The sequence below is a fragment of the Pavona decussata genome, unplaced genomic scaffold, assembly GCF_977016875.1.
Source record: "Pavona decussata unplaced genomic scaffold, jaPavDecu1.1 SCAFFOLD_6, whole genome shotgun sequence".
NCBI classification, from domain to species: domain Eukaryota; kingdom Metazoa; phylum Cnidaria; class Anthozoa; order Scleractinia; family Agariciidae; genus Pavona; species Pavona decussata.
Genome location: NW_028145430.1, coordinates 3945144 through 4017232, shown reverse-complemented (window position 1 = coordinate 4017232; position 72089 = coordinate 3945144). Strand labels below are relative to the sequence as shown.

Genomic DNA, 72089 nt, shown 5'->3' with positions numbered 1-72089 from the left:
AAACTAGTAATCGTGCCAAAAGCATTTAGGACATTACATGATCAATGTACAGCACACATTAGAGTTCTCGCAATGTTCACAGGGACTTTTAGAGTGACTGAAGGTGGTGGACATTTCAGGGCTATTACGTTCTGTTTCCTGACTATCGTTGTCAGTGTCCTTGTCGCTCTCTTGGATGCCTTCAGCTTCAACGCCATTCTCAGAACCCACTTCCTCCTCCTCCTCCTGATTTTCCATATCCGATGAACTCTCCTCGATCTTACTCTCGTTATCGGAAGTATTTTCTACATTGCGGTAGCCTTTTTCCTTTTTTATTAGATCACTCAACACCTTTTTGTTCTTGATTAAACCTCTAACGATTCCTAACTCGGCAAGTCCATTCAGAAACGTATTCAGCGCACGAGGTTTGGGTAATGTCATTGTTATGAGCGAGTAACACATACTCAACTAGCTCGGCGATGTTTGTGACGGGAATGGTACGTTTGTTTCCAAGTAATTGTCCGCGGGGAGACCAGAAAAGAATATCTCTAGACACGGCCATACTATTCTTCATCCTCCCTTTCATCATCAGAACTTTCGCTTTCTTCATGTTCACTCTCGCGTTCTTCTTCAACCAAATCTATCTTTCTCTTCATATTGATCAGCACTCGTTAAAGGCAAGTGTAAAATGAATGTACCGGGCCTGTGTGCTTTCGTTTATAACATTAGCAATCCCAAGCTACTTATAACAGGGGGCTAATACATTTTCAATAAAACCGCTACCCTCTTGTACAAGGACACCCTTCTTTGTTCTGTAAGGGACATTTGATCTAGCCAGGTTAAGTAAAGCATCCTTATATGGCAGCAATATCCACTTATTTTCTTCGAAGATGGGAATGTGTCCCATGAGTATATTGTATAAGACTTGGACTAGTGCATGTAGTTGCTGTGGAGTAGCTGCCTTTAAAAGAAATTAGTGCTGATAAGCAGGACAGTGAGCTAACAGCTGAAGAAAACCACGATTGTTGTTCACTACACGAGGCATACCTGTAGAGTGAGCTAAAGCGAATGGGTTGCTTACATTTATTGTGGTGAAACAATGGAAATGTGGTGGTGGTGGTGGAGGGAAAACAACAGAAATGTGGTGGTGGTGGTGGTGGTGGAGGGAGAACAATAGAATTGAGGAGGAGGAGGAGGAGGAGGGGGTTTTAAAACAATAGAAAAGTGGTGGTGGAGGTGGAGGAAAAACAATAGAAATGTGGTGGTGGTGGTGGCGAAAACAATAGAGTTATGAAAACCTATATAAACGTGCAACATTCTTCCTCTTTCTCAGTCTACTTTCTGCTCCTGAGGAGTTGACATGAGTTGGTTCTGTTCCTTCTGCGAAAAATCCTTTAGTAGAAAACATAGTATGCAAAGGCACGTGATGTCTAAACACCGCAATGCTGATCTCACCCCATTTCAAACAGTCCCAATGTTTTCTCCAGAAAAATGTCAGCGGTTTCGCTTCCAGCATTCTTTTACCTCCATGATTGCCGGAATGACCGGGTCCGGAAAAGCGGCCTGGGTTTGATCTCTATTGCAACAAGCTTCAGAGACAATTCACCCTCCCCTGGAGAGGATCGTTTGGTGTTATTCACAATGGCAGCCTTTGTACACAGAAATGCCAGTCGCCATGCCATACATTGAAGTCGTCAAAGGAATTCCCACGGCTTTGGAGCAGGATTCCTATTTTGATGTGAACACACTGAATTTGATCGTGTTTGATGATCAGATGATTGACGCCAGTAAAGACAAGCGAATTGTGAACCTCTTTACTCGCGGTTCTCATCATCGTAATCTCAGTGTGATTCATATCGTGCAGAATCTATTCCATCAGGGAAAAGGTAGCCGCAGCATAAGCCTAAACAGTCATTATTTGGTGTTATTTAAGAATCCACGAGACAAATTGCAAATCTTGACTCTGGCGAAGCAAATGCATCCCGGCCAAACGGATTTCTTTTTAAATCAGTACAGAGAGGCTGTGAAAAGACCTTTTGGTTATCTGTTGATTGATCTGAAAATCACTACCCAAGACAACTGTAGATTGCGAGCAAACGACTTCCCGAGCGAAGAAGGCTTTAACCAAGCAGGGTTTCAAGAAAATATTCCTCAAGAGCTTTCGAAATACCTCAAACGACAAAACCTAGCGACATCTCCAGTACTTCCAGCTATGCAAGAAATACAGGGCAGTATGGATGACATACTTTTTCGAAACGATCTCCGGAAAGATGAAAAAGCTAAACGATACCTTCAGTTGCAAAACAGATACCTGGCTTTTAAAGAACAATTAAATCCAAGAACACGACCGGAAGAAATAATCAGCGCTGTTTCAGACTTAACATCAAGGACACTAGATTTTTCGACAGCAACGGCAGCATTCTCTACTCCCCTCAACCCCTTTAACGTAACACCTGAATTAAAACAAGCAGCTATCTCTCAAAAACCATACAAAGAAAGCCTCACCCCTGCACCACCCTCAAACCCTGCTTTCCTGACCCCTCCTCCCACAGTAGAAACACCATCACAACAAGCCCCGAAGCAAAAAAGGCGTCGGATTCTATTTGTAAATTATTTGGATGATCATGAAGCTTATGGCAAACAGCTGAGGAAACGTCGGCATAAGAAATTTAATCCTTACAAGTACTCCATGGGCGAAGAAGTGAAGATTGATTAATTTCCATCCGCTTGAAATCGCTGTGTATTTGACTCTTTTTTGTCATTGTTTTTTAATAAAGTTTTTAAAACGGTATCTCTTGTCTGTTTCTATTGCTAGCAATTATAAGTCGCGTGTTTCAATTGATCTTTGTTAAGTTATATAAAATTGTTTATATACTAATACGTCAAGATACTCCATTGAGGTTTTTTCCAGGAGAACTGAACTATAATATGTATGTAACTTTGGGCTTGCGAACTCGCATAATTAACTGACTAACGGTCCGTGACTTTAATAGTTTTTTCATTTCCTCGAGATAGATAGGAGAATCGGGTTGTAATTGTCAAACAAACTTGAAATATAGAGTTTTCAGCACCACTTTGTGTATATATGTGTGTGTGTGTGTTTTTTTTTAACGATAGTGGTCGATAATCATCACGAATAACCTGAAATCTCGGAGATAAAAATTTTCCCAGCAAAGCGATTGCAAGAACGACAACGCTTTTGAAATCTACCCGCTTTTTATTCAAACTGACCATACAATTCTTAAGATCCAATCAGGATGGGTATAGAGCGGGCAAGCCTGGGCATATCTATTGTTTCCTTTGTGGAAGAGTGACGCTCATTAGTAAACCTCGGCAGTTATTAGTATGGAGGAATAAATTGAATAAGCACGTAATTAGTATGGAGAAAGGCATTTTTTCCCCTAAGTTATAAGAATAGGTGACGTCATGGACTCAACGCTTATGCATATCAATGATTTACCTGTACCTATACACTAACGAGGCTTAATTTTGACCCTCTATTACTACTAAGGAAAACTTACGCTTCAGTCTGTCACATTTGCCGACGATTACTTTAGAAAAATAAGACACCTGAGGCAGCCCACGGGCTGCACCGGTTTACACCATGTTTTTATTAAGAAGACCGTCCCCTTGTTCTCCGGCTAAAGGCGAAGAGAAGCCGCTGCGTCTTGTTCTGTCTTGATTGATCGATTCAGCAAACTTCACAACTACTCCCGCTCCTCGGCTTAAAGTTGTTTGTAAAAACTTCACTTCGATCGGTAAATCAGTTTATTGAAGTGTCAATGTATTTAGCGCAGAGCACGAATTGGGGACACTTTCCAGATCGAATTGGAATTTAGAAGTGTTGGTTTTTGAGGAGAGGGGAAAACCGGAGTACCCGGAGAAAAACCTCTCGGAGCAAGGACGAGAACCAACAACAAACTCAACACACATATGACGCTGAGTCTGGGAATCGAACCCGGACCACATTGGTGGGAGGCGAGTGCTCTCACCACTGCGCAATCCCTGCTCCCTGTTAAACTGGTGCGCTGATCATGTTATTCCACTGACAGATTAATATTCTGGCGTGTAGATGATTTGATGAATCGATGTAGAGTGTAATTTGCGTCTACCGGTGTGTGGCTGCCTAGTCTCGGTAGAACAAGGTCACTTGCAAAGGACGCCAGCGAAATCCAAGATGGAAAGCGATCATCGCCAGTCTGCAAGGTTCACAATAACGTACTCAATATTAAACCTCCAAACCTGGTTAAAAAAATACTTATCGCTTTCTGGTATTTTGAGCCACGGAAGATCATACGGAACGGGATGATCGATTTACTGGTACCTTTTAGATTCGTTGCGACATCGAGCCGCACCCGATCACTATTGTTCAAGCCATGATCTCTACTCAATCGTCGACGAGAATATAACTTTCAAACCCTGCTAAATTTGAATAAAAAATTCGCCATAAAGTTCAGCGGCGCATTCCTGCACGCCAGGGCAATTATTTGTCTTTTTATTGGAACTGTTATTCAACTGATTGATAACTCTGGTGGAATCGCAGTGCATTTTACAGTGCTCTGGAAGACAATAGGTGTCAAGTGGACCGCACTGAAAATATGCCCATACATTAGTGCTAAAATATGGTTTTAGAATTTTTATTTATATCATCATCTGCATATTATACACCATAACAGTAATAATTATTGACAAATAACAAAATTGAAATAGCTTAACTAATTGGAATAGTTTAACTAATACGTATCCCTTAACATAAAAAGATGGTTAAATTGCAGCTTTTGTGAGGGATGATTTTTTAAAAAAAGAAAACGAAAGAAAAAATGTACATTATGAATGATACTGTGTGAATCACAAGAATATGAAAGAATGCGGGTTTTTCTGCTTCTTTTTATGGACACGACGTGAAAGTTACTGATCACTTTAGTTGGCTTGCAGAAAGTTGCGCTTGCTTTTTTGTCAGTGCAGTTAAGTGTAGAAAGGCCGCATAATTAAATATGCGGGGGTGATGGCGAATTTCAAAGGGGTCATTATTTTTTTATGATGGTGGAAGGGGAGGGGGGTTGAAAAGAAGAAGACTCCTAAGACCTAAGACCCCGAAAACTAAAACGGTGGGGGTCTTAGTTTTCGTAATACCCCATCTTATTGAAGATGATTCGAGGATGAAAGAAACTGAAGTGTTACTTTCCCTTGTTTTTGTACATTTCTGAAGGTGAGTGGAAGTTACATCTGCAATAAACTTACCAAATGTTCAGTTGCTTGTTATCGCACGTGAGAACTGAGCCCCTCAAGAATGTTGCTGATGTTTGAAGTTACCAAGATATACACAACTTTGTAAAGCATACCATTTCTTGAAACCTAACCCTCAGAAAGAAAGTCAGTTATCATTGGTCGTGCTTCCCGGTGACTTCCAGTCACTTTTCCGGTGGGTCTTAGTTTTCGTACTTCGTAATTACAAAAACTAAAATCCCATCTTATTTTTCTTGTTTATCCATTTTATTGAAGATGAGTCGGGGATGATAGAAACAGTGTTACTTTCCCTTATTTTTGTACTTTTTCGAAGGTGAGTGGAAGTTACATCTGCAATAAACTTACCAAATGTTCAGGTGCTCGTGCGATAATAAGCAACTGGGCCCAGTTGCTCAAAGCGCGATTAAGCTAATCTTGTAGTTTGCGAAATAAGATAGCCTTTCGGGTGAGTGTATTTGCATATTTGTGGCAACAATTTAAAAACGCCAACTTTCCTCGCGCCATCCGAATTTTCCGAATATTTTGGCACAATTTTCTGTTCAGATTCAGCGAGGAATGTTCAGATTCATTTCGCAAACTACAGATTTTAATTTCGCAAACTGCAATGAGATTTTCATTACGCGAACTACAGATTTTCATTTCGTTTCGTTCCATTTCGTTTCGCAAAGTACAGTAAGCCCTTTGGGGTGGTTCGAGTTTAATTACACAACAATAAATATTTTTTCAAAATATTTTTGTCACTCAGTTTTGACGTTTACTTTTCTTTGTCATTAGCTTAACAGTAGAGTTTAAAAACTGTCTTAACGAGTGAGCAGAAAACCTCGGTGGATTAACATTGCTTCAAAATACCAACTTGACTCAAATCAATGTTTATGTTTCTATCATCGCGCCTTGTGTTATGAACATAAATCTATCGTATGAGGGTATTGTCAGCTCGATGGCTAAATTGAAAGCCGATAAAGCCGCGGGACCCGACAGTGTTGCTCCTAAACTTCTAAACTTTGCTGGTGACTCAATTATCCCATCCTTGTTGTCTGTATTTAATATAAGCGTCACCTGCAACACTGCACCGGCTATATGGAAGGCTGCAAAAGTTTCAGCTCTCTATAAAAGTGACAATGAAACTGATAAGCATAATTACAGACCTATTTCGCTTTTAAGTGTGCCAGGAAAATTGATGGAGTCTGTCGTGGCGTCAACTATTACCACGCATGTCACTGGACAGGGACTTGGAAACCCTCATCAGTGGGCGTACAAAAAAGGTCATTCCACCGAGCTGTTGCTAGTGAAGGTAACGGATGACTGGGGCATGGAGACGAGCGCTCGACAAGAAATACGTTGTAGGTGTGATTTTCGTTGACTTTCGTAAGGCATTTGATGCGATTCTCCACTCCATTTTGCTCCGAAAACTTCAGAGTCTCGGTGTTGCTGGGGATTTATGGTGTTTGATAACAGATTATCTCTCTGGAAGAACACAAGTAACAACGATTAATGGGTGTCAATCTCAAGCCATGCCAGTTACTTTTGGTGTACCACAAGGGTCGGTGCTGGGCCCCACCCTGTTTTCCCTTCTCTGTAATAACCTGTCCGATATCACTGAGGGAATAGATGGTGACCCACAGCTTCACATGTACGCAGACGATACCACCGTTGATGTCTCGGCTCCTACTTTTGATCTGGTGGCTTCCAAGTTAAATGAAGTCCTAGCAAGGTTATATACATCGGGTATTGTGAGAACTGTCTCACTCCCCATCCTACCAAGACGGAATAGTATGCTGCTCAGTGGACGCGGGCAACTGACTGGTCCGAAACAAGCTATTAAAATGGGTGATTATACACCGTATTCACAAATGGCCGCCAACCTGGGACGAGCGCGCGGCCAAACATGGAATCGAGGCGTTTTAGGATAAATATTTGTTTTCGTGCAAACTTTGGCCAATTAACTGGCCAACTTACGTTGAAATTATCGGTCATCTAAAAGCGATTTCTTTAATGCGACAGTTTTTTTACTGCTAATTTCATTGGGGATGAGTTCGAGTTCAAATATTAATTGCTGTTTACCTCTTTGCAACCAGAGAGGAATCGTAGACGCCAACGGAAAGAGAGTCGGCTTTTTCAATTTTCCGAAAGATCCAAACCTTCGAGCTGAATTACGGCCACTTCGTTCCATGACCACTTCGTTCCAAACCACTTCGTTCCATCCTTTGGCCACTTCGTTCCAAAGATGACTAACTGATGATCGGGAAGATAGCTGAAAGTTGATTTGACTGCGCAAAAAAGTTTATATACTGGTTGCTATGATCAACGCGTGGTTGCACATCTTTTCACGTTTATGTTCAATCTAAACATGATTTCGCATCTTCGTCAGTCTGAAACTAATAAATAAAGTTAAGAAAGGATAGTTTTTTCGAAGCAGGTTCATCTTTACTGAAGTCTGATATGATTGGTCGCTATGATCCCAGATCCATGTAAGATAACGTAGAAGTTTACTCGCTTAGTTTACACTTGGAACGAAGTGACTATTCGTTGGAACGATGAAACTTTGGTGGAACGAAGTGGCCAAAGGATGGAAGGAAGTGGTTTGGAACGAAGTGGTCATGGAACGAAGTAACCGGATTCCTTCGAGCTCAATCACAGGTATCCCAAGCTGTATGAGCGTTAAATAAAGACCTTTGTTTTGACCTTTGTAATTTGAGTGTCACGATGATCTGAGTGTTACGCAATGGCGTAAATTATAAGGGTTTGTATGGGAATTTACGAACGTGTTTTGGAATCGAAAATAAATGGCATGAATTGAAAAAAAAAATGGCTTACCTTGTCTCCTCGGTATCTTGCCAGTGTTTTTGTGCCGTATTTTGGCCATTTCAGCGCGATTTAGTGGGTTTTAGGTTTGCTGATTTCCTCTCTATATATAATCTCTATATATAATCTACCGAGGAGACATGCGAGTCATTACGATTCCAGTTGTTACAAGCTCAAGAGGAAACTGCGCGGTTAGATGAGGAAGTATCAATTTTAAAAGAGAAACTAGGAAATGTAGAAGCCCAATTGAGAAATGCTCAGGCAGAAATTAAGCGTCAACTCGAGGAGAACGGAGAATTAAAGTCACGCATGTTTTGCATAGATAATCTGTCTGGAGATGAATCTATTTCGTTTTACACTGGGTTTCCAAACGTGGCCACGCTGGTATACTTAAACCCAGGGGAAAACGGACAAAACATCCGCTACTGGCGGTCGACCGACAAAAAGGTCCAGGCACATAATTACGATGGGGACAATCAGAAAAACAAACCTGGGCGAAAGAGAACTCTGAAACCCGAAGATGAATTTTTTTTAGTCATGTGCCGATTGCGACAAGGGTTTAATGAGGCACATTTGGCATTTTTATTTGGCATCTCTCAGCCAACAGTCAGCAGGATTTTCGTTTCCTGGATCAACTTTATGTATCTTCGTTTTGGCACTATAAATATTTGGCCCAACCGAGAGGAAGTTGATAAATCTATGCCTGAAGATTTCAAGTCTATTAATAAAATTAAAAATTTCCACATTTGGGACAGAATAACACAGTTAACTTCAATTCCTCTGGTCAACCAAATGTGGACGGTTTGTAGTTTCTTATGTAACGTTCAGGATCCCATTTTATCTGAATAATAATCTGAGGACTCACGACCTAATCACATACTCGAAGTTAAAGTTTTCATTGTTTTTTTTTTAGTCTCTGAACAATCTTGTTGCAGTTACAAAAATATGACTAATAAATCAGTTGTATCAGTTGCCCTTTTCTTGTCTACATTAAATAATTATTACTTCCTGTTGATTGTATAGACTCGTGTTAAACATGTAAAGGTTTTGTTAGCATAACAACATCATTAGCAACAACATTATTTTCGTCAACTGACATATACACCTGTGGTTTGATGGATGGGGGATGTAAGCTCGTGAAACCCCAAGAAGAAACCTCCACGAAGCCCAATATATGCCTAAGTGTACATAACATTGGGGCTTACAAGGCTTCAACAATAGCAAAATCAATGAAATGCCCATAATAGTACAAAAGTAGCTTGCCTTCCAGTTCATGCCAGTACTGGGGATCAAAGGGGATTCTTTCTATTGACATTCCCTTCTTGGTGTACACCACAAAATCACACCACTTGGAACCCGTAATTCCCATTTGACCTTGTACCTGTGCATAATAGGGATGGGTAATTTTCAGTTTGCACTGTCCATCAACGTTTTCACAACAGAAGTTGCTGTCAGAGCAAGCATCTAGTGGCGTCACAAGAAACTTGGTCTCAGGACATTTTACTTCAAGTAATCCAAACGGTTCTGTGCAGCCTGGATCGATTACTTTCCCGTCAGGTGTACAGGCCAGGGTTGGTTCTTTTTGGGACACAACAAGGCCAGATTTATAAACATCAACTGGCATTGATCTATTGGTCATATGCTTCATGTAGGCATGTATTGCTTCTGGCTCGTACTTAATTCCGTGGCTTGTATGCCTTGAAGTGAAAGCTTTGGGATGTATAAGAGTGTTAGCAAAATTTTGATGGTTTCTTTGTCGGTGAGAAATTAAGTGAAAATTTGAAGCTGTAAACCGGAATCGACGTTCGGATCTCCACAGCTCACTACTGGCTTGATCTCTTGTGGCGCCCTCTAATGCGTTAATCTCATCCTCGTCCAACTTTAGTCGGTTAACAAACTCCTTTTTATCATCACTCAGGTTACGTTCCTCACTTTCTCCTAGGTTTTGTAAAGGGAAACGAGGAAACTGATTTATTTGAGGATTGTTTGTGTCTGTATCAATTCTCTGAACTGCAGACTCAACGTTAATATAAACATCAAAGTTTGACTCAGTATGCGACAGCTGGTAGCTTGAGAAGGATCCTACAGGACTTTTCCCATACTTAGTATCAACCAAGTTATCATGATTGCTTGAGACGTTTGCTAATCCCATTTTAGGATTTATTTCCCTTAAAGTATCCTTAAATCTTGTTTCTTCGTCCTCTTGGACTGCGAAATTATTTCTTGCTTCGTAAAGTAGACACTTCAAGCCCGGCTCTCTTCGAGGTTCACTGTCGCTCAGTTTGGTTTTTTTGACAATTAAATCCATTACTGGTTCTGACACAATAGTGTCCCCCCTCCCCTTTCGGTGCCAGGTTTGGAGCCTTGACGTGCAAGCTTCAGTTGGATTGTCGGCATCATCATGCAAATCAAGCGTACTTGTACTCTCAAACAAAGAATATTTGCACATTTTCAGCATTAGTGCCAAAGAATGATTACAGTAACCAGTTTTCCCTGCAACGCAAGAACACGTTGATTGCACAACATCTCCTGATAGAATGCATAATGCAACCCTAAGAACATGCGGTTCGTCGTTTTTCCGGAAGGAATGATAACATTTGCAGCGAAAATAAAAGTGGGTTTCATCACTTGTGCATTGAACATCTTTAAGATATTCGTCATCTAAAAAAGTTTTTGCTTTTCTCCAGCTGGTCGGTACGGAATGGTGACTGCTTCCTAGGTGTTTGCCACTTTTTTCAATGAATCGATTCATCTCAGCTTTGGTAAAAAGCGGCATTTTTTCCAAGCGATTGCCCCAGCCATGATTTGGAAAATTCACCGTTTGCTCCGAACTTGAAGCGACAGCAGAACTACTGGAACTAGTTGGTAATACGTAATTTTGCCCAGCAGTATCACTCTGCTTGGCAAGTTTTCGTTTCGTGTACAGTGAATTTGGATCAGGATCAACAACAATACCGTCCTTTCCTTGACTGATGTATTCTTCAACTCTATTCAGAAACGCAAAGGAGTATTTCAGGTTGATTGTGTCAAACGTAAACACCGATCGAAGAATACTATCTTACTGCTTAGAAACACAAAAGAGTATATTAATTTCAAAGTTTATTGTGTCAAAAGGATGCATCGATCGAACAATACAAGCTTACCGCTTAACGAGTTGGGCTTTTGTGCGTAAACCTTTGGCGGGATCATCACGGCATTTAAGCCAAAAACGTAACTCGTCGTTTTTCAGCTCCGATGGATTTCTTCCATTTAAAGAGGAACCAGGAATATCGCTTTCCGAAAGGACTACAGACATAATTTCACTTGTTTCCTACAATGATCTGGAAGTTTTATCCTAAAACGCCTCGATTCCATGTTTGGCCGCGCGCTCGTCCCAGGTTGGCGGCCATTTGTGAATACGGTGTATGTTATCGAGGAGGTGGTTTCTACAAGATGCTTAGGTGTCCAGATAGACAACGCTCTTAAATGGGATCATCATGTATCGGAACTAGCAAAGTCGTTTACGCAGAAGTTGAACTTGCTTAAATCACTGAATACAATACAATCTGCAATTCCACAGCGACAAACCAATGAGTGGTGCCGGATCACTTGTAGACCTGGATTAGCAAATTATCTCAAATACAAAATATTAACGGCAGACTGATCCCAACGGCGGAGGTGACGAGCTTGAGAGAACAAACAACAAAAGCTAGAATAACTGAAATATATTTGTTTTTTAAAAAAACAAATCTTTTTTGCCCGATATTTCGGTTTGCAATACAAACCCTCCTCGGGGGCTGAACGAAAAAGAAAAGTGAGAAACATAAAAGGATCGTTACAAAGAAGATTTAAAATATAAAATGCGTGACAATGATTGGTTGTTTAGGACTAAGTTACAAGTGTGAGACATGTCATTGGCGTGTTTCGTCACGTCTATTTATACCAAGAGGGTGCAATGTTTTAGCTTTGTTGATTAAATGAGCTTCACGAGCCTTTCTAACTGAGTCACGTTTGCTGCGTATAAGTTCAAGCGGGATTAGTTGGACGTCGTTGATTGAGTGGCCAGGTTGGTTGAAATGTAGCGAGACAGGAGTAGGGTTGAGTAGTTGATGGTGATTCAGGATAGATCTGCGATGCTCCCCGAAACGTTCATTAAGTTTGCGCTTTGTCTCCCCAATGTATTGGGAGTGGCACTTCTTACATTGAATTAAATAGATTAGGTTTTTGGAATTGCAAGATATGTAGTCAGTAATTTTGCGTGATTCGTTAGTGTTGAAAAAAGTGTTGTTCGTTTGACCTTCTTGGAGAAATGAGCAAGTTAGGCATCGTGGGTGGTTGCATTTATGAATTCCAGCGGGTTGTTGATTGGAGGGCTTGTTCTGAGGTAGCTCGGAATGGACCAGGAGATCACGTAGACTTGCGTTACGTTTGTAGGCGATAACTGGTGGATGAGGGAAACTTGTTTGCAGTTGGCGGAGGACTGGAGGATGTTGATATGTTTTTTCACAATAGATGAGATTTTGGGAAGAGCAGGATTGAAGGATATGACGAAGGGTGTTCTATAATAATAATAATAAAGAAGTTTAATTCCATCATCATCGCAGTTAATCTGAATTACAATGTGGTTACAATTGTACAACTATAAGAATTACATACTGTTAATCAATCAATGAGGGACTGGGTTACAATAAGTTTCATATCAAAATTACAAATAAATTCATACTTATGCAAGTTAAAAATTGGGTATAAAGTCTAAAAATCTAAAGATCGTTGAAAGCTAAAATAGTGCTTGGGAAAAAACTATGGCGCAATCTTTCTGTCCTGCATTTAATTAATGTATATTTATTAGCGCTTCTCGTTTGATAGTGATGCATGTGCTCTCTCGTTACTGGAAGATGTTTAACAAGAGGTCCTCCTCTTGAGATCTTTTCAAGAGTTTTAACACAAAGTTCACTACGTCGTTCGTCTAATGTTCTTAAATTTAGGAAATGAAGAGCTTCTGAGTAGGAAAGCGCGGGAACTATGATTTTGAGCGCACGTTTCTGTATGCGTTCTAACTCTTGTGAGAGGTAGGAGGGAAGAGCGTGGTGCCATACTACACAGCAATATTCTAGTAAGGATCGTATCAGGGCGGAATAGATAGAAATTAGATCATTAATCTCAACGCCCCCTCGACGGAGTACTCGGAGTATATAAAGGCGTTTAGAAGCCTTGGTCACAATAGATTCAATGTGATTGTTCCATTTTAAATTATTCTGAATGACCAGACCAAGTACTTTATGCGAGGTTACAAGCTCTAATTGTTGATCATCGATCTTCAAATGAGGGAGTTCTATGGGATCCTTTAGGAAGCAAATCCGCATTTCTTTGCATTTTTTAGCGTTAAGTTTCATCCAGTTACTGGAGCTCCAAGAGGCGATGGTATCGAGACTAGCTTGGATAGTTGAGTTGCTATTTCTTACAAGCCCTTCAGACAACGATACGTCATCGACATACTTCCAAGTGCAAGATTCGGGATCTGGGATATTCAAATTGTTGATCATTACCAGGAACAATATTGGGTCGAGTTTTGTTCCTTGGGGAACGCCGGCAGTTATTGGGAGCCAGTCAGAGATCGAGCCAGCCAGCTTAACGCGTTGTCGGCGGTTAGTCAGAAAACTTATAATCCACGGTATTAAAGATGTGCGAACGCCTAAGACCAGAAGCTTTTCTATTAGTACATTGTGCCCAATGCGATCGAAAGCTTTAGAGAAGTCGAGAAAGCAAAGGCGGAGATGTCGTCCGGGTGAGTCGAGATACGTAAGCCAGTTGTGAATCATGTCAAGTAGACAAAACGTTGTTGAAGTTCCTTTCAGACATCCAAACTGATTTGGGTCGATTTTGTCCTTGACATCGTCGATTAACCATTTGACCACGAAATCTTCAAGAACTTTGGCCAAACAAGGAGTCAACGAGATAGGTCTGAAGTCGCCCTCGTCCATAGGTGATTGTATTTTTGGGATGGGTATTACATTAGATTCTTTCCAGACTGCAGGTACAATGTCGGATCGGAGTGATGTATTGAAGATAGTGGTGATGGGTTCAGCCAGTTCATATGCGAACTCTTTAACTATGCGACACGGTACGTTATCTGGACCGTGGGCCTTTGAAGGTTTGATGGCGAGCAGCTTCTTGCAGACTTCGTGGGGCTGCACAGTTAAACCTCCTGCCACAGCAGGAAGAAAAGCAGGTAGTATGTTGCCGTCAAGTGGTGGGATGTCCGGATCTGGGACTGGGACCTAATGGCGGGCGAACGTGTCCCCGTTAGGCTCTCGATATTTTTTTGCTTTTTGGCCGTTACATCCTGTTTCAAGATAGCTACTGCACTCAAAGAGCATACCAAGAACCTAACCAAAGTAACTACTTTCGCTGGTGAGCACCGGTCACTCAAAGTGCAGCGTATACACAGGATTAAAACGCCTCTGGTCAAATTCACCAAACATGGCTTCGTGGTTTTACAACTACCCGAATCTTCAAGTATCACTCGTTTTACAAGCGCTGAAGTCATCTCACAAAGCGGTGATGTTCATCCACAACCTGGACCTACGTTAAACCATCATAATGACGTATCAGAAAGAACACGCCGCGTGATATACTCATTTTCTGAGTTGATCCATTACGGCAAAAACACTGGTAATCCATCGATCGACCAAGACTTGAAACTTCATCTACAAAATCTCGGGATTTTGAATTCCAATTCCTACAAATTTTCTAGCAACTCTCGAATATTTAACATCAAGACAATTTCTCATTCTAGCGCAATTCCAGTATAGCAACTTCTCAAAGGCTAATTTCTGCAGGATCGAATATTAATAACTGTGTTGTTATTCCTCCTGGCAGACATGCTAAAAAGCAGAGAGCGATTCCCGTGAGGATTACCGAACGTGACCAAGCTTTCAAAAGACGTAAAGCTCCATCAGCACGTGTTATTGTTCCCGGATCTATGGTGGCCCCCGCTCTAAACAACATGTACGGTAACAGCAGTAGTAGCGACAGCAATAATAACAATAACAATAACAATAACAATAACAACAACAACAACAACAACAACAACAACAACCAGATTACTGGTCAGAAAGCAATGCTACCAAGTCATTACCTTTTGAATGCACGTTCCCTCTTTCCAAAGCTAGATGAATTAACAGCATTACTGGCAACGAGTCCAGTCGACTTGGTCGTTATCACAGAGTCGTGGCTGCGCAGTGATATCGATGACAACCTATTATCAATCAGTGCTTTCAATCTTTGCCGTAAAGATCGTGTAGCTGGCCGAGGTGGCGGGATCTGCGTTTATTTGAGCAATGTAATACCTTGTAAACGGCGATTGGACTTAGAAAACCCGAACTTCGAGTGCCTGTGGCTCACTTTGCGCCCAAAACGCCTGCCTAGACCTTTATCTGGCATAGGTATCTGTGTTGTTTATCACCCTCCAGGCCGATCTGCCCAAAGTCATAAAGAACTGAACGACTATTTAATTAATGCTACTGATCGTCTGCGTAACGAACACCCTGATCATGGTCTGGTTCTTCTCGGCGATTTCAATGATTTCGACTGTAGTAACCTGGTGACTCATCAGAGTTTAAAGCAAGTCGTCCAACAACTGTCTGTTTTTGTGGCTTTCTGTTCTTGTGGCTGTAGTGTTGCGTGACGTGGGATGGCTCGTACGCGATTTGCATTTTTTTGTAGGGAATAGCGGCTATAACCACGTTGGACCAGGTGCTTGATGAGTTCTTCGCTTCGTTTATCAAAGAAAGCGTCAGTAGAGCATATGCGACGGATTCGCAGGAAAAGGCTGAATGGAATAGTTTGTTTAGTGTGGTTCGGGTGGCATGAAGTTTTGAGGAGGTATTGATGCTTGTCTGTGGGTTTTGTGTGGAGATCTGTTTGGATGTGGTTGTTGCTGAGGTGGACTTGGACATCTAGGAAAGGGAGTGTCTGATGAGAGGAATTTGAGTATTCATGGGTAAATTTGATACTCGCGTGAATAGAGTTTAAGTATCTGATGAAATCCACAAAAACAGACAGAACACCCTTCGTCATATCCTTCAATCCTGCTCTTCCCAAAATCTCATCTATTGTGAAAAAACATATCAACATCCTCCAGTCCTCCGCCAACTGCAAACAAGTTTCCCTCATCCACCAGTTATCGCCTACAAACGTAACGCAAGTCTACGTGATCTCCTGGTCCATTCCGAGCTACCTCAGAACAAGCCCTCCAATCAACAACCCGCTGGAATTCATAAATGCAACCACCCACGATGCCTAACTTGCTCATTTCTCCAAGAAGGTCAAACGAACAACACTTTTTTCAACACTAACGAATCACGCAAAATTACTGACTACTTATCTTGCAATTCCAAAAACCTAATCTATTTAATTCAATGTAAGAAGTGCCACTCCCAATACATTGGGGAGACAAAGCGCAAACTTAATGAACGTTTCGGGGAGCATCGCAGATCTATCCTGAATCACCATCAACTACTCAACCCTACTCCTGTCTCGCTACATTTCAACCAACCTGGCCACTCAATCAACGACGTCCAACTAATCCCGCTTGAACTTATACGCAGCAAACGTGACTCAGTTAGAAAGGCTCGTGAAGCTCATTTAATCAACAAAGCTAAAACATTGCACCCTCTTGGTATAAATAGACGTGACGAAACACGCCAATGACATGTCTCACACTTGTAACTTAGTCCTAAACAACCAATCATTGTCACGCATTTTATATTTTAAATCTTCTTTGTAACGATCCTTTTATGTTTCTCACTTTTCTTTTACGTTCAGCCCCCGAGGAAGGTTTGTATTGCAAACCGAAATATCGGGCAAAAAAAAATTTGTTTTTTTAAAAAACAAATATATTTCAGTTATTCTAGCTTTTGTTGTTTGTTCTCTCAAGCTCGTCACCTCCGCCGTTGGGATCAGTCTGCCGTTAATATTTTGTACTTAAATCACTGTACTTCCTGCCTAGACAGGCGAGAACTGATTTCTATTTTGGGGTTATTTTGCCCTCTATTACGTATGGTATGTTGGTTTGGGGCTCTTGTGGTCAACCGTTTTTCTCAAACCTGGAATCCATACATGTCAGAGCGGCAAAAATAATATTTAACTTAGATTGGTATACGCCAAGCAAGGAGGTTCTTGCCGCAGCAAAATGGAATACCCTGGAGACTATGTATGAGAAACGATTGTTAGTTTTAGCGCATCAGGCTTATTATCATCTTTTACCATGTCCTATGAACTGTCTTTTTGTAAAGTATGTAAGTAGCCACGATTTCAGGAGGAAAATGACCTTCAAGCTACCCAGGCCTAGGACTGATATGATCAAGAAATGATGTTCATACAAGTCAATTATTCGGTGGAATGCCCTGAAAAACCAAATGAGATCAATTTGCGACATTGACGCTTTTAAAAGGTCACTCAAGAGTACTTTTCAGCCACAAATATTGTAAATACGTAGAATTCTTATATTAGTTTTATTGTGATTAGTTTAGGAAGTTTAATTTTATTGATTGTACACGACCACATCAGCGTTGCTGAACTTTTAATCGTGTTTAAATAAATGCTGTTATTATTATTATTATTATTATTATTATTATTATTATTATTAATCGGCTTTTGAACAACCGGGCCCTGAACATTTGGTAAGTTTATCGCAGTAAAATCAGTAAAAAATAAGGAAAAATAACACTGCTTCTTTCATGACCGACTCATCTTCAATAAAATGGGTAAACAAGAAAAATAAGACGGAGCCGTAAATTACGAAAGCTGACCGTTACGAAAACCAAGGCCTGGCATGAACTGAAAAAAAAAAAAAAAAAAAAAAACCGGCATGCATCTGTGTTGAGTTTTAAAAGAGCCCGTCTCCTCTATGACCAGCGGTCAGATTTGATTTGAAGGACTGTTCATGTACGGCTCCAATCTCGTACCCAGAGTCTTCAGGCTTTTTGGTCAGCGGGGCAACGCCGGGAAGATTCTTGATGTACCGTGACAAGATACTGTTGCGTTTTCAATTGTTTAGGCCGCAAACCAACATGTCATATATCGTCTTCCAATTCAGTCGAAATATCATGCTTAGTTTGGGCAACGCATTCCTTGTCTTTGTTGGACTTCTGTTTACGATTTGTAGATACAGGACCGTGATATTCATGCAAATTAAAATAACTTCCGTCTCACGCCTTCCAATTTCGGTAATATAAGCTCATTAATCCGATAATGAAATCTCGTGACTCAGCGCTGCTGAGGAATTTTGCTTACCCAAGCATCTCGTGATCGATTCAGCAGCAGCAGCAGCAGCAACACACTCAGGCAGAATGGACGATATTGTTGTTTATCTCTTGCTAGCGTTTGTTTGTAACATTCAAGGCAAACATGAAGAGTCGCGTGTGTCCATTCCGGAGATGGTAGAAGAGATCAATACCTTGAATGTCGGGTATGACTGGTTCATTTTGCTTTATAAGTCTTAAGCCAAGTTTACTCCTAAATCCATATGGCAGTTCTACACTGTATACTCAGATTACACAGGCATGCATGCAAGTAAGGGCCTGTGGAGGGAGGGTATTAAACCCTCCTAGAATAGCCTGCGAGCAAGAGAGCTTGCTCGCAGGCTACTCCTAGAAGGGTTTCATTCTAGAACGGTCAAAAGATAGCCCTCCTTTATATGTGTAGGGATTTCCCTAGGGCCATCTCTACCACCAAGTTGATGCCATTAGATTGTTACTTTGTCTTGTACTCTTTGATGTATTTGAGAAGCAGTTCAACGGCTTCAGGTGTCCATGCTCATTTCTTCACCTTTTTTTCTTCACCACAACGTAATAATAATTACAGTGTACACTCAAACTATCACCTGCATAAGAGTTGGATAAAGTTGTGTTTTGGTGGATGTCAATCAAAGAAAAGCCATTGAAATTTCTGAGAATTCTGATTGCAAAGTAACAAAACCCCCAAAATTGACAGTTTTATTCACCGACTGGTTGTAAAAGTTGATTTCTAAGCCAATTTAACTAAATGAAAGGGCATTGTTTAGAGGATAGCATGTTGTTGAATTAAAACTGCACATAATTTGCAAAATCAGTGATGCGTTCGAGGTAGCAGGAATTCAGCAGTCACGTGCAGTGAAATTTGAAATCTTTGATTCAAAAATACCTTTTCTTTTACATTGTAGCTTGAACTGGCTTGGAAATCAATTATATCTATTTTATTGAAGTGTTGTGTCCTATTAGTTGGTAAAACTGCCAATTCCTCTGTTCTGTTACATTGAAATCTTGTCAGAAATATCCAAAATAATTCAACAGCTTTTCTGTGATTGGCGTCCACCAAAACCTAGCCTCTCCAACTCTTTTGAAGGCAGTTGGTTGCATGCTATTGGTAACCACTGACTATAGTTAGTTTCTCAAACACAATTAAAAAGCTATTGTGGGTGTCAGGGTGTCATGTGTGATACTGCATGTTAGGGGCAAGTTATGTGATGATAATACCGATGGCAGAGAGTAGGATGTACTCCCTTTTGAAGGCAGAATGTGAGATCAAAACAGTAATAATATCATGATTCTAGCCAACTTGCGCATCACTCGAATAGGGTGGACACAATGGCAAGCAGGGTAAGCCTGTTTCGAACCCTGGCTGTTGCTAAGTGAACGTTTTCCATGTAGGTGGAAGGCAACTGTTTATAAGCAGTTTGCTGGAATGAACTGGGCAGATGCCAAACAGATGCTTGGAAGTTATGGTGCTTGGCCCAAAGATTCTCCTCCAAAGCTTGTTAAAAACAATGTTGCCAGTGAAATTCCAGACAGCTTTGATGCTCGTGTGAAGTGGCCTGGTTGTATTCATCCAATACGAGATCAGGTAAGGAGCTATTAATTTTTTTAAAATTTTTTTTCCATATAATACTGTATTTTATTTACCATGTGCATTAGCGCGTGCGATGCTACGTTGCTAATGCTTACTAACTTCACCACCTTTTCTCGTTCGATATATTCACAAGAATTACATGTACATGCTTGTATTTTATTTAGTGGTTTGCGGTTTTCTACAATTTTTTTTGTAATTTTATTTATTCAATTACACTGATATAAGTTACAGAAAGAGCATAATTACAACAAGATATTTGGAAAAAGGGAATCAGACGAATTGCACCTTACAACATGCACAATAAACGGTCTGATTATCAATACTGACTAAATTTATTTAACAGCATTTTCATCATTATAAAAGCTTCTAAATAATGTTTAACAATTTCGGAATTTTTCTAGTTGGTATTTAATTTCTATTTGCATTGGTTGGCAAAGTCTGAGAGAGTAAGAGCTTTGTTGTAAAGTTTACAAGAACAGATGCTCATAAAGAGCTATTAATTATTGTAACCGCTTCCGTTGGAATCAAATACGTCGCGAAATATTTTGTGGTTTGATTTATGTTACCGCCGTGATTACTGCATTATAGATAGGCATAGCCCATAGCTCGCGTTTCAGTTCAAACTAAGACCCCTTGAGATCAAGATCTAGAAGACAAGTTAGAGCGAAATTCTCCGAAGAAATTAAGACCCGCGAACGTTGGTAAGCGACAATTTACTTATGTTTAAGATTACATTGTTATGTAGGTCGTAAGTTGTTTCTGTTCCATTAGGTTCACTAGATCTTGACTGTTTTATTTAGTTCATTTCAATATCACGTGCGCTTGGATTGTGATCATTTTTAGCTATAAAAGAAACGAATATTTAGGTAATTTCTTAATGTAATCATTTCAGTTGACCGCTTCGATAAGTGCCCTGAGGCCACAAGAATAGGAATACGAAGGAACAATAAAGAAAGAATCGTAACCTAATTTGGCTTGGTATTCTCGACTGCGCGTGTGACAACCCGGGAGCGAGACTTTCATTTCTAACTTGAGCGAGACCGCTACAATTATTAATTATTAAACTAGTATGTTTAGCTCAACTTTAATTAAGTAATTTAGTTTTTACCTGAGATCTGTATTGGACACGTTTACTGTATTTGACTGCTCACCCGTTACACATTTTTATGGTTATCCCGATCAAGAAAGATTAAGAAAACTCGCCATAGAAATCGAACAAAACACTGTTATAATTATACGGTTTGCGAGTATTCTTCAGAAACGGATCGTCTTGGTTTTCTTGCGAAACAGCCTCTATGAGTGTCTCCGGAATTCCATAATGTCTCAGGACCTTGAACATTGGATTGCAGGTAATAGAGTCAAAAGCCTTCTTGAAGTCAATGGGGTCCTTACAAAGTGCGAGGCAGCGAGGCGTGCGCGGCATGCGAGGCAGACGTGTGAGGCACTCAGGTTAGCCTAAAAAACACTCCGGTTAGCCTAAAGAGCACTCCGGTTAGCCTAAATAGCACGCAGGTTAGCTTAAATAGCTCCCCGGTTAGCTTAACGGTTAGCAGTTTATGTTGGGGTTGTTCATGCCTCGCATGTTTTGTTCATGCCTCGCACGTCTGCCTCGCATGCCTCGCACGCCTCGCATGGTGCCTCGCACGCCTCGCTGCCTCGCATGTTGGTAAAACTCAAGTCAATGAAGGTAACAAACAGTCACTACTAGAGTGAACTATGTGAAAAACATGTGAAGATCGTGTGAAACACATGTGAAATATTTTACACTGTGAAAAATGCAGTGAAATATAATATGTGAAATTTTAAACCATGTGAAAAATTATGTGAAAACCTTTTCCCAAATTCACATGCTGTTTCACATGTGTCAAGGATGTGAAAATTCATGTGAAAACATTTTGTCAATCTCTCATTGAATTTCACATGTATGTGAAGTGCACAGACGCTGTGAAAAGTATGTGAATTAAAAGTTGGGTGATAATTATAAGCTGTATTCCAGTTATGTGAAAAATGAGTTGAAATGACCATTTCAAGCTTCAAGCACAGGCCAGGTATTAGCTTTTAATTAAATCCTGTTTGCATGATTGTCTTTCTAGCTAACATTATATACACTGTACATGTAAATACATCATCATACAATCATACTCTGCCCCTCTCTGATCATCTGCCCCTTCCATTAAGCGTCTGAGGATGAATACTTGTTGTGTACAGCTTCTTCTAGTACGGAAGCCTGCTTGGTTATGCCTGAGGGTTGGATCAACGAAGGGTCTTATTCTGCTCAGCAATATTCTATTATAAACCTTGGCAGTGGTGGACATTAGGATTATGCCCCTATAGTTGGTCATTTCATAGAGGCTCTCTTTCTTGGGGAGTGTTAAAATTATATTCCTAATTATCCACTGCAATGGAGGGATTTTGCGGGTAAATTTGCATTGCATTTTGATGAAGAGCTTCCACAACTGGTTCACTTCCATGCATTAGGACCCCTAATATGTTATTGATGGGTCACATCCTGGAGCCTTTCCTGCTTTGATCTGTTTGATTGCTTTTGCCTTTCACTCTTGGTGATACTGCCGGTGTCGATAGGAAGGTCAACCTCTGCAGGGGATGGTTTAATGGCAGCATATTCTGACTGGTTGTTCTGGAGTTTAGAAAAATATTGTCGCCATTCAGACAGTAGTTCCTGGGTGTTTGCGATCCTTGTATCATCTGATTTCTTGACCTTTACCGAGGCATTTGGAGTTCTCTTCCCTGATACATGTAGTTTCTTTACTACCCTCCAAACGACCTCGTGTTGGCTAGTCTCGGACTCCCGTTTGAGCTCTTCCAACTTCCCTTCCAAGTGTTTAATTTCATCTTGTTAATATATTAGCTTTGTTTAGTTTGAAATTCAGTGCTCTGCACCTTTCTTTGGTTTCCTTAGTAATAATGTTTGTTGTTATACTCCCACTTTGCTTTGTTTCTCTCCCTTAATTTATCAGTTTTCTCGCTGACCCAGTTAGGGAACTTCTTTGATTTTACAAGTCCGACTAGTTACTTTTCCAGCAGTTTACTCCATGCCCTCCTCGAATAGATCATAAGATTCTTTTATGCATGTACATGTAATTATTGTATTTATTTATTTATTTATTTATTTTTTGCCACACCACAAATACAATGTATACTAAAAACAAATGGAAAAAAAATAGATGTAACAATGGCGAGGAGACCTAAAGGAAACTGTGAAGCTTATATTAATTAGGTCTCCTCAGTTATTATTATTATATTATTGTACTGGCAATGAATAAAATGATTAAAATGAAAACAAGAATTAATAAAAATAAATATGTTTATTTTAAATGTAAAGTTTCACCAGACAATTTAATATCATTACTAATTGCATAATTTTATTTTATCCAACATTAAATTGAAAATAAGACATTTATATTTTTGCTTCAGAACCATCTGCTGGGGGCAGGGGGGAGGAGCTACAAGACAGATGTTGACTTTTCCTTAATGTTAATGAGATTTGAAAACTGGTCATCATATCAGGGGGAGGGTCATACTTATCTCCCTACTGGTAATATTTTTCACTAGAGTAACTTTTTCAGACAAGTTAAGTTGGAAATTAATTATTTTCACAGTCAAATAAAATGTTTGAATTCAAAATAACTATTGGAAAAAGCTCATTGACCTTATATGGACCCAGGAAGTTAATGGGGAAAACAATATACATTTTGACTTGGAATGGGATGTTGAGTAAGAGTTTACTTTCATATGGGATAAAAGAAGTTGTAACTTTTGAGTGAATTTATGGTAAATGTTTAAGGTATTAAGAAGGACAACCAAACACTTTTGTCAGGTATCAGATATGAGACTGAGTTGTTGTTTTTTAACATACATGTAGGGTGCGTGTGGAAGTTGCTGGGCCTTTGGTGCTTCAGGTAAATAATTTTATTACTATTTAAGGACAAGGCACACATCTGAGCCAATCAAATAATGGATATCTAAATCTAAATCTAAATATCATTATGTCGGCAAAATCGTATGGGACATCATCACGCCAACTCTAGAATAATAATAAATCATAAAAGCTATGCTAAAATATACAAAAATTAATAACAATAAAAGTTAATCTACCGATAAGAATTAAATTAAATTAGTTTACTTTTAAAAATACAGAGAGATTGCCTGGAAACAGTTTCTTCTGGAAGTTTGTTCCATTCAGTTATCGTCCTGGGATATAAACTAAATATGGAACACAGGCCTAGGGTCACTTTTTAAACAAATAAATTACTTGTTTAAAAAGTGACCCTGTGTTCTTGAGCTGGCTCAGTATATATTTTTAGGAAAGAACTGTTCAAGTTAAACAATATCCTAAGATGACAAGCTAAGGCGGAACCAGTAATTAAGCAATTCATATAATTGTATAAGCCATAAGTTGAATGACGAACCTTGTGCTATAAGCCACTATAAAATATATGATATCTTCCTTGTTCTATAAACCACTTAATTGGTTAATGAACCATTGAGCTGCTGAGCCACTAATAAAAATATTTTATACATCTTGTTGTTATATAAAACACTAACTAAAGTTGACTGACAAGCTGCAAAACCATTGAGCCTCAAATACAGTGTACATGTACATGTAATAGTCACACTGTTCAGACTTAATAACTAAACACCCACGTGCACAGTGTGTATCCTGTGGGACCACGTACATGTTTAATTTGATCCTCTGTAAGGTCTTGGCTGTTTGGTCAAGTAAGATATCGTACATGTATAGGATGCTGCTATGCCATTTTAGTAGAATCTTGTAAGAAACTATGGAATTATGATTAGGATCTGATTTCTAGATTTCTAGAGTGTAATAATTCATTAACTACATTTTACAATTATGAGAATGATGTATTTATTCAGTAAGTGACACAGGCATACTTGGAAAAAAATCTGAGTGCTCCTATCAGGAGTCGAACCTAAGACCTTCCAATTACTTGTTTGGATGCTCTACCACTAAGCTACAGGAGACTCGTGGGAGCTAAGGCAATTAAACTAGTTGGCATATACTTGCGCAATCCTAGCAGTATGCAGGATGTTTGTCCCATGAACCCATCCATGCAGTTTAATGGACTTAGCTCCCACGAGTCTCCTGTAGTGGGTGGGGAACAGGGGGGCGGGAGCCCGGGAGAATAGGGGGCGGGAGGGGTACGGGAGGGGGGAGAGGAAAGGGTGGGAGGCGGGAGTTCTAAGAGGACGGGAAGCGGGAGAGCAATACAAAACGGTGAATTTCTTTACTTATTAATGCGTTAGAATACTATCAAAAAAAGAACTCAACAATGTTGTACAATGTTATTTGTCTTCCATTTAGCGTCCTCCGAGGCTTTACACAATATTTTATATCCAAGGGCACACGAAAATTCGTGCTCAGGCGATAATCAGGGTTACTTCCGGTGAAATTGTAAACCCTTTCATGGTGTCACGTCATATCATAGCTCATGAAATGTCAAGTGTGGCATGTGTACACATAATGTGAGTGCCGCGCAAGTTTTTAGAAGTCTCAAAAGAGGTGAGCAAGGCGAGCAAGTACGCGTCTTGTAAATGTAGTATCAGAGATTCAATGTCGTCAAAGACCATTTTATTAGTTCTTAGTATTTTTCAGTGTTAGTGATAAATCTGGGGCATGGACAACCTTCTTGGGAGTTAGCTCCCAATGACCGTCAATCAGACTGTACTAAAGATTTTGCTGCATGGTGTATGGGAATTTGCGAACGGAATGCTGTTTCAATGAGCACGCAGAGAGTGCGGAGTGGTTCGTTTTACGACACCGTTTTTCTTTTTAGACAAGGCGAAATCGATTCCTATTACAATAGACAGCCAAACAGCATGGGAAGCAACCAGGAACGACTTTATAGAAAAGAGGAGTAGGATTACGAGTAGGGAAGAACAGTGCAGCCTCCTCGGCACATTGATGAAGACTTTTTTTGATGAACAGTTTGTCTGGCCTAATTTTGGACGCTTTTTGCATTTAATGCAGTAATTCTTTCCACAGAGCAGTAGCAGCGAGCTTAGAATTCACAACCAGTAACCCAGAGATTTAAACCTTGGATCAAAGTAGGTCCTAAAGTTTCATTTTGCCTTTTTTCCGAACTAAAAGCAATTTTTTCATGCAGTTTTAGGGAGTAAGGATATCGAGAAAGATATCAAGATTATAATTATTAGTGTATCAACTAAATGTGATGGATCCGCAATAAGGCGATTAGGCAGGCATACCGAACTCTAAACTGGGCCGTTTGGCTGCCAGCTCGCCATGTCCTACTTCCCCATTTGAATTACATGATCCCAACAAATGAATAATTAAGAAATGCAACAACTATTACACTGCACGATGGACTGAGACTGTTGTCACTGAAAGAATGGTTAAACCGTCAAACAAGACGAACATGTTAGTCAATAATTAAATACAAACAGCGGTGATAAACATAATAAACTTACGCATTTTAGCTTGACGTAGCATATGAAACGTCAGGTTACATAAAATTAGCCTGCGTGCAGACGCCTCGTATTTCTTCCTACGTCGAAAAACGGCGTAGGAAGAAATACGAGGCGTCTGTACGCAGGCTACATAAAATGCGCAAGTTTATTATGTTTATCACCGCCGCTTGTACTTTATTTCTGATCAAGCTACGATGGCTCAAGAACAAAAGTCTTTATGTTAGTCAAAACTTCATTTACTCAGACTACAAAATCTATCAATTTTGTTAACGTTAATCAAAATATATATAGTAAAAAAATGAATAATGAAAGGCCTGAGAATGGTACGTCCTGGTACAGCTTTATGACTAATACGGGTTTTGAAGCCTTCTAATTTACTCGGGGATGGGAGAAACGCGAAAAAGGGCGGGAGGCGGGATCAGGCAAAGGTATGGGAGGCGGGAGGTTCCCCCACCCTGTAGCTCAGTGGTCTACAGAGCATCCGAACTAGTAATCAGAAGGTCTTAGGTTTGACTCCTGATAGGAGCACTTGGATTTTTTTGCCTGTGTATGCTTTGTATGCCTGTGTCACTTGCTGAATAATTCATCATAATTTCTCATTTATTCACCAGGCTTAAAATATTCCATCACATTTATTCCATTTTACAATTATGTTTTGAAATTTTAATAATTTGTTTTGCAGAAGCACTGTCTGACAGGTTTGCCATTCATAAGGGCATTGATGTGGTATTGTCGGCACAACAGCTTGTTGACTGTGACACAGCAAACAATGGCTGTGCAGGTGGTTGGCCAATAAAAGCATGGCAGTACATGACTCAAGTTGGGTGAGTTTCCTGACCTATAGCAATTTTACCATAAAAAACTTGTATAAAAAAATTTATTATATACCCACAGTCAGATTAAAGCTGCACCCCAATTTGGAGAAAAAAAAAATAGAATTATCTTTGAAAAACAATATTAGTAGAATTCTAAGTTTGTTGTATTGTCATGGTTAGGTGATAGTTTATAATGCTCTTTATAAGTTGAGCTAAGCAAATGCTTTTTATGTATTAGCTGTGAGCCTAATAGAATCAACTCTTAAAATACCTCTTCTTAGCTTCAAATTACCAATATCTTCAAAATTTATGAAGATACTCTTATGATAAAATTGTTGTTTTTATTGCTAAATAAACTTTTGTACCAAAATATTGCGTGTGAACATTTGAGTAAATCATGCAAAAAGATTGCATAAATAGGTAACCAAGCAATTGGCTCAATAGCAGTGATAGATAAATGTTAGTGCTGCACTGTGTCCTCTAGGTCTTTTTAAGATTAACTAATGTGCGGATGTTTTTTCCTTACTGGGACCAATGACTAGCTCTGTAATCAGGTGCCATTTTTGTATGTACCTTTTTTTTCATTTTCATTGTGACTTAATGCAAAATACAGTGAAACGTCTATTAAGCGGACACCTTCGGGACCTTCCCAAGAGTCCGCTTAATAGAGGGTGCCCACTAAATAGAGGTTTGTAAAAATTGCGCAATGTTTGTTAACTATTAACATTCAACGGCTACTCTGTACTGTGATAATGTTCCATTTCATTAAGGAAGCTATCCAGAGTTCAAGTTCAATACCTTTCATTACCAATTTTAATTACTGTTTTAAATCCAAAAACATAACAGCAAAACAGTAACGATAAAACGCGCGGTACAATTATGGGCTCTTTCAGTGTTTGTACAAATTAGTTATTTCTTAAAGTAATGTTGGTGGCTATGTTGGTGTCCACCAACATGGTGTCCCATACCAAACTCTGTAATTTTCCGTGGTACATTTTCTCGAATAACTCGATTATGAGATATCGCACAGCCCCGTGGCTTTCACATGTTGTTTATGTATCACTCTTTTACAACGTATAAATTTCTTGACTTTATCTATTGAATGGTTGAGGATTTTATTTTTTTTACTTGCGTGACGATGTGTGAGGTGAAAACCACCAATTGATTTGTCTTTTTTAACCGACTACTGTATTTTCAAGGACGTAATCCAATACTATACTTATCTATTGTCAATTCAGTCCGGTGTCTGCTTAATAGAGGTTTTTAACAATAGAAATTAGCCAAATGCAATTTATTTTAGTGTCCGTGTCCGCTTAATAGAGGTGTCCACTGAATGGGGGTTCGTTATAAAGGGAAATATAAGACGTTAATTTCGGGACCCGGCTTAGTGTCCGCTTAATAGAGGGTGTCCGCTTAATTGGGGGTCCGCTTAATAGAGGTTTCACTGTAATTTAAAAAATTCGGTTCAACTGCGCAGTGTCTGATTATATGCTTTTAAAGTGGTAACTGAATGTAGTTTGCTGTGCAATGTAAGACTATGTCCCAGTTTTTAACTGTCAGTTTAAAAACCATGCACTGGACTGGCTGATATTTATAGATGTCAAAATAGTACTGCAAATTGTATTGGTGAAAATTGTGGCTGCAAGTATACTTAAAGTTATGGATTTGAGTATACCACTTAAATTTGCTTGTGTTTGTGATTTAACTTCAGTCTTCTTACTGTACAATGCTATGGTGACTACACAGCAAGAGCTTCACAATGCAAATTTAATGGTACTTACATCTCACAGTGTCCAAGTGGTTATGGAGTTCCCAGGTTTTATAATGCATATGACCCACATGCAGTGGCACCATCTGTAAGTTATTAATTAAGCTTTTTGCTTTTTCTACTGCATGTATGCCTGCTCCTCTCTGTCACTAACAAATAATGTGGCAATTATGTTACTCCCTTTGTGCAACATTTGGTAAAATTATAACTATCATGATAAAAAATATTTAGTAACATGTTAGGTCCAGATGTTGTGCTACTGACATCCCAAACTAAATGAAGTGGTATGAATTCATGTCACTACTGTGTAGTGCTAAAAGTCATGGGAAAAAATGGGTGTGCACCAGTGTGCAGCTGAAAACAAACATAATGCTTCCATGCTGACCTTGCCTGAAAGCAAACCAACAATGTTCTATGTGATAGCAGATGATGGCATATGAGCACATACTTGTGCTGATGCTATTGGCACAAGATTTTATAAGCAGTGAAGAAGTGAAATGCGATACAAAGGAATCACCTGAATGAGGAGGAATGCCTGTCTCTGCTCTTTTTTATTTGTTATTATTTTAACCAATGCCCAACTGCACACCACTCATTGACATTACAAATATTGCATGTAATGTGTTCAGGTGGAAGTAATCCAGACTGAAATAATGACCAATGGACCTGTTGAAGGTATGTGATTGGTTACAACTGGTTATTTTATGTACTTTTTTGAATTCTGTACTTCACTTAAGCTTCTAGTCAGAAATTCTAGAATTAAATGTCACAAGCTAATTAATAAGCAGAACTTTCTGTGTCAATGATCAAAGATAAAAGAAAGAGTCAAATGGATAATATCAAAAGTGTGAAGGTATCATTTTGTATTAATTAATAACTCAGTGTTTTAGTCTTATTTCCCGGTTTCTTAATGCGGTACCCATCTTTGTTATTCCGTGGCCAGCTGGTATAATTATCATCACAACTTTTTTTCAGCGTCTTTCACAGTGTACCAGGATTTTTACTCCTATCACAGTGGTGTGTACACTCATACCAGTGGAAAAGCGGTTGGTGGTCATGCCATCAAGATGCTGGGGTTTGTTTCTGTTTCGGAATTATTACTGTTCTGTTTTTTTTTTCCTGTTTTTAATGCTATTTTATTTAAGATTCTTTAAAGTACATTTCACAACTACGGAACCCTTGAAATATTAACCACAGGTCAGCCTTGTGTGAAGCTTTTTTCTTGCTTTCTTTCGTTTGTGTTCAATTTTTAGTCAGTAGTTTCAGAAGACGTTGATATACATGATTGATCTGACAGAATGCACTTGAGCAGCCATCGTTGTAGGAACCTATAAAAGCAGTTGAAGATTTACCCTTTACAGCCAAAATGCCCTTCCCTTGAAAACTATACGTAACCATCAATCCACTGCCAGGGATAGAAGTTCAAATCGTGTGCGAGCTAAGAGGCAATTGTATGTGCTTCATCTTTGTCGTCTGAAATTCAAGCCAGGTGTTTTATGTTGGAAGCCCCCCCCCCCTATCCCCCGCCTAAACAAAAAAAAAGACAAAAAATAAATAAATAAATAAATAAATAAATAAATAAATAAAATAATCGGCAAGCAAGCAAATTGGGAATTAAGCGCTCCAGGCGCTCATCCGAGGAAATACGGAAGTTTAGTTATTTTCTGGTACGTGTATTTATGGCGGTTAGTGTTTTACGTATCCTTTTAACTATAGCAATTCTTATATAACTTTACGACATGCCCTATTATTATTGTGTTTTTTAAGCGTTTAAATGTCTTTATAGAATAATTGCTTAGTTTTTATTTTGCTTATCGTTTTGTCATTTGTAGATGGGGTCAGTCTTCACAAGGCATTGACTATTGGGTATGAATTGTGGCTGTTGTTTTATGCATGTCTTAACTTGTTACGATGAAGCGCGGCTCCTTTTTCTCGGGTGGATAACCTTGTTATACTGTGGACACTCCTCACTAAATGTATTTGTGTTACTACTGTCACACTAACATGTAAGCTTTCCAGCGGTCTTCCATCTTCTTTTGTCACGTGATCCGCGTAGCAAACAAGCCGTGTGACTTACTAATATCATTTGTTGGAGAAGCTTCTGAGATAGAAGTGAAACGTTCATTTCTACAGTCAATTTCATCCCCGAAGAAGTGAAATCCATTACAAGACATAAGGTATCTGTCTACAGTCACCCCTCTTCTCGCAGACTGTCCCTGGGGTAGTGGTACTCTTGGGAAATTTTGCTTTCCAATTCCTGACCCCATTTCAGAACAACATAGGTCATTTGCCATACTCTGTTTTCAAACCTGATGTTTGTGTTTGTCTCTCGTCTTGGTTTGAAGATAACAGAAGTACACATAATCACAATAAATTACTTTGTAAAAGTGAAACATCTTATTGTTTCAGTTGCTGAAGTGAATCGTGGTTGATCTCTTTGTATTTGTTTTTAATTTTAATAGATCTGTGCCAATTCGTGGGGTACATCCTGGGGCATGGATGGTAAGTTATTCGACCCTGCGGTCAGGTCACTGTGGCCGGGGCTTGTTTTGGCAACCGTGTTAGTCATTCCAGTTCACATTTAATTTGTTAAAGTACTAAGGCCATCAAAATATGGACACATGCCTACCGGTGAGTTTTGGTCATGGAGATCTTTGTCGCCAAAATCAGTCGCTTACCTCAGTCGCTAACCTCCTTCGATTTAAAAAGTTGTAAGTTGCTTTTAGCACATTTGGGACGTTTGAACACAACAAGCTACAGGGCACGCTTTAAGCAAAAACAGAAAAAAAAATAAAACCAGCGAGGAGGGCATGATATCTCGTTATTCAGTCTGAAGAATGGATGTCTGGATTGTTGTAAAATGCCTGAAGTGCGCATTTTCGTCAGTAACAAAAACGAAAATGTTGGAACTGGGTTTTTGTCAAGACGGAAAATTTTTCGGGCATTTCTTTTTCCCGAAAGTTTATCCGTCCAGATTATTTTGGAATTGTTGTCCCAGATAAGGCTTACTGTACATATAAGGCCCTGTCTATCAGAAACAGAGCCTTAAGTTTTCCAATTTGTTTAAATCGACAGGATATTTCTACATCCGCCGAGGCGATAATGAGTGTGGCATTGAAGGAGGGATTACTGCTGGAAATCCTGCACCGTAACAAACAACGCAATGAGTTGAGATTTTGTTTTAGTAGTTGCTGTGATACAGTACAACCTTTTCAATCTGGACCCTGTTGACATAAAAACGCGCGTCCGATTTATGGAGAGGTTTAGCTGTGTAACGAAAATACTATTGTTTTTCAAAGAATGTTTTTAAGTAATTAGCTATATATGTTTTCTAGGAAAACACAACACAAATACAAATAAATAGATTAAAAAAATCTCATGTATGTCAACGATCATTTGTCGTCGTACCTCTTGTTCTTTCGTTAAACGACAATTTGCGCTTAACCAGATCGATTCCTTTACCACGATACTAAAATCATAGATACAGCAACAGTAAGTAAGTAAGTAAGTAAGTAGTAAGTAATTTATTTAGTGTCAAATACACAGGGGGTGGTCTCCCAGTCCCCCGAGCCACAGGCTCATGATATAAGTGTTTGACAGTATAAAAAAAAGATAATAACTACTAATTAAATTAAAAAGTAACATCTAAATATAAATAAATAAAAATAAATCGGGTCAGAGGCAATTGCTGCATTGACAGCCGTTAAAATTTAACTTAGTTAAAAGTCTCCGAAAGGATGATGCATTAGGTGCGTTTTTTACAGCAGATGGCAACTGGTTCCAGATGTGTGAGATCATGTACGCATATGAGCCTTGAAGGAATCTACTATTGTATGAAGTTTGTACAACATTTAGACCATTGCTTCTAAGATTATATGGTGTAACTCGGGATTTGAATAAATTGGCTACATAGCCTGGACCATTCTTCTTGAAACATTTAAAAAATATCATCAAAGATTGTTCTATGCGTCTATGTTCCAATGTATTCATGTCTGCCATCCTAAGAATTGATTCATAATCAGTACTTTTCCCCATGTTCATTATAGTTCGTAGACCATAATAGTTCGCATCTTCCAGTTTCTTGTTAAGTGTTTTACCTATACCCATAAGTAAAGAGTTGCAGTATTCAAAATGTGATAATACAAAGCTCTTATAAAGAAGCAACATAGTGTTTGCCGGTACTAAGCGCTTAAGGCGGCGAAGTGCGCCTATCTTAGAATATACTTTCTTCAGCATGATACTTATATGTTCTTTAAAAGATAATTTGTTATCTAAACATATTCCTAGGATCTTTAAGTGGTTGTTAATATCAACGGGAGTGCCGGCAAACTCCAGGTCATATCGATAGGATGAGTTCCCAAGGATCATCGCTTGAACGGCATTCCCGTTCTGTTGCTATGTAGCAGTATTCTGTTAATTTTTGTGGAAGAATTTGGTATGTATCACATAGTTAGAGGTTGCAAACTGATGGAAATGTTTAATCCTTGAAATCGATCGGGCATTTTCTTTCAGTTGTCTTTTTTCAAATGTAACCACAGTACAGCATTGAACACTATTAACGGGATTGAAATCCACGTAGAGTATCTGTCTGGATTTGCAAAAATGTGCTCGCCCAATAACTTCACAGGGCCCAAAACGACAACTGTACTCATCCCTCCCCACCCATTTGCCTTTCTCCCCCATCTGCGAGTCACCCACCTGCACTTAGCCTTGCCCCTAGGCAACCAATCCACTCCTGAGACCATGCAACTGAAACCGGATCACGGGTTTTGTGGTCCCGATAAGGTTATGTAAGACTTATGTAAAAGAGAGAAGAATGGAGAAAAAAGGAAGAGAAGAGAAAAAAAAAAAAAAAAAAACTGTGCAACTTTTTATGCCTAAAAATAAAGTCCATTAAACAGTCTCTTGAAAAATTGCTTTCTGCTTCTCCTCTCTCCATTCTTCGTCCACTTCTGGTATATCCTTCAGTGCGCTTTTGATCATAACATTCGCCATCAATTTATTTGGGACTGGACTAATGGCATTACTTTACAGTAGCGCAGTATGCCAAGAGGATTGCACCGAATAAGGCTTGTCCCAAATTCCATGCCCAACCATGGACTATAGGAAACATGGGTTTCGACTAAATAAAGATCACATTTATCTTAAATTAAGTTGAATTACTCACAATGAAGTAGTCTTTTGTCTTTTCTGGTCGTTTCTCCCCATTTATTTCTTGTAGAATTGCCATAACATTCTTATATCGCCAGCATGCATTCGTTCAGTCTTGGTAACCGTACTCTCGCGCTAAGCGACCGCGCCTGGGATTTCAATAGGACGCACTTTCCATATGATCGCGGATCGCAGATCGCAATAAGGTCTGTGATCGTCTGCGATCATATGGAAACTACTTCTGCGATCGTCTGCGATCCTGCGATCGTGATCGCAGACGATCGCACAAGATAGAACCATGTTCTATCTAAAGGCTGGTTTCCATATGATCGCGGACGATCGTAGACTGATCGCAGATCACAGATCGCAGATCGTAAACAATCGCAATTGATCGCAGACGATCGCAGGATCGCAGACGATCGCAGAAGTAGTTTCCATATGATCGCAGACCTTATTGCGATCTGCGATCCGCGATCATATGGAAACCAGCCTTTAGATAGAACATGGTTCTATCTTCTGCGATCACGATCGCAGGATCGTAGACGATCGCAGACCTTATTGCGATCTGCGATTCGCGATCATATGGAAACCAGCCTTTATACAGGCTAAATTTGTTCTGAGTCAAACGGCGCGTTGTTACTTGTTAATCAGGGCTATTCTACAAGAAATAAATGGAGAGAAACGACCAGAAAAGACTAAAGACTATTCCATTGTGAGTAGTTCAACTGTATTTGAGATAAATGTAATATTATAATTTGCTTAGTAGAAACCCATGTTTCCTATTGCCCATGGCCCAACGTGGCAATATCATAACGTGATAACTGTTAAAAACTCCAAAGGTATTCTGGCAATGTTTATTCAAGTTGCATCACCACGAAGTTTGTCGCCTTCGGTAATTTGCCGTATGAAATTCAACATCGCTTCTTTTCAGGATTTTTAAGTTTTTTTCCTTTCCTAGCAATTATTTGCGGTAAGTTTTGTGACTCAATGGCTTTTGCCAATCGCAAAATTTATATTACATAACGAGTTCGAGATTTCTATCGCGCGCGAATCATCACTCCCGCGAGAAACTACGATAGCGAGTACTGAAATCTCGAATAATATTGCAATGAAATGAAAAAAAAATCGTTGTTCCGCCGGAATGAAGTTGGAAGAGGGCTTTGTCCTCTGTTTTGAGTCAGTTTCTAGTACCCAGTCCATTCTGTGGGTTCTCCAAGAGTATCGACATTTTAAAAAATAAATTCAGCATGATTTTGCTTGCCCGTCCTTAGGTAAAAGACGCTTTTCTTGACCAAACAAGTTTACATCTGATTTATCATAATTTTAAAGACCCGTTGATATTGTTTAAAGACTTTGTGTTCATGCTGCTTTACTGCTATCATAAAATGTATAGTGAATCACTTCTTGTAATTCATATTTTTGAATAGTGAGGGTTAACAAAATTATTTACTTCTTAAAAGTAATTCTTAAATCTCCGAGAAACAACTTGAAGTTTGAAATTATTCATCTATGAAGAAAGCCACAAAAGAAAAAGTTATGACACGATGGGTCAAATTTTATCGTTTGTTCCACAGCATAGCGGTCGAAACGAAACGATCCTCACCTATGTGACACAATCGCGAGTTATGAGCTATCATTTCAAACCAAGACTGATGACTACTAACACCATGACAACTCACAGCAATTTTGCAGAATATAAGCTGCTACAGAACAACGATTTTTAAATGAGTTGTGAACCTATTTCTTAACTTCATGATCGACTTAGAGAAAACGAAGGAGGAAAAACGGCGGTGACAGGGGTGAGAGATCCCTTGCTTGATTGAGTGGCCGGCACTAATATAAATTGTCTGTTTTGTCTTATTAAAATTGTTTAAAATGCTCAATCTAGATCGATCAAACATTCCAGTTAATAGTAGCCTCTAGCGTGTGCGTTCGACACATATTTAATAGGTGCACAGATTTACTGGGCATGGATTGAGAATTTACAGGAAACACTTTTTTCTGTTTTCCTAAAAGTCATGAAAAACCTTTTACTTGGCCTAAATTCGACTGAAAGTGTGTTTATTTCCGCCCAAACTATATCTTTAGCAATCTGATGATTCACGCGCTCTTGTCCTACCACTCAATTGGCTTCAAGGTGTTTACTTGTTTAACAATAACAATTTCGAATTCAATTCGTTGTTGGTGTGTGCCTAGCTCAATGTAAGTGACTGTAGGATGCTCATTCTGACGCCCACCTGTGTAAATAAACTTCCAAAACACACAGCCTCTAGAAAAGTGAAGCAATACTGTAAGAGGCACCATTCAGGCTCATAGCATGTCAGTATGCAAAATACTTCCATTTCTGTTTTCGCCTGTAGCCATAAAATTTTCTTTACGTGAAGGAATACTTGTATCGATCAAGGATCATTGGCGGAGTTGGCCAGAGTACTAGGGACGAGTGGCATAAAACTTAACGGCGGGCATAAATGCTGTCGTCAGACGTTAAAATACTGATTGTGACTGGGCTGAACGTCTGGCGTAAGCAGTAACGCTCGCTGTTAAATTTTATGCAACTCACCCCAGGTTATTGATTCTCAGGTTATTTACTAAGCAGGAAAATTGTAACAATATAGCCTGAAACGAGAAATATATGCTGTGATTGTCTTTTGTTTTTCCTTTACTGTTTAGTCCCTTCATCTATTGACTTCTTTTTAAGTTAACAGTGATTTAGGAAAATGTGTATGAACATTTTCCATATATTTCAAAATTTCATCTCATTTTACACCACATCTGAAACGAAACCAAATCTGATTTCTAAAGCTGACAGTGTATTAAAATGGGACTTGCACTTGTTAAGCTGTCAGATCCTTTCATATGCAGAATTAATAAATGGATTTGATGAAATCTTAATTTAGTAAAGTAAACTTGTTTTAGAAAAATCTAGCACGTTTATAAAAATGTTTTGTTGCAAAAAAATTAGTTTAAATTCCACACAATGCCAAAGAACAGCTTTACAAAGATTAAAAACTGTCCCGGCAGGGCTTTATTCCAGTTTTATGATCATCTTCAAGCAGCGATTAATCCACTCAAATAGAAGGAAATCAATTATTATGTTCGATTATGCTTAAGTGGGAACATTCTTCCTTTTTCTTGGTTACAACGTGGCTACTTTAGCACAAAATTGACACAACGTCATTAAATAGATGAGAAGATGGCACGCAATGGTCATTTGTTGTTTTTTTTTACTTACTGAAAAGTAATGAAAGGAAATCAAACTACAGGAGGTAAATATCAGAAACATGAATTTTCCAAAACTACTCAGCTGTTTTAGGCTAATGAGCTCAGAGATCATTCATGTTAGCCGCCATCTCGTCTGTAAGTCGTCCCTAATCCGATTTCATCGACGTACAACGGATCTTTCAGGGAAATTTTGTGTCTTTGAATTGTATGTCTATATTCATTTAGGTAAACCTGATAAAGGAGGTGGTATTGTATGTGGAATTAACGAACAAAGAATTTTTCCTGCAATAAATATGCAAATTCTTGCACCTGTAAAAACTGTCAAAACACGGATCGTTCAGTTCCTTAGATCGTGGGTCTGCATCATTTCCTCTAGCCGTCATAGCCTTTCATGCTTCCGATTACTCACCGCCTTTATCGGTTAATGAAGAGCTATTTTCTCTTTTTTTTCTTCGTCATTAAGAGCCTGACAGAACACACATCAACGGACTAAAGCAACATACTTCGCATCCCGAATGGTTCGAAAAAAGGTAAAAATAATTCCATTCGTCATGATTAAAATTTAGGTTGTTCAGTGCTTAAATTCTCTTACCATAAAAGTAACACGAACGTCCTGGTTCATCATTTCGGAAATGGTTTCTTTTAAGCTGGTGTATAACGTGTGAGATTAATGAATTCCTAGTCAAGATCCTAAAATTTATTATGTTACGTCTTGATAAAAATTTACACCGAGTTTCTCTCGAATGATATTCAATTGAAATCAGTACCCTCAGTTTTACTCGTCATAATAAAAACCAAGTCAGGAGTTATGGAACTTGGGAACTAAAAATCGTAGAATTAAAAAACCGAAAGACGAAAAAGGGGAATAAAACTCATGGATGCGGATAAAACCTTGGGGAATAAGAATTGTGGGATAAAACTTCGGGTTACAATTTGTGGCTTAAGTTGTGATTAAAATTTATCTACTCAAATTGTTGGCTTCATAGTTTTTTTTCTTTTAGTCCATTCCAATCTCTCATTCAGCTGTCTGGCGACCAGGCCCGAGCTGTTTTGTCTTCCATTCGAAATAGGCAAGTGTAAAAGTACGTCATCCGACTACGCATGTGACTGGTGAGAGAAATGAGATTAAAAACTGACTTTCTTAGGACTGTCATGTTTAGAAGCAAAAACTTCTTTCGCTTTACAGGCTGTACGTTTCTGTTATATGGATTACTTTATGCACATTACGTACAATTAACAGTTATCCTGCGAAATCCCACGGAATATCACCTGATACTTAGCCGACGAGGCCGTAGAAATAAGGGGATATTCCGCAAGATTGAGCATTATTATTCAACACACTGATAACAAAGCACAGTTTCACTGCAGAAAAGCTGGAGGCGATATTTATTTCACCATTTTTTTCTCCTGGCACACGATATGTATATCGCAGGATCTGTTGACTACGGACCATATTTGGGCAGTGTTACAATGTGTTTAAGAATAACAACGCATAGCCAACACGCTGTTTTAAAGCATTTTTGTCTCTCATTTCCGTCCAGTCAATACAACTCTTCCATCGTGAAACAATATTGATCTGATAAAAATAAATAAATAAAAAAAAAAAGATCACAGAAACGATAGCTTGTTCCACTTTGTTACAGCTGAAACCTAATCATGCATTCTTGTAAAATGAAATATTTGTTCGTGGACTTAAAAATCGAAATATTTCTTTTTTCTCAGTTTGCATCTGTTCAGCAAAATTCTGTGCAGTGGTAAGAGCGTCCTTCCCTTCTAACTTCTAGCTGGTGGTTGCAGGAACTTTAAACCTCAAAATAAAAGCAAAGCAAAATCAAAGAAGGCCATTTTACGGAATCACTGTTCTTGGTCTGATAGCGTCCAGTTTAAGATTTACATAAATTTAGGAGGTGAAAAACTGAAGGGTGATAAATGTTCAGTTTCCAGTCGTCTATTAAATCTGAGTAACTAACTATATTGGTTGTTAAGACGGGCTTTCTACTGGCGCGCCACCGCAGTGGCAGGATACTCTCCTCTGCTGACGGGAGCCAAGCTTCAGTCGGAACATGTTTGTGAAATGCAGACTTTATCCAGTCATTCAATCTCCATTGACAATGTTCAAAACATTCATTTTAGCTCTTTATCTCTTTGACCGGTTTAACTTAAACGGAAGAGATAAAAATATTGCTTGAATACACAATTTGATAAAAATGTCTGAATAGAAGACATCTATATTTTAATGCGAATTTGTTCACACTTTTTAATTTGCGCATAGAAAGTAATACATTCTTTTTTTGCTATCATCATCATCATCATTTATCGATTTAAAATATTCTCATATTACTGATTTTCGATGGAGATGAGTAATTTTACTGGAATCGCGTGTACAGACTACAGCCGAATCAAACCGAATGTTTTTCTTACACAGTAACTTTCTCTTTTTTAGGATGCTCAAAAACTGCTCAACTTCCCTTCAAAATGAAAGTCAAGGTTACTTGAGGATGAATTACCCTGTTCTTGTTACATGGGGAGTTGCGTATTCTGTTGTTGCCTTGGCCACTCTTTTCGGTAATGGCCTTGTAATCATATCCTTCGGAAAGAACACTTTCCTAAGAACTCATACAAACTACTTCATTGTCTCATTAGCTGCTACTGATTGTTTTGTTGGAATAATCTCTGTTCCTTGGTGGATTGTTGTTTTGTTTGTAAGTCATCAGCAGGAGACATGGTTCGAACTACTGCATGATGTCTGGGTAATATTTGATATTCTGGGCGGTGTTGGTTCAATATTGCATCTTGTCGCTTTGAGCTGGGACAGACTTTGCGCGATTGCATGGCCCCTGAGCCATCGTATCTACACCAGTAAACGTTATGTGTTGATCTTGGTCCTGATTTGGATGTTGGCGATTCCAGTTGCCGTGTGTTCCAAACCAGGAATGAAATCTGCACCAAGGGCGTACAACGTGACTGTCATAATACTTTTTTTCTTTGTTCCACTGTTTATTCTCTGCGTCACACAAGCAGCTGTGGTGATATCCCTTCGCAAAAACAGGATACAGAACTCTTACAGACTTAAAAGGAGTCTTCGTAAAGAGGTCCGTGTTGCCAAGACAGTGATCATAATGATCGCCTTGTTCATGATTGGATGGCTTCCTTTCTTCACACTCTCCTTGATCTCTTACATAGAGCCACAGATTATGCCAACGTGGCAAGCTATTTGCGTTGTCAAATTTCTGCAATACAGCAACTCTGTTGCCAATCCTGTGGTGTATGCGCACAAGTTCCCGCATTTTCACAGAGCGTTTGCAGCCTTACTGTGTCCGTGCCGCGAAGTGGAAAAGAAGGCGCGAAGCGCTGGGCAGAGCTTCAGAACAGCAGTTTCTTCTATTAAAGCTGGCGCGATTCGTAGGAAAAGCAATCAAAGGCACCGGAATCACCTACAGCCTATGATTTCAGCAGTCAACAGCTCCAGTGGCGGATCTTCTTTCCATATCTCATCACCAAATGATGGGGAGACTGAACGTCTTCCTACAGAAGAAATCGAGCTCAATGGGAGCACCTCGCAATCTTCTTGAAGACAAGCATGATCAATACCTCACAATATAATCAATATAAATGAATTATTGAGGTTTATAAATATCAGCCAACAGAGTTATTGAGAAACACTTGGATAACAAACGTGCAGAGCCTTAACGGCAACATTTGCAGTGCAAATAAAAGTACTTAAAAATAATTTTCCCACTAGTGCGGACTTTAGCTACCTTTTGGCTGATCTTAGTACGGATTAAAAATAAGCTGTAAATTATTTGAAGAAGAGAACAACGGGCAGATAGAAATGGGACAACGTTTTCTGCAAATGCACTGTAGGATTACGGATAAGACAGGCATCAAACTGGACGGATAATGATACAGTACGTTTGTCTCGTAAGCTTATAATAATAAACCACCCTTAAAAAGTTTCAGGTTTGCCCCTAAACCTTGGAGCTGAAGGAGGTAGAATTGCAGCTTTTTTCGAAAATCTGAGGTTATCCCAACTTACTTAACAATTGACATGCCATTTACACAAAAAATAACTGACAAACTTGCAGAAGAATATGTATAATGATACGTGTTTGTGACATCATAACACAAAATAACTGAAATTTCAACAAGTCCATACGTCACGTTTAGCATCTGGGCGTTCTTTAGCCATTAGCACATAAAGGGTAGTCCTTGGGAGGTTTAAGCGTTTTTCTGTTCCAGTCACGTGAACTACCAAGTAAGGTTATGATTGAAAAAAGAACCCTTCAACAACAACGACAACAATATTTATTTACAGAAAATAATGTACATATTATACTGACCCGCAAATAATAACGCTAATCGAGGCGGGTCAGTCTTTAAAACCTGCATTATTACATTATATACTTATATTTTTACAACATAAAAAGAGCAAAAGGAAAATAAAAAAAGAGAGAAAGTAGAATTAAAGTGTAGATTGTTGTAGTAACAAACGTGTAGAAAAGAGTAATAGGAAACGGCATGTCTGAATTAGATATTTCTTATCTTATGGTGTTTAAGTTTTAGAGTTATTGCGTCAATCTCAATATATTTATCCTCCGTTTTTAGAATATCTAAGAATGCTTCTTGTAATTCTTTCTTAAAGGATTTCTTTGGTTAAGTCAGGAGCCCATCATTCCAGGTTTTAAAACGTGGAAAAAAAAGCCTTTTTCTTATTTCTTTTCTTCTTTTTTTTTGCACATCAGGTCTAGAGTTCTTAACGTAAAAGTGTTGGGATGTTGATGAGCAAGTAGAATAGGTGCGAATACTCTGAAGGTCTCGAAAATAGTTTAATTATGTTTATTGGTGGCACTGTTATCGTGAACATCGAACATTAAATTACGGACATAAAAAGGGAATTGCGTGTTCTTTTCTATTAGACTTAATGCGCGTTTTTGGAGGAATATGATTTTGTTGAGATACGTCTTATGGCATTGTCTCAAGTATTAAGTCCATAAGTTAGATATGGTACGATTATAAATTTATACATATTTATAAGGACAGACGAGCGAATAAAGTACCTCAATTTAGCAATCATTCCTATTGTCTTACTTATTACAAAGTCTATATGGTTTTTCCAGGAGAGGTTTTCATTGATTAAAACTCCGAGATATTTAGTATAGTTCTTACATTTCAACTTCACACTTCCATTTGTTTCATTTTCAAATATACTAATTTGTGGATGACAATGAATTTACTTTTGACGATGACGAAAAATCTCAAAAAATTAGATTTTTTTGTATTTAAAGTTAATTAATTTGTAGTTAGCCAGTCACATAAATTGTACACTTTTCAACAATTCATTGAAATAAACGGTGCTAAACAGTTTGTCTGTGGTTTACTGAGTTTCCAATATGATGGTTAGAAACCTTGCTTAGCATCAATATCGTAGTTATGTTTGTCTACCCTTAAATCAGTATCTGGAAGAAGGAACTTAGCCACTCACCACTGATGGACAACGTTTTTATCCCGCGGAACGAAGCCACAAGGAGATTGGAAAGAAAGAAATTCGTAAGGTATTACTGAGCTTTACATAGGTTTTTTAAACTTCTCCCGCATTTGAAGAAACAAACAGAAAGTGACAGTTTTCTTCGATTTTACTCTTAGTCTTGTCATCCCTCCGTCTCCTTCGTAATTCTCTCGACTCTTTTTCATGGATCAAGTTGCTAGGAGCAGAAAAAGGAAAGAAAATTTCAACCCCTATCGTCAGGATGCTTGCAGCATGAATAACGTGATTTCTCACTCTTGAAATCAGCTGATTTGATGTGTTTCTGCACTCAGGCTTTTTTTGCTTCCTAGGTTACCCAAGACATACGTGTGATATATTCACATGCTTATTTTCAGTTGATTTTGCTTTCAATTAGAATGGCCGGTATTCTCGACAAAGCGTATTCATTCGACAGTTGACACAGAGACGTTGAATCGTGCGACCATGACTTGTTTACTTTGGGTGCTTCTATTCGACTTTTCATAGATAATAAGAAGAGAAAGGGCGTGCAGCTTATTCTTGAGTAGCGCTGTTGAGTTTTAGTACAGTAGGCTATTGTCAGTCGGGTTCAGCGCTAAGTTTAATCCGCCTAGATTGGTCTCGCTCTCGCTTGAACTTTAGCTCTGGCAAACTAGCCTGATGTGTCTCAGAAACGCACCTAAATTGTACGATGTGTAAAAATCAAGAAACTGAATAAGAAGGCCTGATTGAATAACATCCTACCAAAATTGCGTGTTAAGGTGTAGTAAAAACACTGCATTAGAATCGTATATGTGAAGAATTCAGCAAAATTGGATTAGATTAGCCTCCGGCTAGAGCACAGTGGAGAATGTCAAGTTTTTCGATCTTCTGAATATGTTGGAAATCTTCCCATTTCGTCTTGGGTTTACTGACCTTATCTTACGAGAGGTAGAATTAACTCCCCAAGAAGAGCGATGGAACGAAACATTGTCGATGCCACGAAGTCTGATCAAAGATACATTCTTAGGCGAAGTGAGCGGATATTCCAAGTCCTCCAGATAGTTCGACTTCTTACACTTAAAACAGTGCCCATATAGTTCCAAGATTGTTTGGTAAAAGCCTGGAAGTCTGGCAGTGTATATTGCAGGATTTGCAAGCGAGCTGCTATATTGCAGAATCTTGAATGCAAGAATAACCTCATATTTGATGTCAACGCATTCACCACACGCCCAGTATGCAAAGTTTAGGCCAAAGAATGGACCCCAGGCGACCAGAAAAAAACCTATAATGAGCAAGATTGCTTTGGCGATGCGCGCCTCTCTTTCCGCGCCACGGGCTTGGTGATGGTTTTGAGAAACACTCTTTGATGCAGTGATAAACATGGCTACGTAGACAGCAACTATAACCGCTAAAGGCCAAAGAAATGATACCACGGAGACGAAAAGCGTGTAATTACGCCAGCTGGATGCTACTTTCACAGTAATGCAACACAATGTTGCGGACACGCCCCAAACCAGAAACACAAGACACAAATAAGGCTTTTTGGAAGAAATACGATGCAAAAATGGCCATCTTATAGCGTAAAATCTTTCTATACTTATCATCATTAAATGCCAAATAGATGCAGTGGCTCCAAACACGTCGATAGTGTTCCATAGAATATACACAAAGCTGGGAAATTCCACCGAATTGGCGAGGATGTATATAAATGACGGTACACCAACACTCCCAACGATGATGTCTGACAACGCAAGGCTCACAAGAAAATAAGCCGTGCGAGTGCGCAGTTTCCGCTTTTGAAGAAATACTGAAATAACAACAATGTTTCCCAATACAATAGCCATGGAAATAACGGAGTAGATGATGCAAAACAGAACTTTAACCCCAGGGCTTGTGCGGGCCACTAGAAGTGTTTTCGTCGTGTTTTGTTCGTTCGTTTGCTCTGCACAAGATGAATTAGTGAGCGGGAAACAGCTTGCAGTGTTATTCATCGGATTTATGGTTGTCCTTATCTGCTCGTGTCGCTGTATTTTCAGTTTGTTGCAGAAGCAGTTTCCAGTCTTTCGGTTGATTTGTTTCCTTTCGCTAAGGAAGAAGAAATCGTCGCAGAAAAGTGTTATTTTTTTAGAAATCACTGTTGGAATATTCACTGAATTGCTTTTTAATAAAACTAGATGGGAAAAGAATGGACACATATATTAAGGTTCACAGTTTCACAGTTAGGGTGAAACTGATGTTCTGTTGTTTTTCTAACAAATGCTTAGGGTGTGCGAGCTGAGTATTGTGTTATTTTAAAAGGTCTGAATTAATTTTTTCTTTGTCTAAAAAGTTATAATTTGAAAGAAAAACGAATTTATGTAAGGCAAAAAATGATTCACTTACTCAATACAGTGAAAAAGTACATACACCCTCTTCAATTCTAAGGTAAACGTAATGAAATTTTTAACCTTTTTCTGGGCTGTGTTACGGATGGAACATGTCTGTGTTCGCCTGGTGTATTCTTGTATTTTAGCACTCTGATAAAAGAACAGCCTTTGAGTTTGTCTTTCCGCGAACAAATAACTTAGATAAACAAAGTGACGGATTAAGGAAATCTAGAAGTTGACGAGACCTAACAAGGTGTCATGGGAACTAAGTCCATGAAATTATTTTACCTCGGACAAAAACTTTGGAGGTGGCCAGTTGGATTTTTGCTTTACCATAACACCTTTTATTACAACTCGACGGAAAGACCTAGTCATCGTTATTGAGATTTCCGAAAAAATAAGCATAGTTTCCATAGAATTTGATGTTCACAATCCAAACTATTTTCAGCGAAAATAAAATTAATTAGCAGGAAAAATTTGATGCATCCTATATACTACCTTGAATTTTTGTTTTTGTTGCTTTATCTGTTCAATTTACATTTTCAAATGATTGTGTTTATTCAGCCTCAGCAAGCACAAAGCGAGCAGAGCAAACTATTCACAGCCTGCACAATTTAGAAATTATCATCTATTAGTCAAGCTGTTAATTTACTGGCAATTTCAATAAACGCAGAAATCACCTTCGTTTCGTTTAACCAAAGAATAAAGAGCTGAGTGAAAAGCTTTCCATATTTCAGCATTAATTTTTCTTTTAGGCCTTATTTCGCTAATTAATTTTTGTCCTGTTTGTGAACAACTTTATTTATTCAATAAATCAAAGTCGCAGATGCAGCGCGACGTATTTCTTTTCTTTGACTGTTTCTCGTTAGTTTAAAGATATCCGTTCCTAAACAATTAAAATTTTCTAGAAATCTTAGAAAAGACAAACAGGGAGACGTTTCGTTTTGAAGCGCTTAACCAAACAATCTTCTTTTTTTGTCAGTAGCTACTGTTTAAAAAAAAAAACCTGTATGCCACTTTCCCCAGGATTTTTTTTCCACCCGCGTCATGAGGAATAGCGAAGCGACTTTGGTTGATGTGTTTCGGTTAGCTGTCTTTTAAATCATAGCAATGTCGAAAAGAAACTTAACGAATAAATGTTTCGTACCTGATTATCTTTACCTAAAGGGATAGAGTTTTGTTGTTAGTGCTACTGTGATCACACTATTTTAGTTTCTTGAGACTTTGTAATATAAAAACTGCTCACAAATAGCAACAATAAAATCTCAAACTGGCTCAAATTAATAAAATAGTATAAAAAGAAAAGAAAAAAAGGGACAAGACAAGGAATCATGATTATTATAATGGTCGAACTAGACAGAAACGTGTTGCTGTCTTAACTAGATTTGTGTTGACCGTTGGCACTGAAGAGGGCAGGGTATGTTTTCATCTGTAAGTGCTGTGAAAGAGATTTTGATCATCCTGGTGGAACATCTTCAATCACCATCGTCATTGTCATCATCAAGGGGCCGTATGTGCACTTTTATAGACCCAGGTATGGCCCTCCAATCGCGTCATGTATCAGCCATTCTCGCCACAGGAGCTAATTCCCGTCCACACTATAGCAATAAATAAAAAAAAAATGATTTAACTCACGATGTAGCCAATGAAGTTGTAGATCTCAACGTTCGACTGCATACTGCGTGTGCTTAAAAAAGATAAGGTCGACTACGGTTTACTCTTGATTGCGCCTACCGCTGAAGAGACAGTTTCTTTCCGGAATAACGATGATCAAGCTAGGCGCGCGGATTTCTGTCTTCGCTCTATACCCCAATTGGGGGCTTGTTTGCAGGTTATAATAAGGCGACCTCCTGATGAACACTACCAGCAAGCAGTGAAAGTGCTGCGATCTACAACTTTTATTTTTTGCATCGTGATACAAATGATTATTTTAATTATCGTTACCACGTGAAATAAAGGTAACGATAAATAAAATAATAATTGACTCCAAGCACATACAGATGAAATAAACATGTGCATCTTTTTATACCCGACAATTAATCAAGCACAGCGAGAGTCATTCTCAGTATTAGATGAAAATGAAATTAAGTGTGTATTGGAAACAATGTCTTCCGATCCTCCTTGGGAAACATTGTTGGCCTGAATGCTTCGGTAATCTTCGGAAGTCTTCGGGGATTAATTGGAAAGGTTCGGACAGCTTTCAAAACACTTTCATCTGACCTGGCAGTGCAGTTCACATCGATGCCCCAGCGAAAGTGAATCTTTTCCTACGGTGAAGTGTTCTGGCCCTACGAAAAGTCACAAGATTTTCTTTTAACGATTGTTTGGACGTCATTTCATAAAAGGAATATTATTAACAGATTGTTATTGAAGCGATCAATCATAAATTCCAACAACAATTGACTAGCACTAAAAGGAATGTGTCCTTACATTAAAATAAAGTGCATAATGCAAGTTACTTTTAACGCGTGTTATTCTTATTATCTCTTATACAGTTTTCACTGAGTTTTGACCATCCGTATGCATTTCCCGTTTAACATATACCCATTCCAGCCCGCTTTAAAGATATATATCATCTTGCACATTGCGTTAACTAGGATACATTTATTCCGCGACTGAATGCCTGGAATTTCCATCATATACAATTCATTCCGCGACTGTTCGTTAATGGCGTGAAACCTGAAACAGCACCACTGCACTTTGGCTCTCAATTGGGGCACTCGTGATATACATACTACAGGAATCACGGCTGAACTACTGTAAAAAAGGCATCGTAATCCCAGGGATAACGATTGCTGGCTCAGATTGCAAGAAGAACAAAAGAACTTCAGTGGACTGATAGTGTGGTACGGCAAGCTTATGGTAAAGTAACAAAAAAATATGACTGCCACTCCTTTGGTCATTGAAACGTCGATTTTCATGCTTGGAGTCAATACTTTACCAAGTAGTCTGAAAGAAATGTCCAGGAATATAGCAAAGATGATAAAACATGGAAAACCGAAGCTGCCAATTGAAGTGAGAGTTACAGTAACTGGCATTTTCGTGAAATTGTATACAACTATGACGATGGAAGATACTGAGGATGCAATCAGCCAGGGAGTGATGCTTGCAATGTAGTTGGCACGATCTGGTGCCGTGCGGTGCATGACTGGCCAGCAAATAGCACATAGTCTTTCTGTTGCTATAACAACCAGATGGAACACAGTTAACAATTGATGAAAAACATCAAAACTGTAGTAACAAATGTCATCTATTTCCTTAAGGTTAAATGAAGTCTGTTTTTTCTGTTCCATGATTAGGATAAATAACCACACTGGTATAATAACAACTGCTGTTACGAGGTTTGCGAGGGCTTGGCTGGTCAATAAGTGTACGAGCCTTGTCAAATTGTACTGTACATCAGGAGAGGACGGCTTCCAAGTTAAAACGATGCCGTTAGTTAGTAATGAAATGACCCTGATGATACATAGAATGATAAAGTAAATCCAGAATAACACAGGGTCCAAAGCTGCCATTGGTGTTGAATGTGGAATCTACCTGAAATCAATTATATAACAATTATATTGAAAAAAAAACTAGCGCTTTTCGAAGATTGCTGTAACAGCAAACATGACTTCGGCGTGATTTCATAGTGTTTCAACGCTTATACGAACCAGTGAATCAGTGTTATCAAGGCTAAAACTAAAAGGTTTTCATCTTAGGCTATAAACACGTTTAGTTTAGTTCCAAACACTCAGCGGAATAAACTTCGAAACCGTAACAAGAACCAAAGAAATAAACAATAGTCAAGAAACGATAGAAAGAAGAGTTACGGGACATAGCCTTATGTCAAACATGTTTTTTTGTTATTAATTCTTACTGAGGTGTATAGGTGCACAATACTAAAGTGTTAAAATAAAGCTGAAAATTCAATTACAATACGGGATAAATTACATGAAAAACCCGGACATACACAATTCTCGCACATAAAGACTAATGATCACACCCATAAGCAACTTCCATCTCGAAAATTTAAGTTGGCTCTGAACCGCTCTGGTAGATTTTTTTAAAAACTTTGCAAAAAATTGTATCTAAACATGCTGATTACAGTTCCATAAGAAAAAGTGGGGGTCACCAAGCTCGTTTTTGAGATATAACCATTCAAAGGTGTATAGGTTGGTGACGGTGTATTTTTAACAGGTTGTATTGTTGCTATGGTAACCTATGACGTCGAGAAATTGACCATAACTTGTGCACCAATATTAACGCATGTTTTTGATATCATTATTGTTGTATTAACTAAAAAAGAGTAATAGTATCGATCTGTCAAAGTACCAGTAGTGGAGAGTAATGGAAACTGGCGCCAGCTACCTTAAATTTCCTTGAGACTTGTGAGCCTACTCGAGAGACAGTTTGCGGAATTTGCAGGTCATTGCTGGTTCAGTCAGATATGAGAATTGCAGGAAAATTAGATTAAAACCTTTAATTTTTAATCACATATATTCGGCGAGAACGTAACATGTGGAAGGCAAACAGATCATAATTTCGCACCAAAATCACAACACCATAATCAAAATGACACACCATATCACACCATGCCACAGACCATGACTCTATGAAACTCGCATGATGTACCCAAAGTGTATTATTTATGTGTGTCGGGATCTGCACAGTGCCTTATCGTTTTGATCTGCGCACTGTGTGTAGGCACTATGTCATTGTCTAATAGCTGTATCTGATAGACCTTTTCAGCCAATAAGCGTTTTGTTGATTTTAGGTGTGCCAGACATTGATAGATAATCGTTTTATTTATTTATTTAATTTTATTTAATTGCTGTAGTTGTTAGGAATTGCGAGTGTTTTGCTGGCGGAGATGTGATTCTGAAATAACCTTGTGATATCGTGAAACGTGTAGATTTTTTGCTTGTGATCCCCACATGGGTATTAAAACGCATCTCAATCTTCTTCGACGCGGATGCCGACATTTTAACAATCCAAATCCGAATCAGGACGCAACATAGCTTTTACCTCCGTATTTGTGACAGTAATCGGGTTCATCTTAAAGTGGAAGCTCCACTCAAGGCGAGCAACTCATTCATATAAGGAAGTAGACTGCTAAGTATATTTAAAGCAGGCATTCTTTAATAGTGGCTAGGTTATTTTCTAGACAAATGTAAAATAGACTAATCGCTATGTTTTTCTATACATCTATCTTTATAAATGATGATCAATTGGTAAATAAATTTTGGACATTATTTTACTTAGCGAAAACTTTGGATAGCAAACATCATTAGCTAGTTGATGGTATCTGATCCGTTCAGTGAACTGTTGTTTACAGTTGGTGTTGTGTTGGTAATCCTAGCTGTGCTCGTTGATATCCTTGTCGGTTTGGTCAGTATACTTTTCGCTCACTTTCCTTCGATGATGAGCTATAAATTATATTTAAGATGCTGTTGAAAATTCGTCCTCGTTGTTTATCATTAGTTCTCTCTTTGTCGTTTTAATTTTTAATTTCAAGCCCATAGCCGTCCAATCTAAATGGGTTTCCTTAAACGACAACTGATACATATCAATAAACACAGCTTCTTTTTTGGAATAACCTACAATAGTCCACTGTAAAAACACATTGTAGTGAAGCAGATGAACGATCAATAACAGGGGAGCTAATTTAGACAGTCACAATTCTTCTGCCCGAGTGCTAAGCACCATACAATTGTCCTATATCGTACGCTCACCAAGTAAAGACCCAATACTATTTTTATAGGTAATTTAGTGTGCGTTCAGTATAACGAACATTTGTGAAAGCCTTGCTGAAAATAGAACTGAAAAGTAATTATTTATCGTACGAGGTGAGACGGTATACATTGCCATCACTTGTTAGACAGTGCAAAATCTTCGGATACCAAAAATTTCCTACATTTCCCGTATGACAGCCGACATGTCGTATAAAAACTTAGTACAAGATAGCTTTTGTTCCGATGGGTAATCTCCAAGCTAAAAAGTTGAAGTAATTCGAGACGGATATTTCTTATTTGTCTCGTGCGATTTCCCATTTCCTTACTAGGGCTAATGCTCAGTAAGAATTTCATGGGTTCACTTAGCACTTTAACATACACTGATCCATCTTTTGTGTTCTTAGTGCTAGCGGTCCAACTTTCATTTGCAGTCTTCTATAGTAAAAATTAAAGGATCGTTCTTTCTTTAGTTAATAAACCACTAGTACCAATATGTTTAACAGTGAAACATGGCTAAAACGTATGTAAAACATGGCTAAAATGATCATTGATTTCAACAGAACACTAACTACCTGGAAAGAACTTGAGCTTTTCGCCCTGCTGGGACTTGCAAAGCGTGGAGAGACAAGAGAGAGACTGCTTACAACCTATGGTCATAACTGCGCAAGTTATGTTAACTAAATTTAAAATACGTCCTTTATTATTTAAGTGTCAACATATTTATCACAGAGCACCACTTGAGGACACTTTCCAGATCGAACTGGAATTTGGAATGTTGGTTTTGAGGAGAGGGGAAAACCGGAGTCCCCGGAGTAAAAAACCTCTCGGAGCAGGAAGGATAACCAACAACAAACTCAACCCACATATAACGCGAGTCCGGAAATTAAACCTGGGGCACATTGGTGGGAGGCGAGTGTTCTCACCACTGCGCCATCCCTGCTCCCCACTCAAAGAATTAATCTTTCCTTCAGAATGTTTTTAGCGTGGTTAACACATACATGTATTGATGAGCATAGCGATATATTCTATTGCAAAAGGTCTTCTTGCATTTATTTTGAAAAAAGATAAACCGTTTTCCCAGCGAAACACTCTCTTGTTCAGTTCTTCTTACACTGGCAATTTTTCTGTATCTTTAATACCAGCTGTAGCGCTTTGCTGATCATAAAGGTCAGAGAGTTCAACATTTTGTTGGCGAGTGCTTTCTCTCCTTAAGGATTGCCGGTCTCTAGAATGATACACAGAACCCGTCATTCTTCTTTTTTTCAGTAACATGGCAATTGGGCGACGAAACTCGGGCATGCGTGCTGAGTACACCACAGGATTAAGTGCCGATCCGCAGTAATGCAGTGCCTTGAAAAACAGAACAAGTTGCAGCGGCACTGCGACTGCGCAGTTAGAGCACGAGAAAAGTACTATGTTTAGGCTGAAAAACGGCAACCACGTGACCAGAAAGAGAAGAATCAGGGCAAAGATGGTAAGGGCTGTGCGGGTTTCTTTCTTCATCGCTCGAGCTCTTGGTCTGTTACGTGATATCTTCACACGACCTCTCACGATGAGCCATATTGACGTGTAAGCAAAGAAAATTACCGAAAATGGCACAAAAAAGCCAAGTGTTGAATAAATAAGGAATGTTCCCTTCCATTCGGGGCCTTTGGGTATGAAGAAGTTAAGCGAGGCAATACCAGCAGCCGTGAGCCAGACTATGGCCAGTATTACGATGTTAAGTCGGGCGCTCGATGTGCGGTGTCGCAGAGGGAATGCAATTGCATACACTCGCTCGACACTGATCGTCATCAAATGGAGAATAGACAGCATGCCCGACAGGATGTCCATGGGACTGAATATTGCCTGCACAACAGACGATGCCTTGTAGTCTTGTTTAAACAAAAGAATCAACAAAGTCACGTACAGGGGAATGGTTGCAGTACCCACCAATATATCACCGACTGCTAAGCCAATTACGAAGTAGTTGGTCCTCGTCCTTAAGTTTCGTTTCTTAATAAACACCAATATGATCAGGATGTTTCCTAGTATGGCGAACGTGGCGATGATCAGATACACTAAACACCATATGACAAGGTATTGTAACTCGATAAAAGGACCTCTTAGTTTCGTGGAGGAGACAGTGGGACCGCTGGAGTTGGTGTCGTTGGAAGTGTTGAGCATCATTCCGCATCACGATCTGTAATAAACCGAGAAAACAAAATGATTTACGTGCCTATTTAAGTAGGCTCTCATAATACATTTTCACCACATGTCGGTCTCCTCAGCAGGCCATGGGCTGCAGGCAACACATATTTAATGAAGAGTATTTTCACCAATATTTATGCCCATTACGGGGTTCCTTAATGAGGATGTTAAACTGGATGCTACGGAATTGAATGATATTCAGAGGAACTGGAATATCCTAAAATATTGTTTTTATCGCGTGGAAATCAGAATTGTTGTTAAATTGTATTTGAACACACCTGTTCAAATACATTTATTCTTGTTTACTATTTGGAAACCGAGTAAACAGTTTTTCCGACAAAATAACGAACTCACTGCTAGGTTGTGATATTGAGTGTGTGTGGAACAAGTAGAAACAGTACTTTCTCAAAAGTTGGGCAAAGTTTAAATATAGCTTCAAAGAATATTGAAGTAATGAATCGATTCCTCACCGCTCACGGATTAATTTAACAAAAAACTGACACTATCTCGTCCTATGTACGGGGTTGAATACGTTAAGGCCGGACATATTTTCATTGCGGTTTACACACAGAAGGCTCCAGACAGGTCTGAACCTGTACAAAAGAAAAACATTTCTATGCAATTCTTAATACGCTTAGATAATAAAAAGATACCATTTTTGTTGCAGTGGAGGAATACAATGTCCAGATTCTTTAATAATATTTTTTTAGCACATGAATTTTTTGAGTGCAGAAGACGTTGAACATTAGTGGAAGTCGTCGTGCTACAAATTAAACGTCTCATAGGCTACCTAAAGTCGCCAGTCAAATTTGCTAAATTACCTAGACACTAAAAAGGGTGCATGGCAAAAATGCGTCAATTGTTGATAAAATTGATGCTAAAAACAATTATCGATAAGTTTTATGATAAACAATAAATATCACCCTCATTTTTGAAAGAATTAATGATTAGTTTTCTGCAAGGGGGCAATCAATTTCACTAAAAAAGGGTTTTCTTACCCATATAATTACGGGTGTGATTTTTATTCTCCACACGTAGATAAGGAATATCGAATGTTTAAACTTAATGATCGAGACGAACGGACGAACGGGCAACAGACATGTCCGTCTGACATTACTACTAGGAAATAGCACCGGACGTCAGCTTAAATAGCGCCGATGGCTGCCACTATCAGTCCATTTGTTGGATCCATCCCCGTATTGTTATGATGGTTAGCAACTGGATAAAGGTTTCTACTCTTTGCACAACTGGGGCCTGGGAATTATTAACTCGCTATTTTCCTAACATTATCGATATAAGGTTTGTACTGCAGCATTGCAGCAATATATCAAATATCCTCCTGTAATAACCGGCCCTCAAACAATCGCACCCCTGCTGTGGTCGTTTTCCAAACTATTACTGCTCAAACTTACCTCGAATATTAACCCGCTCTGTATAATCAGCCCGTTTTAAGGCAGATTAAAAATAGTAGTGATTGTCTACTACGCGAGGGAATACGATACAAAAGAGTGACACTGTTGTACGAGAGCAGGTAAGCTTGATTATGTAAGAGATGGATACCTGTTTTGCACAAGCTGTTATGTCTAGAGTATTCCTTTTTTACTGGCTGTTGGTAACTGATGTAGCAACATTGAAAACGAAAACTCTTGACTGCTTGCACCTGCGAATAAGAAATCCATAGTGTGTCTCTTACGGAGTGGCCGAGGATCCAGATATCTTGAAAAGAATCGGTAGTTTTGTCTTTGAGGGAAAATTTTTCCTAAAGCTAGGTAGACGCAACAGATCCCCTAAAATATTTTAAAAATAATTTACAATTCCTTAGTAATTATCGCTAAGTGAATAGGATATTTTCATCTGATTTGATGGAGGGCCAACAAACATGATATTTTAACAATTTTATGAAAGCAGCAGTTAAAGGCGGGGAGCCTGTTTTCTATCCACCCGACAGTAACTCATTAGGCGAGTGCCATAAAAATTCATGACAAATACACCAGGCGAATTTTTTTAATTACGTAGAATAATTATGAGTAGAAATACATCTTTAATCCCGACTGAAAGAATCTTTAACATATCGTACCTACTTGCTCTTTAGTCGCCGCAGTCTCTTCGGATGAAAAGTATTTTTATCGTTTTTAATATGGAAATGTTACCTACTTTTTTGAACAACCATTAACGTACGGTGGAATTAAATTAAATGCAACAACAGGGCACAGCGCTGTTTCATTGCTCTTAGCGAATAATTTTTACCTACCGACAATGGGTGGGAAAAGAACGTTGATTAAAGATTAACACCTTAAGCTCGTATCGTGACTGTTCCAGAAGATAAATACCCGGGAGTAAAACCACGCCAGAACCGCACGCAGCTGTCTTGTTGTGACCTCCTATGAAAACGTTTCAGGTAATAAGCATTCGCCTAAAAAAAAGATGTTTACGGAAGGGCTCGAATTTTAATTTTTTTTTTTATCGCGATACAAAACCAAGTTTTCTTGGCACAGGAAACCTTGCGCTGAGTACTTCCAGAGGAGTTGTAAATTATGAGGCTTCCTACGCCAAAATCTCCGGCAACACTGCTTTGGTGGTGAGCGCGCGTTTTGCTCCTATTTGTAAACCAAACAATCCTTTGTAATCTTTAATGCTCGACGGGGAATCCACGGAGCAACAGAACTAACTACAAGTCTCACCACATTACTAATTATCAAATCAAGAACGCTGTGTCCACTTACAGAAAAATGTGAGTGCTTAATGCATAAAGCCGGAAAAGTACTCAGACTTTGTCAGTCCAGCAGTAACACGAGCTTTCTTATATATACTCTAATATATCTTCCCTGTTTATCATAAGTAGCAACTAAATTGTGTGATATTTGGACATTATATCATCTGTTATTTTTGCGTTTCAATAGGGCCGCAAAACTCAAAACTGATGAAATTTATTCCTCTCTCAGTAGGCCGCAAAACTCAAAACTGATGAAATTTATTCCTCTCTCAGTAGGACGCTATCTGATTCACTGTCAACAATGCAGCAAACTTCTCAAGGTGACATTAATAAAACACAACTACGGCAACGCATAGCCAATAAATAAAACCAACCAACTGAAATGTAAAACTTCCTTAACACTATCTTTTATAGAAACCCATTTAAAGTTCAGGTGCCGTCTTTTTACATATAAGTTGTCAAATGCTGTTAAACTCAGACACTAAAGCTTTTGGCCCATTTAATAAGCCACCAACAAAGAAAACAATTCAACCTGCTGATGTTAATTTCAAAGATCAGTCTTTCGCAAAAACGTTTTTTACGGATTCCCCTTTGATAGCCCGGTCCAAGAGCTTTGTTTAATCTAAACTGGAAGCGGCAAACTTCTTTCTGCCTTTCCATATGTAAATAGCTGTTCACTTACAGATGGGCACAATTGACTTACTTCGTCTCTACAGTTTAAAAACTGTAGATTTTTTGCCCAAGAGTGACCTGCTATGCACATGTAGCTTTTGATCTTATCCCGGCCATTATTATGCTAAAAGGAAACCTTGGTTTTATCGCTTAATTTACAACTTACTTGTTTGTAAGGTAAACACTAGGCTGCGATAACCTTAACATCGAACATCCCATCAAATGAAAATAACTGACCATTTTGTGGCACAACAAATTTGAATAATCAATAACTGTCAATGGTGTTCTGTGTTGTAGCCGCCAATTTTTAATGCGTAATGCTGCTGTCCAAATACAATTTCGGTCTCATGATTTGTTGACAATATTTCGTAGTATTGAGACGGTTCCTTTTCAATTTAGTCTTTCTTTTCACTGTTTCACAGGAAAGCGTGCGAGATATTCTCTTTGAGATATTGCTGAGATTTGAAATATTCATGATTGCCTTGAGTAATTCTTCTTGAAAAATTTTCAAGTCTGCATGAAGCTGTAAATTTTGAACCATGTGCATCGCGTATCGTTCTAAACATCTGCCTCTGCCAGTCTGTTGTCCGCCAAACATTTTGCTCTTGCTTCCTCTGCTGTATACGGTAGAAATTATTTTTAACAATGTACGCAGTCACCATGAGACCAAATTCAAATATTGGGAAGTCGAATATTCGATGCCATTGAAAAAAATACGCTAAATTGTAAGATATGCAAAACGATTTACGACCTTTACTTACGAATATGACAAGTCGTTCTAATTTACAGGCAACCCATGTCCATTATACTTTCCCTTCTTAATTTTTCACAAGGTGGATTGAATTTCATTTTGAACATTCAAGAACACTGGCAACTTTTATCCTATAATCTGTATCTTAAATCAAACCCAAACTAGTCGTGCGGTCCATATGGTCATTTTTCAGCTGTGTTTTGTTTTTGTAATCACGTTACTTACACTATACTCGGTGTTTCCTTCCATGCTAAACTTTTCCTTTCACACAATGCCTCAATTTTGAGTGGAAAGGACGACGGATTAACTTTCTGTTTTCGTCACTCGCGAAGGTATATTAGGCTAAAGGAGCCGGTTTCCATCTTTTAGAAAGGACTATTTTTTCTAGAGGCTGACATGAGTACGCTACCCTGAGAGATTTGGCTAAACTCATTATGCCCCAAAATAAGGGCAGAAGTGAAAAGGCCGTCATTGTATAATCTTCAGAAAAGGTAACTTAGAGGTACTAATGCCGTTGCTGATGCTATTCATGTGAAATACTTTAGCAAATTTACCTTGCGTTTTCTCATCAGAATCAGCCTGCACAATTAATTCAGCGTACGTTTTGTGTTATGTTTCCTAATGGAAAACAATTGATTTTGATTGAAGAAAAAAGTGAAGTGTGTCACAGCTTTGTTGTGTTGTTAACGGAGCAAATGAAATTAACATATATGATCGAGGCGGCAGTTTTATCCTGACGAGATTTATCTTGTACGAGTTTCCTGGCTACTAAAATTTAATGCACTTGAACCAAGTTCTACCTGCTTTTGTAAACAATTACAAATGATGCCAATCCGTGGTCTTATTTGCCTCACAATATCCTTGTTATTACTTGTGTTGTGTAATAAATTGCTTCTTTTTAGCTTGTTAATTTATTTAATACTTTACCTGTATTTCTCATTTGCATTCCATGATAAAAATTATGTTTCATATACCCGGATATTATACATCTTTTGTTTCAACATTCAGTAAAAGCTAGCGAGAATTTTTTTTGGTGCGCTTTAGAAACATGCATCTTGGGTTTAACTTTAAGCCATACTGAACTTCGGTGAGACTAAGTGATAATTGATTAGAAACCTCATGTAGCAATAACCGTAGGTGTCAAAACGTTAGAATTTTATATTTTTTCTTTGCAGTAGTTGACCACTCACTAACACTGATCTGCCACCAAATACAGCTGAATCTCACTCCAGAAAACATGATCTTATTTTAATACAAAGATGGCGCCTTGATATATTTAGCTTTCCGTCACAAGTAACAGTAAAATGCCTATCAGCCTAAAAAAAAAACGTAACAATAGAAGTACTCCACTTGATATCTCACGCTAACAATTTTTGAGCAACAAGACAATAACCCCTATGTACCAATGTTGTATTTATTTTAATAATAATTTACTGGCCCAGAAATATAACACAGTTTTAATGTTCATTCTTTGGAGGTGTTGTGTTGGGCCCAGAATAAACACGCGGCCATGTACTGTCGCGTAACTTTAACTTACATAAGGCAGTAAATTTTTGTGTCGTACGGTATAAAATGCAATGAAATGAAACAAAAGGTAAGAAACGATACATGAACGGGTTGCGTAAATGTAAAAAAGTTGTACTAGTTTCAAATTTTATGCAAGATCGTTTTACATATGTGTACGAATGTGAAAGTAGCGCGCATTGGGATTTTATCTCAGACACGTAACTGAACGCGAGTTCAGTTGATCGTATTTCTCCTCTCCATAACGCGTGGAATGATAAAGCGCACAACCATTAACTGAAAATTTATCGAAAAAACACAAATCGTTACCTGTTGTTGATTAATGGGCCAAAAGTCTCTCGCTACAGTCCTTTAGCTAAAACAGAAATTCAGCTTTTTCCCTTGTGAGTTCCTGACTGCTGTCGTTGCCAACACTAATAATTCGCAGAATCACCAATGGCAAACAACCTTGGCGACGGCTTGTGTCAATACACTCCAGCCAATATTAAGATCGCTTCTAATAAATATAATTACTTTGAGAATTACACATTAAAAATGCCCGAGCCTTTCACGCGAGCCAATCCGACTTGGTATTATTGAGAGACCCACATGTTTTAGCTGAGAGCACAAACAACGTCTTAAAACCTCAATAATCAACCTTAATAGCGACTTTAGTGACAATTTAAAGCCATTAGCTACCTAACAACAAAAATACTTTTTCAGGACAGTTAAATGTAGTCTACGCATATCTTTCCTTCGGACGCAATTTTAAAAACTATACATTTAAGTGCGAAATGAAAAAATTGTTTTTGATATATAGCGTTTTCCTTGGTAATATCTGTCTGATCACTACTGTTAGTGACATTTTGCATGTATTCAACGAAGCGAACAGACCAACTATCTAAAAATATAGTTTATTTTGTCATTTTCATTTACTTTTATCACCTGAGTTTCGGAAATCAATAAAGCCGATGGACAGAAATGTCATTTCAGTATTCCCTTATGGTAACATGGCAATATAAGTAAATCCAATTTAAAAACGGAATGAAAAACTTTCCCCGACGATCGAATTAAGCTAGCATCAGACCAGGGCCGTACCTGGGATTTTTTGTCTGGAAGGGGGGGGGGGGGGGGGGACAAACTCTGCAGACCGCTCACGGGGTCTCCCGTATACGGACAGGGTTGTTTCTGGCTGGACAAGTTGTTTTCACCCCTACACAGAAAGTTGCCTCTAAGACATTTAAAGAAAACAAAACACGCTGATGTTTTATGTTTTAAATTGTCATCATGATGACTTTTTATGGCATAAACACCTTGTTTAGCTGGAACCAAACATTGCCTCTCCTTTAATGGTAACTTTAAAACACAGTCGATGCACTGCTCTAAACAAAAGGACGGAAATCACTGAGCTCCCACAATTCAAACGCACTATAACAGTGGAGCAAAGCATTTGCAAAAACACAGCCGTGATTTAAGTCCAATTTAAGCCTTTTATTACTGTGACTACTCTATAACACAATACAACGATTACACTGTACTAGAGAACAATAAACCAAATAGCCGTGCTAAGAAAAACAGCACCTTGTGACAAAAACCAATAGCCGTGCCCGTTATTACAACAACTCACGGCAGAATGGAGCTCATTGTGCGATACAAGCAATAATTAATTCCTTAATAATTAATTTCAAAAACATTGCAAAAATCTCAACAAGAAAGGCAGTTAAAACTATCACGCACTTATAAACGAGCCAAACCAAACCCAACTGAAATGCCCTATGTGGCATCAAAAACACCGTCTTTGAAAACAAAGAAAACGAGGTCATATTCAAAATGAAGAGAATTCAAAATAGGAAACTCAAAACTCATCAGGCACAAATGACCTGTGATGTTGAACATACGATGGTTAAATCCAAGGTCTATCAAATCCTCCAAACCCGCTACAAATACTTGGGAGTAGCGCAGGCCTTTAAAAAACCAATTTAGCTCTGAAAAAACATACTCGTATAAGCTAGATTTAAAAAGGCTAAAAAACGCACCAGGGTTTCGCGTAGGCTTGTCAGTCTTTATTTACACGCCAAATTCTAAACCACAGGCAGCCTAAGTTACAAAATCACTTTTTTATCACCAAAAACTCGTACTGACTTTTGTCTCGACCACATGAAGGAAGATTTTTTCGGTCAATAATGATTGATTTTCTTGTGATTTCGGACCAATATAGCTACAAGAAATAGCTCAGCAAACTCAAACACTTTGTTAGAAAAAATTTAGTTTTCCTGGAGGGGAAGCTGCCCACCTGCTATGTACGGCCCTGCAGACAGTTGACTGGGTGGGGATTTTCTGAGGCGTATTTTGGAACTCATGATAAACCAAACGCACTCTTTAATAATTCACATTCTCAAAGTAAAAGAAAATTGAAAAACCGATCGAAGAGTTTCTCTCGCAAGTCAGGAAATGAGGATTCATAGCAAGTTTATTCTAATGACAACAATGCGCAAGACTATAAAAAAATTATCTCCTTGAGAGGCATTTTAAATTGAGAAAGAACGACTCCTTTTTGTCAGAAATGCCTGTCATGATATTGAGCGGGAGAAATATTATTTCGCGTAACTTTTTTATGGTTGTCTATTTGTTTCAAAATTATGACACCACATACGTGACACTTGTGGTCGCGTATACCTGCTTACTTATGAGGGAACATCACGCGCCGCTTATCGAGCGTTTGCAAGGTTTTTATGACATGTGTTTCCTCCCTCTCGGTCATGTTTCTCCATCAACTCACTTACAGGAGCCTGTGAATCTTCTTCTTCTTGTTCTTCTGCCTGCAACATGGTAGAGAACTTGATGGTGTGACTCGAGGTTGGAATTCCCTTGCCAAATGATCAGGAGAATTGGCTCAGTTCGTTGTTTGGTCGAAACTGGGCCAATCTCATACCCAGAGTCTTCAGGCTCTTTGGCCCGCGGTTGGTTGGCTGGAGAGACTCTGGGGAACTGGAATTTTTATTGAAATTTCTTGATTGGCTGCTCCGTAACGGCTTGCATTGTTTTGTCGCAGAAATTATGTGGTGATTTAATTCCAGTTCCCCAGAGTCTCTCCTGGCGACCAACCGCTAGCCAAAGAACCTAAGGAACCTGGGTACGAGATTGTAGCTGGAATCGACTAGTTGGCAGCCGCTGTTCGGGAAGTGATCCCGCGCTCGGGGAGGAAAACCGGACCAGAGGGATCGGCGGAAATCGAGCCTACTGCGTAGAAGGTTACTTTTTTGGTTACAAGTGGGTTTTACAAATGGCAGCCAAAGGGCTGACGTGGACCTACTATAATTAATTAAATGGAAATAAAACGGCCTATATAAATAAAATGATACCTTGTGGGGGGATAGATAAAGGGCCTGGAACCGAGAAGCGATGCTGTCACAACTTGAAAAGCGGTCCACTTACAATGTGGCCAGCGGAGTCTTAACTAAAACTGAGAAAATATTGATTTTGTTTCTCTGTCGGTTGTTTTCTTTGTTTTGCGCAAGCTCTGATATTTTAGATGGCCTTTCCATTAACTTTCAAACAGCAAAACATACGATGGCAGCGATATCCGTCTACGAAGACTTTATGCGCTATGCTCCGGGTGTTGGGGTGCTCCAAGCTGCGTAAATATCCCGGGTTAACAATTTGTTATCGGACTTCGAATATGTGGAGTCGATGTCAGTTCATCATTTGAGAGGTATAAAACAAATTGTGGTCATGCTTAATCGCAGGGGTAATGGTTTGTCTTTTGACAAATTGAGAGCGTCGATACTCACAGTCTTGCAAAGGAGTTCTTGGCAAAGAACCGAAGGAGACCGTGTTGTTCTACCATCAAATATTGCACCTAGTAGTTCCCCACAAGTTGCAGAAGATAAGAATGGCATCACTGATGAGCAAACTCTTAATGATAAAAGCACCACAAGTACCACTGCTATGGTTGTCTACGAAAGAAGACAGTCTGCCCCCCGGGGGGGGGGGCACTTCCTTGTAAGAGGCTAATGGGGATGTGCCACAGGATGGGGTCGCATTTTCACGACTGGATTGACTAGAATGGGGTTGCATTTTCAATGGAGTCACTTGAATGGGGTCGCACATTTTCGGATTTTTGGGGTAAGAAAATTCCATTAAGTAGGGATTCAAAATGGTCTTGGTTAAAAAGTTCAGAAAGTTGTTTATTAAATGTAACAATCACCTCGCATTACATTCTGCAACCACAACTTCAATATTAACCAGTTACACAAAAGCACAAAACCACCGCTCCAGAACTAAGTCCATTCAGTTTAGGATGACCTATTTAAAGGATGGATAAAGTAGATGCATAAATAGGAAGTGACCTAGTTGGGATCGCGAAAAATTACATTTTTCTAAAAGTGACTAAGATGGGGTCTATAACTGGCCACAAAATAGACTATAATGGGGCAGGGGCTCTGAGACGCCAGCGGCACATACCCAGCAAAACTGAACCCAAGTACCCCCCCCCCCCCCCCTTCCCCGGAGTCTGCCTCAGAATGCCCACCAGAAGTTATTGGCGACCACTCTGTTAGAAAACGATCGATTGTAACTACTGAATATTTCAATGCTACCCTTCCTTACTTATCCAAGGGTAATTGACCCCCGTATCAATGTATCTAAGAACTTTGCAGGAGGGCAGCTTCCAAATTCCAAAAAATGAAGGATAATTACCTTTTTTCGGGTGACACGGATCTAGCATGGAGTGTGAGAATGTCATAACTCAAACTGAGCAACCTGGTGCAAGTTGGAGTGGTTTTAATGCATTGGTATCTTCTGGACTTTCATGCTAATCCGTTGTAGGTTGCTACCCAATGTGACATGGTTCATCGACAAAATTCTGCAACGTTTTATACGGTGATAAAGAACGTACAGAACAAGCATCGATCAGAAAGACGCAGTCCTCACCTAAGTCCTAGCGAGTTTGTAAAAGTAAATCAAATCCAGTGGTTTTCACCCTTTGAGTTCACATAGCTCTGGCTTTCCTATCCCTGTTTGGAAGGAAATATCAGAATTCGGAGATACAGGAGCTCTTGATTGAATTTAGTGACGGTATGAGGCAGGCACCACTGCAGCAGTAGTGAAGAGAGAGTCGAGAATCGAGCCATCCAGACACACAAACTCGTACTGGGGGCAGTCTGTCGTATCATTTTGCAGGCCTTCCCGAAGGGACAACGTAAAGAGACACGAGCTTTCAAGCGTGTAGTGGAAAGCAAAAGGGGGCTACTGAGAGCTGTGAAGTGGTAAAATCTGAGATAAAGAAGATGATAGGAGCACTTCATACTTTCTGTATGATCTCAACTTGGTCTGTTGATAACACCAAGAGATATGTCCAGAAATGCACGCTAATGAGATTCATGAACTGTATGATAGACATTACAAGGTATCCCCTAACCTTAATTCTCACTAAAACACACATAATTCTGTCAAACATGAAGTCATATGAAAACGACAAAAAGGCTTGTTTTATATGAAGTACCCAAATTCAGGGTTAGGTGCATTTCTGGACATAATTGAAAACCAACCAAACATATTAGGTTCCGTTGACATGGCTAGGAACAATCCATAAACCGTCATTCAAAAGGCAGCAAAAGAATTGGAATCGATCAGAATCTTAAAGCCGTAGAATGGTGATTTTTGACCAGCCACTAATCAGCCCGCGCCATAATGAAATAAAATGAAATCAACATCCAAGAGGATAAAAGGTGATTAAGAGACGTTCAGAAACTAATTGAATGTTTAATTTTAGGCTGATGACTAATCCTTTTTCCAGATATGCAGGCAAACTCCTTAACATTGCTTACAAGTGGTGTCATTTTACCAGTTGCACGGAACGATTTGTGAAGGGCAAGGGAACGGGGCGTGCGGAACTGAACGTGTTCATCCAGAAGCATTTAAATCCTCGTTTAGTTGAGTATCTGAAATCCACTGCAAATCCTGAAAATCAAAAACCTTTGAGTCGCCAGTAAAGAGAGTCACCTTTAAAACAGCAGATGAGAATTTATGTCCACATTTTTTATTAATGGGACAACCATGAGTGATCACGTGCAGATTGTGTGCAGGTTCCACAGTTCAAAGTTCAGTGTTCATCACACGCGTTAGTAACCAATTTGATTTGGTTTACATTGCACTGTCAATCAATCCTCAGGCATTGAACACGACTCTCATGTTCAATGATTCCTTCGCTGCTAGCCAGCAAACTATCTCGCTGTGTTCTACGACATTGGTTTTCCCACCCTCCCTTCCTATGGCTTTAGCATGTCGACCCATCAAAGTACATAGACTGTTTGTAAACGAATAGTAATATATGCTATCATTTATTCAGGTGGGCAAAAGGCTCCCATACCAAGAAATTAGCTCTAAGCTACTTTGATCATGCATAGTCCATTTTTTCTATTCTTTGAGTATCCCAAAAAAGGGATTGGGATCTCCTTATATAGCATGTTACAGTTAGCAGATATGTCACATTACAGTTACCAGCCGACACTCTTCGTACCGTTTGCAGTTTATCTTTATCAAAGACACTTTATGAACTTATTAGCCCTGTCTAATCTCAAAGACTACATAATTAAAGTAAGGAGTTAATCTTAGGTTCAGATTTGTTCTTTCTGTTTTAATTAAAATACACGAATAAAGTTTAGGCTATTATAATAATAATAATAATAATAATAATAATAATAATAATAATAATAATAATAGGTCACTCTTGGACCCATAGACTCATAGAATGGATGGATTACCGTAGTAACCATGAGTCTAAACCTTACGACTAAGCACCTCTCCCAGGGGATTGTGACCCCTAAAAGGAGTGGGTGCCTCCCTGACTTAGGACCTCTTTCAGGGAATTGTGACCCTTAGAGAGTCAGTAGGGACCTGTAGCCCTGAAGAGGAGTAAGGATTTCTCTCAGGGAACTGTGAGCTGCACCCCTGGAGAGGAGAGGGGGTTTTTGACTCCTTACCAAGCTAGACTAGTGATTCGCTTAGTAACACTGTCCTTCATTTCCAGCCCCGTTACCCTACATATATTTATTGTGTTGTTGTTTCTCGTGGGTTGGGAGCATTAATTAGCCTTCTTTTTCGGGTAGCTAGAACGCGAAAGTAGAACTGAAGGATGTTATCTTTGAAATGTCCTTACTTCTTTTTTCCTTTGAACACACTGATAGAATTTTTCGAAAGACAGCCAAGAGCCTTATGCTTTCCATATTAGAAAGTGACAAGCTCGTTAAACTAAGACTTCTAAAAAAGGCAAGAAACAACAATTGTTCATTTAATTGATGGTAAGGTAGTCATCCAAGTGACAAAATCTTCCAGAGCAGAAACATTTAGTGTCCTAGCCACCTAGTACTTCCAAATTGTTTACGCTCGGCATAAAGGGCAACACTGGCAACGAATGGGCATTGTTTTTTAATAGTACAGGGATGTTGCCATTAAGAGCGCAGAGTGAACCAAACACCTTTGAAATAAATATCAATAGTCCATCAACACCAGTGCCGAAACAGTGGCAGAATTCATTTTAAACTTTGGAAATTTAGTTAATCTCGTCTTTCTTTTATCACAATGCTGGCATATGATTGGAATGGAAAGACCTCCAGGGGTTTGCTATACGTAGAAGATTGAGGGATGAGATGATTGCGATAGCTATCAAAAGGGGAAATGCGGACTTCATCACATTATTAAACCTAGACCATAAGGAAGCTAACACAAGGCTTTTTGCTCTATGCCGTAAATAGCTACCCGTGATGGGATCAGAGTTGTTGTGTAATCTTCAGATACGGATGCATGCGTCCTCTGCATATTGCACTATGATGATATTGCCTGTCAGGAATTGTGGTTCTGGAATTTTGTCAAGGGTCGCCTAAGATTTTCACACGCAGTTTCAGGATTGATTGTGTATTGTGTGTTGGCCTGTGTTACTATTAAATAAAATCTTTAAAAAATCACGAAGAGCAGCCTGTTTACCTAAACTACATTTAAAGATTAATTTTCTTCTTGAGGAATGATTTACCATGACCACCCGAAGTCAATCAGGCTTAGAGAAAAATCTATCCTAAAAATAAGTGATTTACTGTACGTTTAATACTCCAGTGTCCCAAAGTGTTAATATACTTTTCGCAAAGGTTTTAAAGTAATATTTTAAGAGCGTAGCCATTGGAACGATATAGAACTAACCAATTCTTCGCTATAAGTAAAATGCAAACATTATTTTTTGCCCTTATCTGAAATCCACCACTAGAGCTATTTCTTTGTTTTTTTTAAGAACTAAGTCTTCTTCAAACCGAATTGTTCGGTTGTGTGCACAATTGTGCTTTGTTCCTTCAACTCATAAAATAATCAGATTACCCTTTAAAGGGGGACCATTAAGATTTTTATCCGCGCATTAACATGTGTCTGCATAATCTTGTCTGCATTTTGGCCTACATTTTCAAAACAATTACATCACGATATTCTTGGCTAACGGCTATCCGACGCACAGGAGGATTTTTCTCGGGGAACGGGCGGCCGTACACTGACTAGACTAGCTGCAGTAGAAATGCGGTTATTCGTTTACATACATACATAATTTTTATTTAAACACGATGATAATCAAAGCTGTTAGCTTGTGGGGTCGTGTGTTTACTTGTAAACTAACCTAATCTACGTTACATTAGAATATTTCAGGTATATTTGGAAGGGAAACTTCAAATATTCTGTGAAGATGATGATTTTAGCAATAAAGAAAAGCCGCTTTAAAATAAAGAATTAACACGAAATAAATCGGCAACTGAAACGAACAGGAAAGGGTTTTTCGAACACACTCCTACAACGATTATCGCTAGTTATTATCATTCTTATTACTACTAAGTACATTTCCTTTATAGATAACGTAAGGCGAGGCAAAATCGTCTCCATCAAAATTAAATGTGCGTCCCAAGCCCCTGAAAAAAGCTGTAATAAAACCTTACTGTATATGTTTGCGACATAGCCTGAACATTAGTTGTTCCTTTTACTGACCTCTTAAGACGAATTTTCTTCTCCTAAAGTTACTGGATCAACATCAGCTTGGCGTAATGTTATATTCCAGTGAGTTTTCTTTAGCCCCGCCGAGCCCAATAACCACATCTATACAAATTTCAATTGTAAAAATTCATTATGAAATTAAAGTATTACGTGCCCATTCCTAAGGAGATGACAAAGATTTTAATCAAGTTTTGTAGTTGAATCATACTTTCCAGACGCTACTGTCAATCTATGAGGAATGCTCATATTTTTGGAAAAGAGAACAAGTTTCTTAGGGAACATTTTACCTTCATTAGCTCACATCATTGTAATAAGTCAACGGACGTTTCCAGAAATGTGATATTTATATTTTAATGTACCAATCGTTAGTTCAAATTGATATACCTTTGCTACTAATTACAATTTTTAAACTTATTTTTATTAGATGTGCACCTACATATATAAATGCATATCAGTTCTTATAGCGAATACGAATTAATTCCTTTGAGAAGCGGGAAACGACGGAAGATGGCAAAGTCAACCTTTATTATACTTTAGGGCTAATTTTCTCACTGTACTTACTGGCTCAATCATGGCTTTTCATATTTCTTTGGCAAAGAACGGAAAAGAGGACAAGATTCGAAGAGAAAAGTTTTGTTACATTTGCTCTCGTTCTTGTATAAATTTACTCGTGACTTACGCCGCTCGTTGTCACAGCTTTCGCCGTTCGTAGCCTCTCTGCTGCCAAACTTATGTTCACGCGCGGACAATTCCCTGGCTACACAAGCTATTACTGCAAAGGCACTTTCCATAGGTTCAGAAAACAAATAGAGTAACTTTAAATGAAACGAAACCATCATTCTTAGTTTTCTGTCAATTCCACTTTGACGTTTAGGATGCAAAGAGTTCGGGTACCTGCTTTCTTTCTTTTCAGCTCTTTTTTTACGTTGCTACAGCCGATCACATACAAATCTCATAGTTTGTGTGGGCGCCCTATAATTCCACTAGTCAGAGGGAAATCAGGCGCGCGCGTGAAGCGAGGGGAGTGCAGAGGAGAGGAAACTCCCTTTCCTCTACACTCCACTCGCTTCGCGCGCCCGCCCGAGTTTCTTATTCCCTGTTATTCTAGTGCTTGCCAAGGAAGCTATGACAAAAATTTCGTGGATTTCTGGATCTGGATTACCTTAGTTACATGGGGGCGATTTACGCAATCTCCTACGGGCAACACCGTTGAAGAGTGGGCAAAGCACAAGCAAACAACCTGCTAAGCCCTCCTTGTCGTTTTGTTCCGTAATCTACCAATAGCGTTAGTTTTTAATGTCGGAAATTGCAATAATGCCGCTCTTTGAAATAGCTGTTGTAAATTATAACAACAATCTTCGAAAATTGTACCCTGTAATATGGCTACCGCCATAAATGATATTAACACATTTCCTCAGTGTGTAAGAAACAAACAGATTTCCTGAATATTTCCTCATCCCAGCTATCAATTTAGAAGCCCAAAAATATGACGACTAACGACAGCTTTATTTATTTGCAAACTGCGAGAAAGTATTCCTTCGATTTTTGACACGATTATTACGAAACCCAACATAACGGGTTGATCAGTCCAGGAGCTGAGCCGTAAATTGAAACTGTACTAGTGTCGTGCCTTGTAACACTAGAATATTATAAATTTCGAGCAAACTATGCACCGCTTTTTAAGCATAGTGGTATCAACAATAAGACTACCCATTCTCGATACTTAACAATTACTACACGAGCTTGCGTTGGGTATGACATGATAAATGGCGTGGCGTGACCCTGATCTGGCTAAAATCATTCGATATTCAACAAGCGCGAGCGGAATATTTTTTTTTTATTAGAAACAAACAATAAATATCACTTGATCTCGCTGATATCATTTTGAAAGAACGACCATGGGACGATTTAATTTCTCCGGATTAGTATAATGGCTGATATCTCGTAGCCGCTAAGCTAATCAAAACACTGGAATTGTAATATCCAATGACCCAGTATTTTATTTGTTTTATTTGCGTCCTGCTGCCTATCCAGTTTGATTTAGACCTTAAGACAAGAAATGCCACATTGTTTCAAAACAACAGCCGACATTCAAATTAGCTTACATGAATTTAGGCTTACCTTACAATTATCCGGTAAACTGTTTTCATTCACTTATCAGCTTAACTCTTCAACCAGTTAACTTCTACCAATCTGTAAACTGTTACCATTGTCTTCCTGTAAATTATTGTCATTTTTCAGTCTTGAGCTGCTGTTTCCGCTCCATTGGAAAAAAACCTTCTTTTCAGTATTTTGAAAAACAATATGAATGCAGGAATTTAAGGTTCCGACTATTCCTGCCTGAATATCTATTCTTCTCAGATCAATATCTTGAACATGCAGAATCGACGTGCTATCTCTCACTTTCTTGCTTTTTGGATCATGTGTTTGTCATAACTGTAAATATGGAAAAAATAGTATTAAACTCTATATATTAATATGAGAAGTGTGTCCTAGAACTGAACTTACCGGTAAGCACTTGTTGTTACGACTGTCGGCACTCGTAAGGATTATACACAGTTTTAGCTTACTGGTGTCTTTTGACTCCCGAATGGTGATTAAAGACGCCATCGTAATTGTCGGCGCCATAAAGTCGCCGAGAATTTGGATACGAATAAAAGAAACTGTTTAAAAGACAAATTGCAATAACCAAGGGCTTTGTCCGACCATTGGTATAATTTATTTTTCACGAAAGCTATTGTTCTTTCGCTCTCGAAATTATTCCTATCAATTTTAACGAGAACAAATAGCAATATACTTAGGATGAGGTATTGTAAGAACTTGTTTGGCCATTTCTAGATAATTCGATTCACTAAATCCCTTTACTGTGGTGGAGTATAATTAGCTTCAAATGTCTCCTTATTCACATTAAACACACATACAAATCTGCATAACTAGAAAAATGATTGTGTAAATTTTGTTGCACACAGATATTGATATAGATATTGAGAATTAGTATTCATCGCTGAGCATCATGAAACACGAAGAAAATCAGAAAAGTTAATAAATTTTTCCTATTCACTTTCAGTTTAAAAGTAGACGATATAAGCTGAACCAATGTCGCATTTTTTTGGTATTTTATAGCCGTAATGCGTTTGTCATCGGCTTTCCGGAGGAGCGGGAAGGCCCTGGACATGCGTGGGGACTTCCCTACTAGTTCATTTCAAAGTCCCTGTATTTCCCCACCTGTCGGAGACTATTTCTCTTGGTTTCCCACGCGCCTAAAATCTCCGTTCGGCTCTCACGGACAAAATAATAGAGCGAGTCTACTCTGAGTGGCGAGAGGTTTGTCGTGTGCAGCCACGCGACCTGCAGTAACCAGGGTCCTTTCGTGAGGGATTAAGAGAGAGGAAAAGGTTATGGTATATTGTAACGCTATTAAGTTCGGTTGATATTCACCGACGTTTCGGCAGTGCTGCCTTCTTCAGGGTGGCATGTTGAAAGTTCGTTATTTGCCGTCATATGCAAATAATTCAAACTGTGAGCGCGTGCCAAGATGTATGTGTGCGCGATCATAGAAATGAAAAGTCGCGGTTGATTCCGAGAGGGGCGAGTGGATACCAACGGATACCGGAGGATGCTACCAATGCAAATCAAGAGACTTTCAAATCATTTATAAACCGGGCTATCGAGAAAAAAGAACTCCTACCATCAGCAACTAATCTTCTTGTACAATATCCGCGTACGTCGAAATTTTACCTGCTTGCAAAGATACACAAGCCAGGTAACCCCGGTCGACCTATAGTTTCAGCGTGCCAATGCCTCACTGAACTTCTTGCGTCATACTTGGACAAGATAACTGCACCTTTAGTACGCAATTTGAACAGTTATGTTAAAGATTCCAGCCACATGTTAAACATAGTGGACGCATTTCGCTATAAAGGTGAACATTGTTTTATCTTTACAATGGACATCAAGTCGCTCTACACAGTCATTCCCAACGACGAGGGCCTCCAAGCCCTGAAATATTTCCTCGACCGAAGAGAAATAAAGGACCCCCAACACACACGCGTCCCGGTTGGATGAACCAGTACTAGCGCTCAACAATTTTAACGGGGAAATTAACAAACAAATCGGCGGTGTCGCAATGGGAAGTAAGCTCGGTCCCAATTATGCTTGTTTGTTTGTTGGTTGGTTATGTCGAGGAAACGCATGATGACTGAGTACAGCGGAATAAAGCCGGAACTTTACAAAACATACATGGATGATGTGGCCGGAGCGGCCTCTTGCACTAAACAAGACCTCGCGCAGTTCCTGACGTTTGCTTTAAACTTTCACCCCTCAAACTCCCGTTCCTGGATATGTACTTAATGCC

At 38.9% G+C, this 72089-nt stretch overlaps 4 protein-coding genes and 1 long non-coding RNA gene across 8 annotated transcripts; 3 read left to right on the top strand and 2 right to left on the bottom strand.

Moving 5' to 3' along the window:
• Positions 1-18084: 18084 nt before the first annotated feature.
• LOC146489263 (uncharacterized) lies at positions 18085-32326 on the top strand. The gene is made up of 10 exons (XM_085107570.1): positions 18085-18478; positions 19698-19890; positions 23780-23816; positions 27047-27188; positions 28891-29035; positions 29577-29622; positions 29923-30022; positions 30780-30813; positions 31410-31449; positions 32023-32326. Exons 1-10 carry the CDS (start codon positions 18360-18362, stop codon positions 32097-32099), a joined length of 933 nt encoding a protein of 310 aa, XP_084963696.1. The 5' UTR covers positions 18085-18359; the 3' UTR covers positions 32100-32326.
• On the top strand, positions 27197-28777 carry LOC146489264 (uncharacterized). The gene is made up of 2 exons (XR_014864204.1): positions 27197-27771; positions 28616-28777. It is a non-coding gene; the product is annotated as an uncharacterized LOC146489264 (long non-coding RNA).
• Positions 32327-36186: 3860 nt separating the features above from the next.
• On the top strand, positions 36187-40903 carry LOC146489262 (histamine H2 receptor-like). Of its 2 annotated transcripts, none has more exons than XM_085107548.1 (2): positions 36187-37850; positions 39764-40903. In XM_085107548.1, exon 2 carries the CDS (start codon positions 39765-39767, stop codon positions 40890-40892), a length of 1128 nt encoding a protein of 375 aa, XP_084963674.1. In that variant the 5' UTR covers positions 36187-37850; position 39764; the 3' UTR covers positions 40893-40903. The 2 variants fall into 2 exon arrangements, with proteins under 2 accessions (XP_084963674.1, XP_084963669.1); XM_085107543.1 differs by having other exon boundaries at positions 38322-40903.
• Positions 40904-42898: 1995 nt separating this feature from the next.
• Positions 42899-45781, bottom strand: LOC146489261 (adenosine receptor A3-like). 2 transcript variants are annotated; one of them, XM_085107533.1, is made up of 3 exons: positions 45188-45781; positions 43739-44890; positions 42899-43022 (listed from the first exon to the last, which is right to left on the bottom strand). In XM_085107533.1, the coding sequence occupies exons 2-3, from the start codon at positions 44794-44796 to the stop codon at positions 42899-42901; spliced, it is 1182 nt and encodes a 393-aa protein (XP_084963659.1). In that variant the 5' UTR covers positions 44797-44890; positions 45188-45781. The 2 variants fall into 2 exon arrangements, with proteins under 2 accessions (XP_084963659.1, XP_084963650.1); XM_085107524.1 differs by lacking the exon at positions 45188-45781 and having other exon boundaries at positions 43739-45179.
• A 5553-nt stretch (positions 45782-51334) lies between these two features.
• On the bottom strand, positions 51335-55852 carry LOC146489260 (melanocortin receptor 5-like). Of its 2 annotated transcripts, XM_085107562.1 has the most exons (3): positions 55327-55852; positions 54636-54862; positions 51335-53067 (listed from the first exon to the last, which is right to left on the bottom strand). In XM_085107562.1, the coding sequence occupies exon 3, from the start codon at positions 53052-53054 to the stop codon at positions 51993-51995; it is 1062 nt and encodes a 353-aa protein (XP_084963688.1). In that variant the 5' UTR covers positions 53055-53067; positions 54636-54862; positions 55327-55852; the 3' UTR covers positions 51335-51992. The 2 variants fall into 2 exon arrangements, with proteins under 2 accessions (XP_084963688.1, XP_084963678.1); XM_085107552.1 differs by lacking the exons at positions 54636-54862; positions 55327-55852 and adding an exon at positions 54488-54618.
• Positions 55853-72089: the final 16237 nt, after the last annotated feature.

Excerpts from the sequence above, each read along its gene's own strand:
- LOC146489263 (XM_085107570.1), top strand. The coding sequence starts at position 18,360 with ATGGACGATATTGTTGTTTATCTCTTGCTAGCGTTTGTTTGTAACATT. Across the intron at positions 29,036-29,576 it reads CACATGCAGTGGCACCATCT|GTGGAAGTAATCCAGACTGA; the intron begins GTAAGTTATTAA and ends TAATGTGTTCAG. Across the intron at positions 29,623-29,922 it reads GACCAATGGACCTGTTGAAG|CGTCTTTCACAGTGTACCAG; the intron begins GTATGTGATTGG and ends ACTTTTTTTCAG.
- LOC146489262 (XM_085107543.1), top strand. The coding sequence starts at position 39,729 with ATGTTTTTCTTACACAGTAACTTTCTCTTTTTTAGGATGCTCAAAAAC.
- LOC146489261 (XM_085107524.1), bottom strand. The coding sequence starts at position 45,000 with ATGTGTCCATTCTTTTCCCATCTAGTTTTATTAAAAAGCAATTCAGTG. Across the intron at positions 43,023-43,738 it reads TCTACCTCTCGTAAGATAAG|CAACTTGATCCATGAAAAAG; the intron begins GTCAGTAAACCC and ends TTCTGCTCCTAG.
- LOC146489260 (XM_085107562.1), bottom strand. The coding sequence starts at position 53,054 with ATGATGCTCAACACTTCCAACGACACCAACTCCAGCGGTCCCACTGTC.